Raw genomic sequence first — 72,089 nt, 5'->3', positions numbered from 1 at the left:
CAAATAAAATTCTTGTCGGCCTCTGTGTCGGTATGTTTCCTTTCACTGTCGGTGTCGATGGTCTGTGTGCCGGTGTAGAGTCTGACCTTGCTAGTGTCAGTGGATTGCCTTGCTGGTGTCATAGGATTGTAAGGTTGCCATCAATGACAAAACCTTCAATCACCTACAATGTCTCATTGGAGTGTGCATTTGGCAACAATCTCCCCCTTTGGCATTGATGGCAACACTCATGAGAAAAATCCAAAAACTGTCATCCAAAAAGAATCTGCCGATATTGTCTTACCAAAAATTGTGTACCAAAAGAATGTGTACTCCCCCTGAGTTGATGAGTCATTTTACTTATTATTTTTCTCATTCCAATACTCCCCCTTTGGCATCAATGACACAGGTTGTACAAGTGTCAATTGAGTGTGGTTTCCTACTTCATCCTTGTAAACGGTTGGTTACAATCTGAAAAAGATCTACCAAAACCAGATTCAGGCTTTCAAGAAACTTTATACTGTCTTTTATTGCAGTCTTTGTCCTCTGAACTGTACCAATGAGGTGTTGCATTTTCCCTGCCGGTGTTTTCTATCCTTGAATCAAAGCATCAAATATTTCTTTCCTTAAGGAGGCGAGATAGTCCAATTTTGGACTAAGTCTCCATTTAAGATCTTTGGCCTTACCTTTTATTCTTTCTTTTTCTCTTTCCAACTTTAATAGTTCTTCCTCAAAAACTGATAATGAATCAGATGAATTAATGAAATTGTTAACTAGTTGATTTATTTCTTCCTATTCTTGTTGATCTTCCGGTCTGTATCTACTGTCAAAAAGTTAGCTTTACATGTATCCCTGTACAAAATTTTGAATTCCTTCAATGTACTACATAGTTCTGGTAGAAGTGTGTCAAATTGCCTTGTACACTTCTTTATTTCTTCCTCAAAGAATTTGTGTTTTTCCTTCTCTAATCTCTCCTTGAATGCTTCCTCTTTTATTTGTTCAACTGTCATAGTATTTTCAGTAATGTACTTAGACAAAGTGTCAAGTTGACTCAAAGAATCTTTATTATCTATATTACATTTAGGTGCTATCATTTTCAAAATTGGAATGGTATCATCCATTACCTTGTATGCCTGTGAGCTACAAACTGCGATCTTCTTTATGGAATCCAAAAGAACTTATGTCACATTAGTTGGTTTGAATTCTGCATTTGAAGAGCCAACACTCTGTATCCCGTCGGTGAGAGAAATTTCCTTGCTTGTGGTGACCTCTGGTAGGTCAGTTTGTGTTTCTATTTCTTTAAGCAAAGATTTGGATTGCTCAGATGTTGTCGGTGGCACTATCTCAATGTGAACCTGTTACTGTGATGGAGCCTGTTGCTTTTCTTGTTGCTCTGTGTTATCATCTGCTAGTTTACCTTCTGTACCATCAGTGACCAATTGCTCATTAGCCATATCTATCTTCCCAGTTGTATCCTTATCTACCACAATATTGACCTTTTGAGTATCAATGTCCACTGTGTATAATACCTTAGAGTTGGGATTTGTGTCCTCTTGTGGTATGTCCATACTCTCACTATCTGGTTGATTATCAGTGGTCACTATCGATGGAGTATCCAGAGGCGGTGGAGATATATTATCTATTATTTTTATGCTAGGCGGTCCACCAACCTTTCCTTTTCCCTTATCCTTATCTTTCTGGTAAACTTTGATAGGTTTGGGTTTTTTATATTCTTCCTGCTTTTCCTTCTCTACAAGGAATATGTCCCATGCATTGGCAGTTTCCTCTGCTACTTCATTCACTCTACCAACCATAAATGCTATATGCCGGTGTGCAGTTGAGAATACTGACCGGTTAGCCTCTGTGATCAGATCATCTATTTCTTTTGGTGAGTTGACAAGATAAACAACAAGTAGTTTTTCAATTTTTATTTTCTTGTCAAGCTCTACAACAGCTTGTCTTCTAGCTTCAAGCCTTTTAAACAGTTCTATCAGTAATTCATCTACAACTTGCATTAGAAATTTCTTGTAAATTTCCAAGTGTAGGATTACACTATTTTCAACTTTTTCTTTGTCATCAGCTGATAATGAATCATATAATTTGTTGATGTTCTTCAGCTTTCCATCCTCTGTTATTTCATCTAAAAGTTTGTCAATTGGAGCAATGTTTTGTTGAGTCTTCTTCTTGGGTGTTTACTTCTTTTTCTTTGGAGTTATCTTCTTAGTCGAGAGCCTTACTGGTGCAGGAGCACCTAACCCAAACATACACCAAGAGGTTAAAGATCATGTCATGAATCATTTCACTCATATTTGAGTGTATATGGTCATTTTAATGTATTTTTGAGTCATTTTGTGAAGCATTGTAAGACATTTGTTCAAGATGTGTATTTGAGTCCTAATATGGTCTAGGAGGTCACATTGTGAAAATATGCCCATGGAAGGGTAAATAGGATGTAAAATTTTGTTTTGAGTCCATCTAAATATATTTCAAGTGCACAAGCAAAGATTAGGGGTCATATTTATCAAAATGTCAAAATTGTCAATTGTGTCAAAAATGTTGTCAAGCACAAATTGCTTTATAAATTTGCAAACCAAGAATGTAATTGGTCTTGGGTAGTTGTAACTACCATATGGATGTGTGGAGGTTATAAAAACCATCATTTGGTCAAATCCAATGGGTGTGTGTAATATTGGAGGAAGGAAATGAATAATATTTGAAGTTTTTACACACTCCACATTGTTTTCTGGGTATTGCAGTCTGATCATTCACATTTTTCTTTATTAAAAATCATTGGTATCCATTGGAAATTTATTGGATATGATAATGGCATGAGTTAAATTTGTTTTCCCTTTGGTTTCATTCAATTTCAATCATTTTGAAGCAAGTTATGCAAGATTTGGTGAAAACTGTCAAAAAACCCTCCAAATTGCTTTATAAATTTGCAAACCAAGAATGTAATTGGTCTTGGGTAGTTGTAACTACCATATGGATTTTTGAAGGTTATAAAAACCATCATTTGGTCGAATCCAATGGGTGTGTGTAATATTGGAGGAAGGAAATGAATAATATTTGAAGTTTTTACACACTCCACATTGTTTTCTGGGTATTGCAGTCTGATCATTCACATTTTTCTTTATAAAAAATCATTGGTATCCATTGGAAATGTATTTGATATGATAATGGCATGAGTTAAATTTGTTTTCCCTTTGGTTTCATTCAATTTCAATCATTTTGAAGCAAGTTATACAAGATTTGGTGAAAACTGTCAAAAAACCCTCCAAATTGGGGTTTGTGGAGAGTTTCACTAAAATCTTTTGATTTCACCATTGGAAATTGTTGTAAATTTGGTGTTTGATAGAGTTTTGAACTATCTTTCAAATTAATTCAGTTTCAATGTGATTGGTTAAGTATTTAATGAGATATTTGATGCCCTAGGCGGATTGGGTATGCACATTTCTTGTTTTTTCTGTAATAGTCAAAAATGTCTCGGTACAGAGGGAATAACTTTCAAATGAACCGTTCGATCGTTCTAAATTTTGGATATGGTTTTAGAAACCTAGTTTTCTACAGCCTCACTGAATCGATCTTCCAAATATGCTCATGTTTTAAAGTTATTAATAACTGAGTACGGGTATATCAAACTGTCATTAACCGAGACAACATAATGCATTTTTGGTCTTGATTAATGTTCAAGGGGTTATAAAATGATATGATGGATTTGATATTGGATTGGTTGGTTGATATTAATATTTTTTTGGACTGTATAATGATGATTATGATCAGATTATGCCTCTAATGCAAGTGAAGATGTTGTGTTGAGATTGGAACTCCATGTTGATTTGGGGTTCTTGAAGGGTTTTTCATGATGCTCCGCATCACTTACTGCCTGTTGTTTCTGTCTGGTTCTTCTAGGAGAAGGTGTGGATACCAATGAAGGTTCTCTTTTCCTCACAACTCTTTTAAATGCAGCTAGCATATCACTTTCCGAAGAAGTTGCTACCGGTGAAAGGTGAGTTTCTGGTTGTAGTGCTTCTAACTCATCTTCAGTGATACCAGTTTGTTTAAGTACATCTTCTTTGATAGCCTTTTCTTGCCTAGATCCTCTTCTTACTGTTGCTTCTACCTTCTTCACCCTTTTCTTAGATTGAATTTGATTCTCAATAGTCTCAGCACTGCCAAATACCTCTTCTTCAGGTTCCTTGGGTGCTTCCAAAAGGGCTTTTGCATATGTTTCAATTATGTAGTCATTAGTTTCATAACCCATTTCAGTAACCCAAATTGTTCTTGGGATAACTGCCTCCATCCAAATTTCATCCTTCTTAATAACAAAGCATATTTCATCCTTATACTTATTTACAATTGCTTGTGATAATCTGACTCTAGTGTTCATCCGGGCCTTCAATGACTGAAAGTACTCATTTATATTCTTTTCTCTGTTGTCTCCCATGTTATTCAGTAAATTTGACAGTTGTTTGCCTATCGGTATACCAAAACCAAGATTCTTGTTACCGATACCAGGCACCTATTTTGTTATGTGCAGCAATAAATAGACAAGTAGGTTTCCAAATCTAAATGTCCCATTTTTGTCTTTCTTAATCTTTCCAAGATTGTCAATAAGCTCATTTTTCAACCATTCACACACATCTATTTTTGCATTATCTTTGATCATATCATAGGCACTCTTTATGCATAGGCTAGAGACTGAATTTAACCTGTTTACATGTGTGGTTTTGTAGCCTAAAATCATGCTAATGAATTTGACATTGATGTCGGTTACATCATTTACTCTTAAAGATCTCTTATCAGATGTTGCACCTGTTAGGTTGATCACAAGGTCATTTGAGACCTTCTTTGTCTTATCAGGTCTGTTACTGGTGGAAGGTAACCCTATCATATCCTTGACTGCCTCTTTAGTGATTTTGTGAACTGAGTCTAACCAAAAGAATGAACCATGTACCCTACTTAAAACTATCCTTATAACTTCCTTAGGGAAATCCAGAATACTGAGAATTTCAGTGAATCCTAAGGTTTCAACTATTTTGTGTTCTGGTTTCACATTACCAGAATCGTCACATATTACAGTCTTATACATGCTTTTGATTTCCTCATTAGCTAATTCTTCTATGTGACAATGAATGTACATTCTAGGGTCTTCAGCAAAAACTACTCCCTTGGGAATTTGAGAAAATGCACCAACATTATCATCCTTCTTAGCAATTTCAGGAACTAACTGAAATACGGGTCTAGGGCGCTTAATCACTTCAACTATAGTAGGGTTTTCTATGAATTTAGGAACAGATGAAGAAGCCATGATCATAAATACCTTTATCTACCTTAGGAAAGATTGCTTGCTGAATTGCTTCACTTCTTTTCTCAAAATGTCTTTGCTCAGGAATTTTCGCGCTCTTCGAATATTTGAATGCTCGGTGGAATGAAATTGGAGCCAAAACACTGATTTATAATGTTAATTTTGCCAACCACCACATTTAATGCTTGCCAGTTAAGTAATCACTTAACTCGTCTGCCGGTATAGAAGTAATTTCAACTTCTTATCATCAACTAAGGAAATTATAGCATGTTTCGCATTTGATTGCCAAACCCTCAAAAAAATTTCTTCAGTTAGATGAAGAGTCTCCTATCAGTGGAGTGTTACTCTGTTCTGCCAGTGGAGGAGTATTCTTATCAACATTTAGTTCTGATTTCCTGATCCATTGTTTTGAGAATTCCTGCTTAACTTCTTCAAATTTTTCTTTACCTTTCAAACTTGGACCTTTGTTATTTACCGGTGAGGACTTGCTTCTACAAAATTTAGCAATATTTCCAATCTTGTTACAAGCATAACAAGTCACATTATTTTTCTGAATAGCTTTTCCATATCCTATGCCGGTTTGTGTTCTACATTCATTCTGCAATTTTCAGAATTATGACCAACTTTGTTGCATTTTGAACATTGACTGGTGGGTGTATTAGTATTCTGATAATTTTTAGATCTACATTGATTTTCTCTATGACCATACTTGTTATAGTCAGAGCATTTGCCCTTAAATTTATAAGGAGTAGGTTGTCTTAGCGGTTTGCCATGATCCTATGTGTTTACAATACCGGAGCTTTCACCAGCTTCAAAGCCAAGTCCACAAGTGTCATCATTAGGTTTCTGATTTTTCAACAAGTTACCAAGTTCTTTTGAGCTTTTCTTGAATTTTTCTTTGTGCTGATTTGCAGTATCTAGTTCTCTTTCTAAGATTTCTTTCTATCTTATAAGTTCATTTGAGTCATTTTGTGTATCCATCGGATCTATCTTCAACAAATTATTTTCATAGCTAAGTCTGGTGTTCTCATTTGCAGCATCACTTAGTCTTCTAGTCAAATCTTCTTCATTCTTCTTTCTATCTTCAATTTCCTTACAAAATCTCATAGTCATATGCTGCATCTCATTCTTGGTTCTCATGTTTTCTTGTTTCAGCTTGTTTATCAGATCACTAAGAGTTTCCTTTTCATCATTTTCATTTTGCATCTTTTCACAAAGTTCTCTTCTCTTATTTCTTGCAATGGTAAGATTTTCTTAAAGTGCTTGAATAATATCCTGTGCAGCCTTTAGATCATCTTCAAGTTTGATATTTTTCAACTTCTCTGCATCATAGCCTGAGAGAGTTGCTTCTAATTGCTTCATCAAGTTTTCCATCTCTAGCGGTGTCAAGATCTTCCTCAAGCTATTAGGCTTCTGAAAATAGAGGACCAAGCTCTGATACCAATTGTTAGGATTCCCACAGATACTGAGAGGGGGGGGTGAATCAGTATTTAACTGGTTAAATGATTTTCTTAACTTAAAACATGTAGAACATATTAATATTGTATAGCGGTAAACAAAAAGTAATGCAATAAACAGAGATAACAACAACCACATGAAAAACACACCATAACACAATAGGTTAACGAGCAAATCTGGAGTGGGAAAAACCTCAATGGGATTTGTGACCCACAATATTCACTTACTGGCCAATAAGAGAATATTGCTGCTACAATATAGGCATGCACATGCAGGAAGACCAAGTGCCTACTGCCTAGAGCTCACTGCTCAAATACAAAATGGGAAGTCTCACTGACTTACAAAATGGATTATATAAATCCAATGTCTTTTACTGCTTCAAAATAGCATCTATTATGCCAAATCCAGTACTGATTTATAGCTCTGCTTCATACATAAACCCTTAACCTATAATTCGCATAATAGGTCTGCGTTATTTTGCCTATTTACATCCTTCTTTCTCTCTCAAAATGTTCTACAATGATCTCTTATATATATGAGTCATTTTACAACTTGCCAAGTCGGCTTACAATGATTTTACAATAATTAACAAAATATATTACAAACAAAATTCTTGTCGGCCTCTGTGTCGGTATGCTTCCTTTCACTGCTGGTGTCGGTGGTTTGTGTGCCGGTGTAAAGTCTGACCTTGCTAGTGCTGGTGGATTGCCTTACCGGTGTCATAGGATTGTAAGGTTGCCATCAATGACAAAACCTTCAATCACCTACAATGTCTCATTGGAGTGTACATTTGCCAACAACAAGTATTTACAATGTGTTGAAGTTGTTTCCTGTGATTGAATTTAAGTTGGCTTTTAGTTGTAAGAATGTTGTTAGCAAATCTACTACAATAATTAAACAATGTAACCAAGATCAATAGTTTTGATACACCCAGCTCTTATGAAATAGAAATCTTGAACTAATAGTACCATGTGAGGAGATGAAAAGTGAAGGTGTGGATGAAGACGGATACAAACTTCTTTCACAAACAAGTGAGCCATTGCTTCAATAAATATTGCATCCATGTAGTAAAGTAGTTAAAATATATCAAGTTTGGGCCCCATTTATCCATACAATTTCAGAATATAACTATTTGAAATGAGTACAAAATCTATTCAATAGTTGATACTACACATTTAAAACAAGATTTATTTTCAAACAACATTTATCAACAATGTAATACATAAACATGTCATATCTTCTTATTTTCTTATAGAAGAATTTTAAAACAATAGTATTAATTTGATAGATCGTAATGACTATTTACATTAAATATTAATTAATTGTTAAATGTTAATTAATTGTTCATTAACTATTAAATATTAAAATTAATTGTTGAATATGAATTTGTTATTACGATGTTCGATGTAAACATTAATGGCTGGAAATATAACAATAATTTAAGAGGGGCATCGACCTTTCCAAGCGGTCGCTGCCATCAAAAGTTGTGACTGATGAAACGTGGCTTTCCAACACATGAGGGGAAGATTAAATACCACCCAAATGAACAGAGCAAGAAGGAAGAAATTTTACGGGCTGGAGGAATCAAAATCGAAGTAATAAGTTATGCTCACACCCGTGCAATAGTACGTAGGGGGGAAGATGTCTTTTGGTAAGGATTTTTTGTGCAACACTATTACAGTATTTATATATTTATGTAATAGGTTATATATAAACAACTTCGGTAAATCTTTAAGATAGATAAAAAACAACATTTTGTATATTAGTAATCTAAAATATATGTGTCTATATAAGTCTGGCTCTGACATAATTTCTAATATTATGAGAAGAGATTGAGAAAGAGGGAGAACACTTTAAACACTCTCATAAGTATGAGAAGAGTGAGAAGACTTCAGACACCCTCATAAGCATGAGAAGAGAGAGAGCGGTTCATACACCCTCATAAGCATGGAAAGAGGGAGAATGCTTCAGACACCTTCATAAGTATAATAAGGGGTAGAACGGTTTAGACACCTTCATAAGCATGAAAAGAGTGAAAACAGTTCAAACATCGTCATAAGTATAATAAGGAGAAGAACGGTTTAGACACCTTCATAAGCATGAAAAGAGTGAAAACGGTTCAGATACCCTCACAAGTGGATTTTGATCAATGGAGAATGATTATTAAGGTACCCTATCAAGTCATCCAATCCAGCTTCCTATAATTAGGAACCATTGTTAAGTTCATCATAAATTAATCTCTTTATATAACCTTTTGTTTAGTTATGAACCATAGTTAGATTTCCTTACTTCATGAATCATAATTGGTCTATTCTATCTTATTATTCGTTATTTTATACATCAGTATAATCAGCTTACACTTGCTAGACACCTACATGTTATAATGAAATAGATCATTTTCTAACTTGTGTTGCAAGTCTCCCTATTAAAGCAATAAAAGGTATGTCCATTTTCTGATCTATTTTAGTAGTAGAGAATAGTCTTCTAGGGTATATTGGGTCATTTTTGGAAGGGGGCATTACAAGTAGTATCAGAGCATGATCCTGCTAGCTTGAGGGAAAACACTTAATGCAACCTAGTCATCAAGCAATTAGGGCTCTAGAAATTAAAAAGAGGAAGGCTACCCACCAAAACAACAAAAAAAATCACAAATTAAGTATAAATTGAGAGGTTTTATGGAAAGAAATGAACAAACAACCCAAGCATTACTTCAAACCCTTCAAAACATAAACAATACCCTTAAACCAAAGCAAAGGCATGAGAGGGAAGATACTCCCAGCCAATCAGAAAATAATCATGGAAATAATATAGGGGCAAACTGAAGTACCAATAGACCTCCCTTCTTAGATGAGGATGAGTCATCAAGAGAAAATAGAGAGATCAATAACCCAACCATGAGGGAGCTTGCTATGGAGTATGCAGGATTGGATCCCAAAGTAATGAGAAGTATCCCATTCACAACATTTTGTGAGGCTAGAATGAGGAGCATCCATAGGAGGGTAGATAACTGACCCAACCTAAGCATGCAAAATTAAAAAGGGGAAGATGTCCATCCCAAATTTCAATGAATCGGGAAGGGTTACAGCACATGCATGACTGCAAAAACTAGAGACATATCTAACTATTTATCCTATGACAGAAAAGGATGACATCACATTTGCCATTTAACATCTAGAATGATACTTAGCACACAATTGGTGGCATCATGGCCTGGTTACCCAAGATCACAAGGAAGTCAGAACCTATGATGTCTTCAAATACAAATTTGTTGAGAGATTTGATCAATCCCATCCACAAAAATATTTTAAAGAGCTCTCAAGAATCAGACAAAGGGGGCCTCATTAAGAATACATTTCAGAGTTTCAAAGACTAGTTGTTATGGTTCCCAAGATATCTGAAGAAAGACTCGCTTTCCTATTTATAGAAGGTTTGGTAGATCCTACACGAGGACTAGTGAGTGCTTTTGATCCCTCTACTCTCCAAGAAGAAATCCTTAAGACTACTTGATTAGAGGCTACTCAAAACAAGGAGTGGTATCACACTAAAAAGACAACAAAAGAAAAGAACTTCCATGACAGGGATGGCCACAAGAGGGCCCTTATTTCTTTTGATGAACTAGAGGAACTAAGGAGGAAGGGCCTATGTTTTAATTGGAAGAAGAAATGGGAGAGGGGTCACAAATGTGAGCAAGGTTGGAACGAGAAGCAAAAATTATGCTACAAGTGCAAGGAGGAATGGAATCCAAGACATGAATGTAAAAGGAGGAATCCAAAGAAAAATAAAATAGTTTTCAAATGTGGGGAAAGCTGAGAACCTGGTCATAATTGTGTAAAAAGAAGTCAAGCTCATTAAATCAAAACCATACCTAACGAGGATAATGAGGCCCCATGTAAAGGGGCAAAATACAATGAGGGTGATGAAAAGGGTAGAGCCTTAGCATCCATCTCAAAGGCATCAAAGCATCACCCTTTCAGAATTTGAGGAGTGGTCAAGGGAAAAAAGGTAACCACTCTTATAGATAGAGGAGCTACACATAATTTCATAGATAAAGACTTGGCCACAAGTTTGGGACTGCAAGCACAAGACTTCAAAGGATTCAAGGTAGCACTAGCTGATGGATTTACAGCTTCAAGTGTAAAGAAGGTCCCTCAGCTTAACATCTCTATAGGGAAGTATAAAATCAATGACAAATTCTACATTGTGAAGCTACGGGATACTAATTTAATTTTAGGCATCTCTTGGCTAGACTCATTAAGGGATATCAATCTAAACTTTTCAAAACTAGAATTAAGTTTTCAAAACAATGGGGAAAAGATTACACTGCAAGGACTCTCTGATGGGTCTCCAAGGTTAATTTCAACAAAAAAGATGGGAAAAATTCTTAGTCATAATCAAGTAGAATGGGTGGCCCAATGCTTAATCTTGGACAAGGCTACTCCCAAAGGAAAAGTAATCCATGTAGACATCCAGCCATTGCTAAGAAAGTACAAAAAGGTTTTTGATAATATCCCTCCAGGTTTACATCCCAAGAGGGGCTTTGAGAACTCCATCAAGATAGAAGAAGGTACAAAACCAGTGGTCACCACACCTTACCGCCATCCACACAAATACAAGCAGGAAATTGAGAACACCATAAAGGAAGTATTGGAGATGGGGCACATTCAACCTAGTTGCAACCCATTTGCCTTATTAGTTGTAATATCCAATACGAAAGATGGCACAATAAGAATGTGCATCGATTATAGAGCACCAAATAAGAAAACAATAAAGAACAAATACCCCATTCCCCGAATTGATGAACTCATTGATGAACTTCGTGAAGCAATCTATTTTTCCAAGATAGATTTAAGGTCAAACTATCACCAAATCAAGCTAAGGGAAGAAGACATACCAAAGATAGCTTTTAGATGCCATTATGAAAATTTTGAGTTCCTTACCCTACCATTTTGCTTAACCAATGCCCCTACCACTTTTCAATCTTGTATGAACCACACTTTTAGTGGGTAGCTAAAGCTGTTCTTATTGGTCTTCTTCAATGATATCCTGATTTACAACAAAACCTAGGAAGAACATCTAAAGCATATTGATGAAGTGTTAGGAGTGCTTGGGCAAAACTTTGTATATGCCAAGCTAACCAAATGTGAATTTGGTATGGAAGAAGTCCTATACTTAGGGCACAAAATTAGTGATCAAGGAGTGAAGGTACATGAAGAAAAGATAGAAGCAATCCAAAGTTGGCCAAGACCCAAGACACTTGCACACCTTTGAGGATTTTTGGGACTTTGCAATTACTATAGGAGATTTGTAAAAAAAATCTCAAAACTAACATCACCACTTACTAACCTCACCAAAAAAGGGGCTTTCATATTGAGTGAGGAGGCTCAAGCAGTTTTCGAGAGACTCGAAGAATTTGAGAGTTCATGCCCAGTGCTAGCCATACTAGACTTCTCTTCTCCTTTTGAATTGTATTGTGATGCTTTTGGGGAAGGAATAGGAGCAATTTTAATACAGAATAAACACCCCATAGTTGTTGAGAGTAATAAAATCAAAGGCATAGAAAATGACATTTAGTTTACAATAATGAAATGTTGGCAATTATGCATGCCTTGGCAAAATTCAAGCAATATTTGATTTGTGGAAGATTCATTGTGAAAACTGATCACAATAGTTTGAGGTTTTTCCTAAGCCAAAAGGACCTGAACAATAGACAACAAATATGGGTAAATAAGCTACAAGCATATGACTTTAACATTGAGTATATGAAAGGCAAGAATAACATTGTGGCCAGTGCCTTATCTCGGAGACCCCATCTCAATACAATAATGACAATATCTACTGATTGGAAAGCATCTATACTCACAGAATATACTAAAGATGCATTCTCAAGTGACCTAATTGAGGGGAAAATATAGGATGAAAGATGTGGGGTTATGGAAGACCTCGTCCTCTACAAAGATTGCATATTTATCACACTAGGATCAAAGGTAAAGAAGAAAATTTAAAAAAATTATCATGACAATCCATCAACAAGTCACCAAGGATACTCCAAAACCTATAAGCAAATCAGACAGAGGTTCTCATGGAAGGGCCTTAAAGAAGATGTATTGAAGCATGTAAGAGAATGCGTGGTATACAAGACGAGCAAAGATGGACATTTATGCCCAGCAAGATTACTTCAACCATTGCCCACACCTAATAAAAAATGGGTGAGCATATCCATGGACTTTATAACAGGATTGCCCAAAGTACGAAGGAAAGATTGCATTTATGTGGTGATTGATCAACTAACAAAATATGCCCACTTCATGGCAATATCCACAAAATATAGAGCCACTCAAGTAACCGAGGTTTTGTTCAAAAAAGTTTTCAAACTACATGGGTTGCCTCGAAACAATGTAAGTGATCGAGACGATCATTTCCTCAATCTCTTTTGGCAAGAACTCTTCAAGCTATCCGAAGCAGAATTAACCCCTAGCACAAGCTAGCATCCACAAACAAATGGGCAAACTAAGATCATCAACAAATGGTTGGAAGGGTATCTACGAAATTACATTATAGGGCAACAAAAAACATCGACTAAATGGCTTCATTTAGGAAAATATTGCTATAATACTACTTATCATATGTCTATAGGAATAAGTCCCTTCAAGGCCTTGTATGGATACATTGTAACATCCTTTGGAGACGTGATCCACTCAAAAAGCCGAGTTCTAGGAGCTAGAGACTTCATACAAGAAAGCATGGATATAATGAATGAGCTTAGGGACAATCTTCTCCAAGCACAAAATAAGTAAAAGCTATATGTACATAAAAAAGAGAACTGAATGAACATTCAAAATAGGGGACATGGTCTTTTTAAGGCTACAACCCTACAAGCAGTCATCACTGAAAGCCAGTGAGGTAGAAAAGATTAAGCCATGTTTCTATGGTCCATATAGAATGGTAAGAAGAATTGGGGAAGTGGCTTATGAATTGGCGCTACACTCAAACAATAGAATCCATAATGTATTCCATATGTCTTGCATTAAACAAGTATTAGGACAACATGTCATCTTGTCTGGAATTGCCTCCTCTTGATGATGAAGGTAAATTAATCTTGGAACCTAAGATGATACTCAACATATGAGAAAAAAGGCTATGAAATAAAACTATCGAAGAATATCTGGTCAAGTGAAAAGGCGTACCTACTGAGGATGCATCATGGCAAAGCCCTGAAGTGTTTGATCATCCCAACCTAAAATTGCTTGAGGGCAAGGAAAATTAGGAGGGGAGGACTGTCATATCCCCTTATTTTCCTATAGAACAATTTTAAAACAATAGTATTAATTGGACAAATCTTAATGACTATTTACATTAGATGTTAATTAACTATTAAATATTAATTGGTTGTTAAATATTAATTAACTGTTGAAGATGAATTTGTTATTATGATATTATACGTAACCATTAGGGACTGAAAATATAACAACAATTTGAGAGGGGCAGCGACCTTTCCAAGGGGTTGTTGCAATCAAAAGTTGTGACTGATGAAACGTGGCTTTCCACCATGTGAGGGGAAGATTAAATACCCCCCAAACAAACTAGGCAAAAAGGAAGAAAGTTTATGAGCTAGAGAAATTATAATCGAAGGAATAAGTTTTGCTCACACCCATGTAATAGTACTTGGGGGGAAAGATGTCTTCTCATAAGGATTTTTTGAGCAACACTATTACATATTTATATATTTATGTAACAAGTTGCACATAAACAACTTTGGTAAATCTTTAAGATAGATAAAAAAACATCATTTTGTATATTGGTAATTTGAAATATATGTGTTTATTTAAGTCTGGCTCTGACATAATTTTTGATATCCTAAGAAGAGATTGAGAAAGAGGGGGAACAGTTCAAACACCCTCATAAGCATATGACAAAAAGGAAGAACGGTCCAAACACCCTTATAAGCATGAGAAAATGGAGAACGGTTCAGAAACCCTCATAAGCATGGAAAGAGGGAGCGGTTCAAAACCCTCATAAGTTTAATAAGTGGGAGAACGGTTCAGACACCCTCATAAGCATGAAAAGAGGGGAAACAGTTCAAGCACCCTATAAATATAATAAGGGAGAGAACGGTTCAAACACCGTCACAAGTGGATTTTGAACAAGGGAGAAGGATTATTAAGGCACCCTATCAAGTCATCCAATCTAACTTGCTATAATTAGGAACCATTGCTTAAGTTCATCATAAATTAATGTCTCTATATAACCGTTTGTTTATTTATGAACCATAGTTAGATTTCCTTACTTCATGAATCATATTTGATCTATTCTTTTTTAATATTCTTTATTTTCTGCATCAGCATACTAGACACTTACATGAAACAAATCATTTTCTAACTTTTGTAAAGGTATTTCCATTTTTCGATCTATTTTAGTAGCAGATAATAGTCTTCTAGAGTGCTCTGTTTTTGAAATGGGACATTGCAAAACACAATTTCATATTTTCAAATAGGAAATTAACTTTTAAATTGTAAATTTAATGTCATATCCTTTACGTTGGTTTTCCTATCATTTTTTTTGGTCATTAAACATTTTGTATTATTTTTATTAAATACAAAATCTGCAACAACATACATTCAGATTCAAAGTATGTATATCATCAAAAGAGACAAAACCAAACCTACCTTCCACTCCTACATTCCTCCAAACGGGTATTCAAATTTTCACCCAGAGAGTCTACCCCAAAACATATCATCACTACAAAAAAATTCATTATCACTACAAAAATCACAGTATATTGATTACATTACAAAAAATAAGGGCAAAAAGGAGACCCCCCCCATTCACTATTCATGCACTTTGATACCCCAGCCATCACTTACCTGCACCACCTCATCTCGTCATTGCCTCCTGCTGGAGCTTTATCCACCCGCTGCTCCTCACCTCCATGAAATTCGGTTGCAGTGATTCCCTTGTTGTTGCCCATCTCTCTAGTAGTCCGCCAACTTGAACTTGAGTTTTGTCAAGTCCATCACCTCCTGCGACAATCTCGAGTCTAGCACTAGCTCCCAATCAATAACATAGTCACGTACAACGCACCATCCTTCCATAGCTTCATGCCTTCTTACATTCCTATCCTTAAGGGCTCGCTAGAAGATGAAAGGGTGAACATGTGGAGGGTACCCCGAGAAGGCCACCCAATCGCCCAAGGCCATAACAAACCCTTGTCCAAGCTCTGCAAATGCAAAAAGATAATCCAATCCCTTCCTCCATTCTAGACTCACACATCTCTCCATCATCCTTTTCACCTCTTGATTACTTGCACACTCCAACCCCCAAGCATAGAACATGGACGAGATGTCCATGTTCATGCAATATTTCTGATTTGCAAGTATGAAATCATAGCCGAGAACCTGACAGACCCACAAAAGAAACAAAGGGTCGTACGTAAAGAAAACAATCTTCAACCTCTCAATACTGATTTTGCCGCATAAAATTCGCCTCCATTCCCTTTTTATTTAATTCACCTTACACTTGTCACAATTGTGTGGAAGCCACCCCATCATGTAAATCAAAGGCCATGTTTGCACACATCCCACGACAACCAAAAATGGCAACAAACCTATTGAGGCATAAATGTATATCACCAAAGTTCGCCAACTCACTACACGACGTCCTTCCTTCACAACGATTGCCAAATTGGTTGCACATAAAGGTGATGTTCATCTACTCCAACTCATGACTCCATCACTCTTCATCCTACCACATCAACCGCCAATTTGGACAAGGAGTCTTCCAACGCATTTCCCTCCCGATACACATGCAAAATTTTGAAATTTTTAAAACCTGCTAATTTCTTCCTAATAATTTGGACTAATTTATCCATTTTTCATACATGTGCACCCTCGTTGACAATTGCATTAATCACGATCTCGGAATCACCTTCCAGATGCAATTGATCAATCTTGAGCCTTTTTGCCAAATCCACCGCCAACAAAGCCACCTGAATTTTTACTTCATTGTCAATTCATGTCTCCAATTGCTTTGATTAATTGCAAGTATATTTCCTTCTAAATCACGAGCTATGCATCCAACTCATGAGGGTCCAAGGTTCCCTTTTGAAGCTCCGTCAAAATTTACCTTCACCCAACCTGAGTCCAATCAACCCTAGACTGCCCATTAATAGACAGGTTTTCCTATCATATTACCAAAGAGTAGATGACTTGGAAAAATTATTAAATATTATAAAAATATAAATTATTTTAAATATTTTAAAAAAACATGCATACTGAATTTATATAACATACTGATATTACTAATTTTCTTCATGTGTAGATTAAAATTAGACTTCAATCCACATCATAGACTGAAAAATAAGTTCAAAACATATGAACTTCAGTTTCAACGTAGATAAAAATATATATTCATTGAAGATTGCTTATTATATTACAGAACTAAACTTGTCCCATTAAAACTTCAAAATCAATCATAATATATACAAAAATATATTAAGAATATTAAAAGAAAACTATAAACCAGTACTTACCAAATTATTATACCTGTTTAACACAAAATCATCATCACAAAACTGAAACCGAATTATGATTCTATTGCTGTAGAAGCCATATTACAAAATCCCGTACAGCAGCGAGCACAAACAATAATACATGGTTAGGCACAGACTTAACCATGGGAGAATAATTGTCATGGCCCCAAATAATGCTGCAAGTCACCCAAACCAGATTTTAGCTTGTGATTCATCCAGTCAGATGAGTAAACACGGTATTTTTTTACTCTGCTCCTCCCAAGCATATTGATTACAACAGAAATATGTGCTAGTTCAGAATATATGGAATTATGTCTTCTACCCAGTCAATCAACATTGTAACTCATCTCCATTTCAATCTTACTACTCACAATGTATGGCGAGAAGATAACACTATTATAGCAGTGGGCTGATCAGTTAGCTCTCTTGACAACGTATATCATCTTGCAATGGCACACTGCATCAATTTGATTTTCTTCATCCCTGCTGCTACTCGAGTCATCCAACATTTCAACCAAATTAATGCCCATTAGCCATGAACCCATGACTTCGACTGCAATTCTTATTGCATGAGAAACAATGGCCTGGCTTCTTCGATGTCAATATTGAGCATTGTTCTATTTGGGCCAGGCTGCTTCTTATAAAGTCTGTAAAGAGAATCGGGTTTAAAAGTAACTTTTATGCAAGGAATATCTCTGTTGTGATCACAACCAATAAATGAAACAGCCCGAACTTATAGATGAAGTGCTTCAAATTTTTAATACAACTAATCTTCAATTAAGTATGAAATCGCATTATTCCATTCCAGTAATCATGTTCTTAGTACATATGCATTATTCCATTCCAAGTAATCATGTTCTTAGTACATATGCCTTGCCATATTTATAATAGACAAGGAAACCTTCTCCAAAAATAACTAACATCTGGTTCATTAGAAGCAATAAAAAAAAAACTAATCTTTGCTTGATAACAATGCAATCTAAAAATTCCTATACCAAATCTATATGTAGCCTATGTATGGCTTTTATTTGTTTGAAGTACTTACGATAAATTAGACCTTACCCCTTAAAAGTTAAAAATGTATCTATGTCTCTAACATCTTCTGCTGCTCTTTTCTTTTCTTTCCTTTCATAGTCTTCTCATAAGAGTACAAAATGACTAGTCAATGTTTCCGCTTGAACTTTTCTATATATATGCTGCAAATTTTCTTGCTCATGTACTCTTCAGAGATTACCCAATTAATTAAGAGTGGAAATATCAATAATATGTATTTCTACTGTACTATGTAATGATAATTCATAAACAATTACAAATAATACAGCTTTAATAGAACAGAAAACTGTAGGATTGCCCCATTTAAAAGCTCTTAAAAATGGGTCAACAATTGAAACAAGGAATGTATTTGTAACCAGGGTTTGCAAGGTGAAACTTTTAAGCAGTGACCATTAAACTATATTTATAATTTGACCAGGGGATGATCCACAAAACTTGATTCTTGAAACTTGACATGATGGTTCATTTTGCAATAGTTAATGATACCACCAGTACTATAATAACAAACGAATAGTGAACTAACAGTACTACTACAAATCACTTTGTTATGACATAGCTGAAACAGGATCAAGATTAATATTACTCAAAAATATACAAACTTAAGATGGGCAATACAAATCACTGTGTGAAAAGATATATAGTTCAACACATTGGACACTTAATATCTAAGATATAAAAATGTTAAGGGAAAGAAAACCTAATTCAAAAAGTAGTTTTGAAATCCTTGCCCATCTAGAAAATATTTGCCTGATTCAGTAAACAGCATAAAACTCTTGCACTAATTTTTCTATAGGAGTCACTTATGAAAATGGTCCTGAAACTAAACCTTATTATTTTTTTATTTTTGTTTAAAATGGCTCCTGTCAGTTTGTCTTCTAGTCCCAAAAACTTCAAAAGGAGAACGAACCATTTCACCACGTTAATCATTTACGCAGGCAAGGCTTCTGTATTTTCCAACCAGCAGATGCTGAGTAAGTTCTGGTAAATCCATTGCACATAAACAAATTACAGGCAGCAAAATCACCAGAAAATGTCCCACACTGGAAAACAAGGAGGGAATATTCCATTCAAGGAAATGCAAGTTAGCCCTATCACTTTCAGCATCTCAAATAAAAGGAAATAAAAAACAGGGGACAATCCCTGATGTAATCACAACCGTGCTTCAGTGAAAAATACAAATAACTCTAATGCCAAACAACAGGATATAACCCTAATGTCAGATAACCCTAACAATAACTCAAATAAAAGAAAATAAAAAAGAGGGGATGATTTCTGATGTAATTACAACTGTGCTTCATTGAAAAATACAGATAACCCTAATACCAAACCCTTTCAAGCACTGAAGACAAATGATATAACCATTGTGAAATATTATTACAATTGTATTGGTTAAAATAATAGTAAAATCACAAGACATGAAAATGTTCGTAAGTTTAATTGTCAATGATTGATAATATTAAAAATAGTGCACAAAAAGAAGTCTACATAAGCTAAAATAGAGGCTTGAAAATTTTCACAATGAAAATTAACCACCAATAACATTGAAAAAGGAAGACACCAAACCATAAACTATCTACATCATTGTCAAGTACTCAAAGAAAAGACAAAAATGGAGCTATAATGACAAAGAACAAAGCTTAAAAAGTTTTGAGCACAAAACTTAACAATAGTGTAGTCTCCTTCAAAAGACAGATTACTAGTCTCACTAAATTTAGAACTCTGTTACATGTAGCACATTCTACCAAGTTTTAACATATTTTTGCTGAAACTATTATCAAAGTATTGACAAATTGTCATTGATATCAAAATGCTTCAATACAAAGTTTGAAGATAGAATATTATGAATTTTGAAGATGCAAAGATTGGTGTCTGAGATGTTTGATGGTATATGACTATGCTATTTGATTCTACTGATGTCCATGACAAACAGTGAAGGCCAACATACACGTATTCTAAGAATTCCTCATACACAACAATTTGGTCGACTTTCTCAGTCAATACACAACAATTATCAAGCGAATTCGGATCCTTATAAAGCAAGGATTGAAAAGAATAAATAAAGAAGTCATACAGCAATCTAATTATTAATAGCAGAAAAAGGTGTAAAAGAATTTGCAAAGACATCGTTTACAAAGCATAATTTAGATTAAATCTTTAAGTAATTAAACAAGTTTTAGCAGGTAAAAAGAATATTGTTCTACTGATTCCTCCCCCTCCACCTCCCACATTCAAGAACTAAATGATATTGTTTTTATAACTGGCACTATAACTCCACCTCCTCCCCTCTCCCGGACACTCTCAATATAACTGCATGCTCATCACAAAGTTAGAGGTTACTAGATAAATTTCGAGGAGATTAAGCTTCAAGAAAATTATCAAATTTAATGGCTTATTTGCTTTTTCAATCATCCATAATCAAGATAAAGAAAGAACCAATGATTCTAACATCAAGATGAAGAGAATGCTTTCATCATCCTATTAATAAATCATGAAGTGTGACTTAAAATGTTGATGCAAAAAACATTAACAGTTGATTGCAAGGAACTTGTATCTTATGAATTTTTTTAAAAATGAGAGTCACAAATTAACGAGTACTATAATATCCACAAAATTAACTGGTACTATAATATATTAATATCCATAAAATCAAATAATCATTAAAAAAGTTAAAAATAATTATAAAACAAAATGCTACATTGTGGACACAAATTGTGCTGCAGTATCCAGCGATAATCGTCCATAGAAAAATAACATAACAGTGGCCTGGACAAATAAAAATTTAGGGTACGTCTAGTATGATAACCCAAACAAAAAACATGTGTAGTTCTATTTGCTAGAATTTAATATATAACTTCATAGATGGTCATTACAGAAATCTAACAATTTAGAAGCATACCTTGATTACCAGTGTAAATACAATCCCAAATCATGGGCAACAGTTTGTGCATCGGAGCAACAAGTGAAGTAAATTGCATTCCACAGTTTCTCCGAAATTTCTGGTCTCAGAAAGAACAGGGTCAGGATCGCCACCATTTCACATGGGATGGGCTTTCCTAAGTATTGAGATGGTTTTTCAAACTCAAATCTCATGGGCTTAACAAATCAATAAACATCAAATGCTAACAAAGCTTTTTATCTTTGAGATTTCTGAGACATTAGCGATGGCATTTTTATAAACAGTCCATAGAACAGCGGATTCAGGGTGCCCTTGTATGATCTGGGCAACAAACTTGGCCTCGGTCATCTTCAATACGGTACCAATTCGCGTCGGCTTAACCTCCCCCGCTCCATTCATCGCTGTCATAGTTTGCACAACTAAAAACCTGGGCCTTATTACCTTCTCAAAACTCATTGACAGCATGCATGCATGCTTAACCACAAAGTCTACAGAGAGTTCCATTTGATTCAGAATAAAGTCCATTTTTTTCTTAATGTTTTCCTCCGACTTGTTGAGGACTGAAGGGTCAACCCTAACTAATTCCAAGGCTTGTTCAGGCGAGAGGCCGCAAAGCTGAAGGTTCTCTATCTTAGCCTCTAATACTTCGATGCGGTTGTTGACCACAATGTTCACAACGTATTTGTACATTTTGCTTTCCTTGTGAATGCCAATCTTACGAATAAGATCAAGTTGCTCGGGCATCAGAGAGCTGTGCGTCAAAACCCATGGATTTAACAGCAAAAATTTGGTAAGCTCTGTTCAACGAATACCAAAGTCCTCCCAAAAGGCAACCGAGAGTTTCAAATTCTGCAAGTTCTTTCTAAGAATATAGGGGTTTCTCCTAATTGCTCTGATCAGAATATCCTGTGTAGGGAATACAGTCTTGAGAAGCTCAAGGGTGGAGCGGAGATTCTCCAGCTTAGATTTCAAGATCCCCGGGAACCTGGTTATAATTTTGCTCTCAATGCCAGAATCTTTCAGCGCTTGAATCCTGGGATCCACCAGTCTTTCTGCACTGATCAACATAAGCCTGGGATCAGATCTGATTATGTTTGCAATTTCATCTTCGTTGCAGCCATGTCTGTTGACTATGGACACGAGCTTTTCAATATTACCCAGCGTTTTAAGCCGCTCAAGCGAGGGCGCCCTTTTCAACATTTTTGCGGCGTCAGCTGAAGATATGTTAAATCTGATGGTAACGAAGTGCAGAAAGAGATTTTCTGAAGTGGCATTGCCGTTGCTAACATTACTCTCTGCAAGAATTGAGAAATTCAAGCGAAAAAGAGTTGGGATTTTGAGAAAGAGGTTGCGCCGCACAGGTAAGCAGAAGAATAGTTTGGCGATCATGTTTCCACAAGTGGAGGGAAGGCTAGGGTTTCAACGACATATGTCAACGTCTTAAAGGTAAGAATATAGTTATTAAATAAATTTAAATTATTATAAATAAGATTATTAAAAATTAAAAAAAATTCTAAAAATTGATTTAGGAAAACAAATGTTAAAAAGAAAGATGTTTGAATTTGTGTTAATAGTGTACATTCTAGAGTATAATTAGCACTTGCATCTATAATAGTGACTTGCATCTATAATAGTGAAAGTAAAGATAAAATTTATATGTATTTTAATATCATAGTAAATGAAGTATTATTGCAAATTTAATATACATGTAAAGTAAATGAAGTATAATAATATAATTTCAACTATATAATCAAGTGATATTTCTAAGGTTCAAATTGAACATAATAATGTTTTTTAACAATTGTTATAGATGAAATTAACAATCTGAAGATAATGAGCAGAGTACTTTAAGTTTTCACAATCTCTATTGTAGAGAACCCTTTGATCTTCTTGGATTAATAAAATAACAAAAAGAAACAAATAGTAAATATAAAATCCACTAACATGGTTTGAAAACCATATTTGTGCAACCTTGAGCTCTCAAGGAAGGTAAGCTTCTCCAAAAACCCAAGCTTCATTGTTGCTATTACAAAATGATAGATCAAAAAGCTCAAATAACACATGCTAAGGGAGTATACCATCCCTCACAAAATTTGGCGCCCTATGAAATGAGAAAGAGAAGAATCTAGTCAACCACTAAAAAATAAACAAAATAAAAGCTTATGCTTGACTGATCACATGATGTCATCCATTTGTGAAATAGAGGCAATATGCTAGTGTTGTATTGCACTTAGTTACCATGGACACTTGAACACTTCAAATTAAATGGAGGTATCTCTATTATAAACAAGCAAACGGTGCCAATGTCCAACCACGAATGCCAGATGTATAGATTCACAATTCAACTTTCGTTACAATATTTGAGAGTAACATATATGCCAAAAGATTCTAATACTAAAGCAATCAAATGTAGGGATAGATGTGCTACTTATTAGTAAAATTTTGGTACTAGAGGAAGTATACCAATAGTCGTTATAGCTAACTTGGTACACCCACAGATTCTTAAATGGTACATCAGATTTTGATGTTTTTTTTTGTTGTCTCATCATACAATTTAATTGCTTATATCTATTGTTCTGGCTTCTGGATAGTAACGATGATCCGTTAGGTGTGCAAGGGTAAAAAAGTACACATTTCAAACTGCGGCCTAAAACCTGCTTAAAGATACCCTAATAACTTGTGCACAAAAAATTCCCAATACTTTAATTGTACACTAAGTGTACCAATAATGGTACACAAATGGGCCAATTATGGTCCAAAAATGCTTTAAAAAGGGTGGCTACTAGTACATGTGAAATTTATTGATGAACTTTTAGTTTTTTTCTCTTAGTTTTTTTTAAGTTGGTAATTGAAAGATTGGGTGTGCAAGGAGTGAACAATTATTGGAACATGGATGATAATTGGTGCTCTTCCCCTGAAATGACCTAGTAAGAATAGCTACTCTCCAAACAATATATGTAGTAACTCATCAATTTCAAGTTGAGATTCTAATTATGGACAAAAAAAAACATTGTAAATAGAGCGTAGAAATTATTGATGGACACCTAGCAAAAATTGCTCGTGAAGCACACCTGCCACTGTCTAACTCTGTATCTACTTTTGCATGGGACCATTGGTATATTTGATCTCACAAGGATTTGTAAAACTAGAATAATATAATCATATGATGTAGTCATTAATACAGGATTCCATTGTAAATATGAAATTGTAGATTAAAATACATATTGTTTTTTTCAACATGCACAAACTAAGCTCATGGTTGGTAAGATGTATTTTTATGCTCAATTAATGTTTATCTCGAATGAATGGTTGGATTTCACAACATTCTTGTCTAGGTAACAAAAGTATGTCCATCCCAACAAAAGGTATTTCCAATTTTATGTTGTTGCGAGATTGTGATAGGATTCCATGCCATGATACATTGAATAGCTCCACCTTAACTCCGTCATTTATTTAAGATATATATGATAATCATATAATGTAGTGTTGAATTTATTTTGTTGGTGCATTAATTTAAAATATTGGTAAAAAATTGTCTTTCCATTTGTATGCTTGGTTAATGTTATAACAATGAAATTAAATAAAATATATTAATAACTATATTCATTAAAGTGAAAATAGGGCAAGACCTATATGAAAGTGAAGTGAAATGAGGCACACTAAAGAAAGGGCCCTAAAATGAGTGTGACAATTTACAACACTACACTTGTCATCCATGAACTAAGATTTTGTAGGTTACAATTTAACACAATCTGTATTGCAACCTACAACTTCATATATACAATGAATTCCTATCAAAACTGTGTAACATAATAAAATGAAAAATACACTGTTGTTAGGGTGCACATGCCTTTGTTACCTAAAGAGGAAGGTTGTTCATTTGAGATAACATCAAATGAGGAAAAACACATCTTACCAACCATGAACTAAGTTTGTGTGGGTTGAAAAATACAATGTGTAATAATTTTTTGTGTAAAAATAATGTGTAATACACTTTTGTGTAAAACATAATGTATAATACACTTTTGTGTAAAACATATCTCAAATGATTAGTTTGATATAACAACTTTCCTCTTCAAGTAACCGAGATATGCACACCCCAACAAAAGTGTATTCCTCATTTTATGTTGTTATAGAATTGTGATAGGGTTGGACATTATAAATATAAAGTTGTAGGTTAAAATACACATTGTGTTTTTCAACCTACACAAACTTAGTTGTGATATCCAACATGCCTTTGTTACCTAAAGAGGAAGATTGTAATTGTTAGATAAATGTGTCAATATTGTTAATGTTGTCATTGATGTCAAACTCGGTGATCCGGTTAGGACTAGATGTGGCATATTGAGCAACAATGGATGATAAGTAAGTATATGTTGTTGTATAGCGATGGAAGATAGGTATGTATGTGATGTGTTGCAGTGAACTATATATGATCTACTAAAGTTTCTCTTCTCCAAAATGTTGTGTCTTGTCTATCATGGTTCACATCTAGTTCTGATTGTATTTGTTATGTTGTTGAACGCTCATGGAAATATGTGGTATCAGTATCCTGGTATTGGATGTTATTGTGCTTGGAAGTTGTGCTTATGGATTCGTATCTATTGGTTCAGTTGCTTCTTGTTTTGTCTCGGTAATTGAGGCATATGTTTCGGTAAAAAAAGTATGTTAAGGAAGTGTGTAGAAGTTTGATGAAAGCCAACTTGGTTACCCTGTTTTTGGTTGAGGCATGTTTTGGTAACATGTTGATTTGAGCAATGCATTATTGAATAATTCATTTTGCGCTTGGCATACATATTGTCTTGGTGTATGTGCTTACCAGTTTATATACATATATAGAAGCTATGTGGAAGAGGTATGTGTGTGGATGAGGATAAGTGAAAGAGTGAGTAGTAAAGTAGTGTGTGTATGTGTAAGGTGAGTAGTAGAGAGAAGGCATGTATGTGTGAGTGGAAAAGTTCTAAACACAATGCAGTGGTGCACTAATCCCTTACCAGATCTACTACAAGCAATTGGATTGGCAAACAACGAATAATTTTGTAGTAATCCTTTACCGAATCTGTAACAGGGGATTTTGCAATGGTGCAGAGATCCTTTACCGGATCTACTATGAGTTGATTTTGTTATCTAAACTTACATTGGAACTGACTTCATGCATTTGGAGATGCAATTTTCTTAAGTTCATTCCTTTCTATTGTAATAAGCATTTCGACAGTGAGCCTTATTATTTTTCCGACAATGAGCTGCATTGTAATCTAGAAGTGAGCCATCTGACAATGAACCACCCTTTTGTAAACACCATATAACTATCTATATTATCTTAAGAGATAACCCTCTCTGTGATTTCTCCCGTTTGGATTTTCCACATATAAAATCTAGTGTTCTTTGTGGTTGTGTTGTTTTCTTATTGATGCGATTAATTGCTAAGCTTAATTCTTTGATAAAAGTTTATTTAAGTGTGGGAATACTGATTCACCCACCCACCCCCCCCCCCCCCTCTCTCAATATTTAGATTCATTCAACCACTTCAACAGTAATATCCAAATATCTATTTTAGATAACATCAAATGAGAAGAAAAAGACATCTTATCAACCATACACTAAGCTTCTATAGGTTAAAAAATACAATGGGTATTTCAATCTGCAACTTCATATATATAATGAAATCCTATTGGAACCCTTTAGCAATATAAAATAATGAATATACCTTTTTTGAGGCAACATACCTCTATTACCTAAAGGGAAAGGTTGTGAAATACAACCATTCATTTGAGATAACATCAAATGAGTAGAAAAAACACATCTTACTAGTCATGAACTAAACTTGTACATGTTGAAAAACACAATATGTAATTCAACTTGCAACTTCATACTTACACTAACCTCGTGCATGTTGAGAAACGTTAAAAAATGTCCATACTAATAAGAGTGCAACTTATGTCAACACAAATACCTCTCTTTTCCCCAACCCCTGTTAATAAATAATATCCAAACATAATCAAAACACAAAAATATTAAGCAAGAAGATAACTAGGCTCCATTACCAACACTATCTCCCCATCTCTCATTATCTTTATCTCTCACTCTACCTCTCTCTATCTTTTTCTCCTCTTCTCCCTCTAGCTTTCCACTCTTTATTTCTATCTCTAGATACATCTCCTTCCCTCTATCCATCCATCTCTCTCATTCCTCTTTCTTGACCCTTACATCTATATCTCCATTAATCTCTCTATATATCTCTCCATATTTATCCTTCTATACCTCTCTTAAACTTGTAGAGGAATGTTGTGATATCCAACCAATGTTTGAGATAATGTTAAATGAAAAAAAGATATATTTTACCAAGTGTAAACTAAATTCATGTAGGTTTAAAAACACATTGTGTAATTCAACCTAGAACTTCATATATACAATAAAATCATATTACAACCCCTCAACAACATAAAACATTGAGGAATACACATTTGTCAAGATGCACATACTTCTATTACCTAAAGATGAAGTTTTTGATATATGACCATTCATTTGAGATAACAAAAAATGAGAATAAAAATGCATCTTACAAACAATGAGCTAAGCTTTATGCAAGTTTAAAAACACAATGTGTAATTCAAGCTACAACTTCATATTTATAATGTAATCCTATCATAAACCCTACAACACGAAATGAGGAATACACCTTTTTTGGATGCACATTCATTTGTTACTTAGAAAAGAAGATTGTAGTCTCCAACCATTTATTTCAGATAAAATTAGAACAAAAGATATATGAAGCTTTTTTTGTTATCATCTTATTTGTGTAGAAAAATTCATATTGTTTGAAAAGTTTTAATGAGAAGATTCAATTTTGTCCTTCAACTTTTTGCAACAGATAATAATGTATATAATTAAAATAGCAAAAAAAATATGTGCAATAAATCAATTAATTACATGTATCATTCTAATTTTAGTATGCAACACTCACACCTTAAGAAATTTTAATTAAGTATTTTATATCAAATAACTGATTGGTAATGATTTAAGAATATCATAAAACTAAATGCTTAACACTACAATAAATCATAATATTTAATTCTTAGTACTTATGCAACAATTGACATAAGAGAAGTACAAAAAAATTTCACTCTTCAACAAAAATTAAGAGAAGTAGAAATGGGATATCTTGTATTGAGTGTCCAAATGACAAAGTTTTAACAGAACAGGAGGATATTGCTTCAAAGGCAGTTAAGTTTTTTAAGTCACTATTATCTTCGGAGCATGGAAATCTTCATAATAACATTTCTTCTAATATATGTTCTTTGGTATCTCCAGAAGATAATAAAATGTTGATGTCTCCTTTTTCTTTGGATGAAGTTAAGAATGTTATTTTTGCAATGAACCCTGATAAGGCTTCGGGACCGGATGGTTTTACTCCTTTATTTTTTCAGAAATGTTGGGATTTTGTGGGAAATGATGTTTTATTGGCCCTTAAGGAAGCTAGAAGGAATAGGTCTATTTTGAAAGAGCTTAATACTACAATGATTGCAATTATTCCTAAAAAAGAGGTTACCAAGACATTTGTTGATTTTCACCCTATTGCTTTATGTAACACTTTGTACAAGATTTTTACCAAGGCTATTTCTTTAAGGTTGGCTGAAATTCTGCCTAGGATCATTTCTTTAGAACAAGGTGGTTTTGTTCTAGGAAGGGAGATGACAGAGGGAGCTATAGTGTTGCGTGAGGTTCTGCATTCTATTTCTACTGAGAGAATCCCGACCATGATCCTCAAATTAGACATGATGAAGGCATATGATAGAGTAGAATGGGGGGCTTTGTGTGTTGTTCTACTTAAATTGGGCTTTTCCAAGGCATTGGTCAAATGGATTTGTGCTTGTATTTCTTCTAGAAGGTTCTTGGTTCTAATTAATGGCTCCCCTTGTGGTTTTTTCTCCTCTTCTAGGGGTTTGAGGTAGGGGGATCCCCTGTCTCCTTTCTTATTCATTCTTCTAGCTAAAACGTTCAGTTGGGCTATTAGAGCTGGTAAGCTGGGAGGGCTTTGGAAGGGAATTAGGATTCAAAATGTTCCACAAAGCATTTCCCATTGTTTGTTTGCAGATGATACCTTGTTATTTGGTCAGGCTTCTTTGGGTGAGGCAAGAGTGATAAAGGGGATAATACAAAATTATGCATCCTTTTCTGGTCAGAGAGTAAATGTTGATAAGTCAAAGATTTGCTTCCTTCATGATTCACAATTGGTTCAGGATAGATCGAAGATTTTTTGGGGATTTGCATATGGAAATCTTCCTTGTTCTTATCTTGGTATACCTTTCTTCATTAAGCAAGATAAAGTTGAGTTTTTGGATAAGATTATTTCAGTTATCTCTAGAAGGATTCTATCCTGGAATCATAGATGGTTTACTTTGACTGGTAAGTTTGTTCTTATTAAGTCTGTCCTAAATGTTGTTCCTATTTATCTCATGTCTGTTTTGCAGTCTCCGAAAGAGGCTATTGTTAGTTTGCAAGATACTCTTAGGTCCTTCCTTTGGAGTAATAATAAAGATGGTAAGAAGAAACTCCCTCTGGTAGCATGGGATAAAGTTTGTTTGCTTAAAAACCTTAGGGGCACAAGTATTAGGAGTCTGGAAAGTCAGAATTTAGCCTTAGGTGCTGAGCTAGTTTGGAAATTGTATGAGAGACCGTTCTCCTTTTGGGCACAGATTATGTTTTCTAAATATTTAAATAATGGACCAAGAGAGTATGTTTTTCAAGTTTCTAATTTACAGTCTGGTTCAACTATTTGGAATTTTCTATGTAAATGTAGATCAGTGATTTTGCCTCATCTCTCATGGATTGTTCATAATGGTAGAAAGGTCAGGTTTTGGGAGGAAGTTTGGAATGGACATCCCCCTCTGGTGAATACAAGGATTGGTCTCCTTTAATTTCCACTCTTTCTTCCCTTTGGGGTGTCTTTGTGGTTGATTATTTTGAGATTGAGAATAGTGGGAATCTTAAGGTGGTAAGATGGAAATCAATTGAGTTTTTAGATATTGATCAAAATGTGAAATTGGAATATGAAAAGATGTTGGGGGAGAGAGTAATAATTTTTTCTAATGCCGACGATGAACTTATCTAGACAAGGAATGTCTCTTGTAAGTACATAGCTAAGGATGGCTATAATTCTCTCTTGGTTGCTAAAGATTTATCTACTTGGCCATACAAGATATTTTGGCATATGGCTTGCCTCCCAAAGGCTAGTGCTTTTGCTTGGTTAGTAGTGCAGGATAGGGTCTTTACAGGTATGAGGTTGGACAGGTTGGGTATTACTACAGTATTTCCTTGTGTTTTTTGTAATAAAAATTTAGAATCCTCTGCACACTTGTTTCTTCACTATGATTGCCTATGCTTGTTGGCAATGGTTGTTTGAAAAGCTAAATCTATCCTTTGTTATTGGTAAGGATCTCCTTTCCCACTTCAGAGCCTGGCCTCTCCTGTTTGCTTCATCTTTTTGTGCATGTCTTTGGATTATTTCTCCATCTATTGTGATTTGGAATATTTGGTTAGAGTGTAATAATAGGATTTTTAAACAAACAAGCTCTTCCTTGGCTGAGGTTTTATTGAGGATTGAATCTTCCATCTCTGAAGTTGCTTTGTCTTTTATTTATAAGAATTTGGAAAATCTTACCTCTTTTTCTCATTGGGATAGTAGGGTAACTTGAGTCTGGAGGATGTTATCAGTTTTACCTACTCATGGATCTATTTTGAATAAGACAAATGCTATAAGTAAGAGAAATTTTGCTTGATGAAAACCTCCTCCGCAAGGGAACTTTAAATTGAATTTTGATGGTGCTTCTCATGGGAACCCTGGCCTGGCAGGGGCAGGTATGGTAATTTATGATCATAAGGTAATATTTATTCATGCTCGTTGTCATGTGATTGGTTTCAAGACTAACAATTGTGTAGAATTATATACTTTGTCTTTTGGTTTGGATATGGTTATATCTTTGGGAATTAAGGACTTGATAATTGAAGGTGATTCTATGGTTATTATTCAAAGTGTCATGAAAAAGAAGTCGATTGTTGGCAATTACAATATATACTTTATCATATTTTGCAAAAATTAGATTTTTTTGATTCCTTCTTGATTTCCCACTGTTATAGAGAAGTGAATAAGATTGCAAATTTCTTGGCTAACTTAGCCATTGATAGTGATGCCAATATGTGGGAGGTAAGTGTGGAAGAAATCCCTTCCTCGGTTTCGGAATATTTGAAGTAAAGGAGGTAAGCTTACATGGTAAATGTAATGGTTATCTTCTGACGTAACCAATAAGGATGGATAGTGGTAATGTTTTCTTTCACATATGACATAGAGGAGGGTATTGTATGCCTTATCATAATTCCTTTGTCTTATGGCATATTCGGTAAGTATCTTTGTATAGAGCAAGGGGAGTGTGGAGTTTGCATTCGGGTGCCTTAAATGGTTTGGGCATAGTTGTAGTCTTCATCAACCTCCTTGTTGGGTGTGGCTTTTCTTTCATATGTGACATTGAGGAGGGTGTTGTTCGCCTTATGAGAACTCCCTTGTTAATGACATATTTGGCAAGAATTCCTACATGGAACAAGGAGGGTGTGGAGTCTGCAATTGCCTGCCTGATCGATTTGGCATGTGATGTTTTCTGTTATGTATAAGTCTGGCGTGGCTTTCATTTCATATTTAATTGGCCTGTTATTATAAAGGTGCTTTGAGTACTCGGGGTTGTTTAGCATATCTTGCAGGAAGTACTCATCACATGTTATTGTTTGTTGTTCTGCGTGGGCACATTCCTTTAATCATTTCTTGGTGTTGGGTTTGTGTGTGTTAATCATGTTCGGTTAAGTTCGGAGGGATTTCTTGGGTATCTTCGCTTGTGCATTCTCATTGTTCAATCATTCAATGATGATTACAGTGACGTGTTAGTTTGCTTCATTTCTAGGTTTTTAGTGAGAATTGTGGTTTCATGGCATGCTCGTTCCACATTACATTGGGTAATTTCACGCTGCTAGCCTGTTGCTCTCTTTCTTCATATGATTATAAGGATCGATATTTTGTCATCATATTTTGAGGATGCGCCTTGCACACTTGTGGAGGTTTCTACGGTTTTTTATAATGCTCCTTTGTGTGAATGGTATATATGGAAGTTTTGTGGTTGGTTTTTATGTCTCTCTCTTTCTTGTCATTGCGTATTATATGTCAAGATGTTTTGTTTCCTTTCGAAAGCTTTTGGTTCAGGTTGATGGCTAGTGGTTGTCCTTCAGATCTTGGAATATATAGATCAATTGGTATCTGAGTTGGCTCCTTTTGTTGCTTTTTTCTTGGATCGTTCTGTTGTCTTTTATGTGGATTGGATTTATTTTGGCTCCACGAGGACTTCAACATCCTTTCTTTCTCCTCATTTGGGTTCTGTTATGCTTGATCACAATGTTTATTTTGACAGGGTCTCTGATTATGGTTTTCTTTCTGCTATGTGGTATCATTCTAACCAATGAATTTGAGAATTGTGTTTCATAGACAGGGGTGGTGTAGATTGGTGTTTTTTTGGCAGAAATGGCTATGCATCCTCCTGAGATCATACTTTAATCTTCCTCCTATATGCTTCCGTTGGCAGCTTCCTTTATATCTAATGCGGCTTATGTAATTGGGATGGGTTTTTTGATGTAGTATGCCAATGGGCATTTTGTATTGGGTAGAATAGGCTTGTGTTACTTAAGCAATATTGAAGGGTTTTCTTATTGGTTCTTTCCCTTTAGTGCTTTTTGAACCAGACACTATAAAAAACTTTTGAAAATTAATATATTTCAGTGGTTCTATCCACTTTTATTAAAAAAAAACAAAAAACAATTGACATAAGACATGTAGAAAGCCAAGAGTTAAAATACATGACTTTAACTCTCTAAAAATTATCGAGGGTAAAAAGAAATTAAAACATATATTATAATCTTTTATTTTTGTATGTAACATTTATTGAATAATTTATATTAAATCCTTCTTTTACTTGTATAATAAGTGATAAATATGGAATTCTAATTTTATTTCATTTCAAAATAATTTTTCAATTATTTTCAATGACAAAATTGATGTTTATTATTTATATTTATATGAAAATGAAACTTGATATTTTTAATTATTTTTTATACATGTTTTCTTATTCATAGAACATTTTTTATACTTATATATATTAAATAAGTTTACATATTTGATATAAATTTTCTACAATTCATAAAATAATTTATGATAATTTTTAACCTTAATTATGTATATTTTCTAATCATCTTATTCTACTTAAAATAATCCATCATCATAAATTAAATATCATAATATAAATCTTATTAATAGAATATTCTAATTAAATAGAATATCATTTTTGACTAAAATATAATCTCAATGTAAAATGAAACTTAAATATTTTGTCCTCAAGACTGCACTCGAACCCATCCTCTCCTCATCTGCCCCTTCTTTGCTCTCCCCAATCTCCTCCCTCTGTTGGGGCGATGGCTCTCCCCTCCCTCTAATGAAGGCCAAACTGATCTACTCTGCCCTTGCTGACTCTGAAGATATCCTAACCCATCTCAACAATATCTGGAACCTCACCTAGGATTCTAAAAAGTGGCACTCTAATCTCTTGAGATTCTAGTATGCTCCAACTGGACCAAAAAAGAAGTTCTTTGCCTGGAAACTTTTTCTTCACAAGCTCCCTCTTAAGGACAATAATGGCAACCCCCTATTGTGTAAATTGTGTCATCTCCCTGAGTCTGTGCTACATTTTTTTTTTGAATGTCATTTTGCCAAAGAGGTGTGCAAATTGTTTGGGTTTTCAGTTGATAATAAATGTCTTTCTATTGATGAGGTGGTACTTGGTTATATTAAAGGTGGCAAGAAATGTGTTAATCTCTTTTGGTCTGTTCTCTCTTTGGAAATTCTGTGGATCATTTGGAAATCTAGGAATGATGATGTGTTTATTGGAAAGGGTAGATACCTCACTGAGTCTCTTAGGAGACTCATTCGTTACCTTGTTGCTATGCAGGTCACTATGGTTCTACAACTTGATGAGGACAAATTTGACAGATGGTTAAATGATGGAATAACACATGTCTTCATCTGAGAACTGTCTCATGGGTTCACTTGGGACCGAATGGGAAGCAACAAGTCACACTTTGAGCAGGCGCTAATGAAATTTATGCAGGAGATGGAGGCAAGACAACAAAGAGAGGATTTCATTGAGGTGGAACTAGAAGGACTGCCTTCCCATCCCTATAGAGACTAGTTCGCCGAAGGAAATGTACTGGTGTGGTGCAAGGGAGAGTTAGGATGGACTGCGTGGCTCCCCCCCTTGGGAGATAATATTGATCCTGACTCCTCCTTCCTCTTTAGTTAGTCGACAACATGTTTCCTCTATGATATATTTTGTATATGGGACATCCAACTCTGTAATTTTGTGATTTAGCCGCAACCTGTGTATAATGCTCATATGATATGGCCCGCTGACCTTCCTGCCATGGTTTTTTTGTCACTATGAGATCTATCTACTAGCTGGCTATGTGTTTTCCATCCTAGTCTACTGAATTTTGTAATGATATTTTATGATACTTAATACAAAAAAAAAACTTAAATATTTTAAATATATAACCTAATTTAAACTAAACAAAATTTGCTTTTCATTTGATTGGAATAATAGAATTCTTACGTAAACAAATAATAATCTTTTTTATATATGAACTTAAATTCTTTTTATTGCATGCAAAACTTAAACTTCCAGATAATTCAGATTTCAATTTTGATCTAAAAATAAAATTGAAGATCAAAGAAACGTGAAAGAAAGAATTTTGAAATTTTTTAGATTTATCTCATAAACATTTTTGAATCAAACTCTCTAATTAATCACTAGGATGAATTGAAAAAACTAAAAAATTCCTATATTTGTAAAAAAGATTAAACAGCCTGCACATTCAATTTTCGACTGTCACCCTAACAAAACTATCTCCAAATTCCAAGACCAAAAAAATTGTTCCTATGTTGCTTTTGCTTGGTTTGATTATCACTGTAAATTCTGCTTTTTCCAATTTCAATTTTTCTTTCTACCATCCGCATTCCCATTAAAACTGTGCATGCAACAACTGATAGAACAGTAAAAATGCACATCAATACAGAAAATCTAAGGATGTCAATATGCTTCAATACAAAGTTTGAAGATAGAATATTATGAATTTTGGCAACGCAAAGATTGGTGTCTGAGATGTTTGATTGTGTATGACTATGCTATTTGATTCTACTGATGTCCAAGACAAACAGTGAAGGCCAACATATATATATTCTAAGAATTCCTGATACACAACTATTTGTTCAACTTTCTCAATCATTACACAACAATTATCAAGCAAATTCAGATCCTTATAAAGCAAGGATTGAAAAGAATAAATAAACAAGTCATACAACAATCTAATTATTAATAATAGAAAAAGGTGTAAAAAGAATTTGCAAAGACGTCGTTTACTTGAAGCATAATTTAGATTAAATCTTGAAGTAATTTAATAACTTTTAAAGGGTGAAAAAAATATTGCTCTACTGATTCCTCCCCCTCCACCTCCCTCATTCAAGAACTAAATGATTTTGTTTTTGTAACTGGCACTATAACTCCACCTCCTCCCCTCTCCCTGACACTCTCAGTATAATTGCATGTTCATCACAAAGTTAGAGGTTACTAGATAGATGTAGAGGAGATTAAGCTTCAAGAACATTATCAAATTTAGTGGCTTATTATCTTTTTCAATCATCCATCATCGAGATAAAGAAAGAATCAATGATTCTAACATCAAGATGAAGAGAATGCTTTCATCATCCTATTATTAAATCACGAAGTGTGACTTAAAATGTTGATGCAAAACACATTAGCAGTTTGTTGCAAGGAACTTGTATCTTTATGGATTGTAAAAAAAATGACAGTCACACATTAACTAGTACTATAATATCCGCAAAATTAACTAGTACTATAATATCCACAAAATCAAATAATCATTAAAAAGGTATAAAATAATTATTAAAAAAAATGCCACATTGTGCCACTCGAATTGTGTTGCAGTATCCAACAATAATCGCCCATAGAAAAATGCCATGACAGTGGACTGAACAAATAAAACATTTAGGATACGTATAGTATGATAACCCAAACAAAAAAACATGTGTAGTTCTACACAATCAAAACAACTACAACATCAAAATCTACATGGTCAAATCCACAAGAATTAGAGAATTAGAAACAAACCGTTATGAACTGTAGAAATTTCATGAATTAAATGTGTAATTATATTTGCTAGAATTTAATAAATAACTTCACACTGAATAAAAGTAATTAGATGGTCATTATAAAAATCCAACAATTTAGAAGCATATCCCTTAGTATTAGTATTAGAACACATGTGTGACCCCTTAGGACCACACATGGCCCCTTAGGACACTATTGGGTCCTATGGGGTCAAATTGGGTCCTAACGGGTACATTATACACACTAGGATGCTATAAGGGGTCACGTATGAGTTAGAACACATGTGTGACCCCTTAGGACCACACATGACCCCTTAGGACACTATTGGGTCCTATGCCCGGTCACATTGGGTCCTAAGGGGTACATTATACACACTAGGATGCTATAAGGGGTCACACACATGTGTGACCCTTTAGGACCACACATGACCCCTTAGGACACTATTGGGTCCTATGGGGTCAAATTGGGTCCTTAGGGGTACATTATACACACTGGGATGCTATAAGGGGTCACATATGGTCCTAAGGGGTCATGCATGTGTTAGAACACATGTGTGACCCCTTAGGACCACACCTGACCCCTTAGGACACTATTGGGTCCTATGGGGTCAAATTGGGTCCTAAGGGGTACATTATACACACTAGGATGCTATAAGGGGTCGCATGTGGTCCTAAGGGGCCACACATATGTTGTGTGACCCCTTAGGACCACACATGACCCCTTAGGATACTATTGAGTCCTATGGGGTCAAATTGGGTCCTAAGGGGTACATTATAAACACTAGGATGCTATAAGGGGTCATATGTGGTCCTAAGGGGTTACGCATGTGTTAGAACACATGTGTGACTCCTTAGGACCACACGTGGGGTTACATATGTGTTAGAACATACGTGGGACCCCTTAGGACCACACATGACTCCTTAGGACACTATTGGGTCCTATGGGGTCCAATTGGGTCTTAAGGGGTACATTATACACACTAGGATGCTATAAGGGGTCATTTGTGCTCCTAAGGGGTCAAACATGTGTATGTGCTCCTAAGGGGTCACACATGTGTGACTCCTTAGCACCACATATGACCCCTTATAGCATCCTAGTGTGTACGTTGTGCATGTTATTGGGTCATAAGGGGTATGTTATATAAACCAGGATGTTACAAGGGGTCATATGTGCTCTTAAGGGGTCATGCATGTGTGACGCCTTAGGACCACATATGACCCCTTATAGCATCCTAGTGTGTACGTTGTGCATACTATTGGGTCATAAGGGGTATGTTATATAAACTAGGATGTTAAAAGAGGTCATATGTGGTCCTAAGGGGTCACACATGTTAGATCACATGCGTGACCCCTTAGGACCACATATGACCCCTTAGGACACTACTAGGTCCTACAGGGTCAAAAGGGGTCCTAAGGGGTACATTATACACACTAGGATGCTATAAGGGGTCATATGTGGTTCTAAGGGGTCACACATGTGTTAGAGCACATGTGTGACCACTTAGGACCACATATGACCCCTTATAGCATCCCAATGTGTATGTTGTGCATGCTATTGGGTCATATGGGGTATGTTATATAAACTAGGATGTTACAAGGGGTGATATGTGCTTCTAAGGAGTCACGCATGTGTTAGAACACATGCCTGACACCTTAGGACCACACATGACCCCTTAGGACACTATTGGGTCCTATGGGGTCAAAGTGGGTCCTAAGGGGTCATTATGAGTCATAAGGTATTAACTATTAAGGTATTATTATGCTTCATTACAATCATAAGAGGTCATTATAATCAGAATAGATCTTAAGGGGTCCTATTGTGTCGTATGGGGTCTTATATGTTATACATGTGAGGATGCTTAATTGGGTTAAAATATGTTTTAAGATGTATTAAAGGATCATTCATGGTTTAATAGTCTTCAGTTGTTCTAGTATGTGCTCAGGTGTCCTAAGGTGTATGTATGTATCTATGTATGTGTATGTCACATTTATTTAAGTAATTAACCATTTAAGTACTTAAGTAATCTTGTCCTAAGGTGTTGTGTGTTTGTGTATGTGTACATCAAATTTATTTAACTAATTAACCACTAAAAAAATCAACCATTTAAATGTTCAAAACTAATATATTATTAAACATAAAAAAAATTAAAGCTAAAATATTATTAAGAATTAAAAAACTAAACAACTAAAAAACAAATAAACTATACAATTTTTTTATAAAAAAAACAAAAAAATTAATATTTTACTATTAATACATTTAAATAACAAAACAAAATTTAAAAGTACTTACCCCCGAAACACTTCCGGTCGGATCCTTGTTCCTATGTTCTCCTCACCCGTTGCTCAGTAAGCCCCTCGGTGCCAAATGAGGGGTTAGAGCTGTTTCCCAACTTATATAAGGCAAGGGTGTCCGACCAGAACGTTTCTGGTCAAAGCCTTGTTGCCACGCTAGCGCTCCGTGGCTACCACATTAGTCTGATCGGACGTGTTCTGATTGGAACCCTTCTGGTCGGATCTCTCGTGTTAGCCCTAAGTGCGACACAAATCCATACTTTTACCCATTTGGATTTTCCACGTATAAAAATTGGGTGTTCTTTGTGGTTGTGTTGTTTTCTTATTGGCGTGGTTAATGACTAAGATTAATTCTTTGATAGTTTTTTTATGTGTGGGAATATTGATTCACCCCCCCTCTCAGTATTCCAATTCATTCAACCATTTCAATAGTAATATCTAAATATCTATTAGAGATAACATCAAATGAGAAGAAAAAAGACATCGTATCAACCATACACTAAGCTTCTACAGATTGCAAAATACAATGGGTATTTCAATTTGCAACTTCATATATACAATGAAGTCCTATTGGAACCATATAGTAATATAAAATAAGGAATATACCTTTTTGAGGGAACATACCTCTATTACCTAAAGAGAAAGGTTGTGAAATACAACCATTCATTTGAGATAACATCCAATGAGTAGAAAAACACATCTTACCAGCCATGAACTAAGCTTGTACATGTTGGAAAACACAATATGTAATTCAACTTGCAACTTCATACTTACACTAACCTCGTGCATGTTGAGAAACATTAGAAAATGTCCATACTGATAGGAGTGCAACTAATGTCAACACAAATACCTCTCTCTGCCCCACCCCTTATCAATAAATAATATCCAAACTTAATCAAAACACAAAAATATTAAGCAAGAAGATAACTAGGCTCCATTACCAACACTATCTCCACATCTCTCATTATCTTTATCTCTCCCTCTACCTCTCTCTATCTTTTTCTCCTCTTCTCCCTCTATCTTTCCACTCTTTATCTCTATCTCTAGATACGACTCCCTCCCTTTGTCCATCCCTCTTCTCCTTCCTCTTTCTTGACCTTTACATCTATATCTCTATTAACCTCTCTCTATCTCTCCATATTTCTCCTTCTATACCTCTCTTAAACTTGTAGAGGAAGGTTGTGATATCCAACCAATGTTTGAGATAATGTTAAATGAAAAAAAGAAACATTTTACCAAGTGTAAACTAAATTCATGGAGGTTTAAATATATATCAAATATCAAATAGAAATATATAAATAAAAAATATTTTACTTTATTTAAAAAATCACTTTTAACAATAAAAACAACTTCAAATAAAAAGGAATTTAGTTGAGCTCATAAAGATGTATATAGAAAGTTTATTGTAGTTGGTGAAATTTTTATTGTTTTTTCATCCAAATGTTATAGTTGTTTCAATCATCTTGTAGGCCCTCTAAAATGATATCGACCATGAATCTCTAGTTGAGCTTGGTAAAGCTCACATAGGGAACACCTTCTAAAAAATCCAAATAATTTAATACAACATATATATCTTAGTAACTAGATTAGTTTATATAAAGAAGGCTATGAATACTATATAAATTAGCTTTGGTAATTTAAATCCATCTCCTTTATGTACACAAAGAATATATCTTTAAGTTCATCACTGAAAACAACAATAGTAGCTTTGCCTTTTTTTAATTAAAATATCTATTTTAAGATATATATATAGGATGAGGAATATGCACACTCACACATATATAGGGACAGAGAGAGCAAGAGAAATGGAGGATAGAGAACAAGTAGAGAGATATAGAAAAAGAGAGTGATAGGTAGGGATGGAGAGATAAAGATAAAAAGTATATATATATATATATATATATATATATATATATATATATATATATATATATATATATATATATATATATATATATATATATATATATATATATATATATATATATTATTTTCTTTAAATAATTATAAAATATCTAATTTCAAATATATAAAATAAATGTTGGTTAAATAATTTTTTAAAAACTATTATTAATATTTTAAGGTTGAATGATTAGATTTTTTTCCCTAAATTATATTAATTTTTTGTATTTTAAAATAGTTTAATTATTTTATTTAGATATTAAGTGATTTAACACTCAAACAATTAGCAATAAAGACGAAATAGTGTAGTAATTAGGTTAGATTCATTTGGACCTTTATGCAATTGAATGTAGTAAATGCATATAGGCACATTACTAGAACACTTAAAAAATGCATATGATGCTCTAATTTTGATTGCAGAGTCTTCTACCAACGTCTAGCCACTCTAACCTAAGATTGTAGGAGAGTAAAAAAAAAATGTCCAAATGGTGCTTTACATTTTCTAGCCACATGAAGTTGATTGTTTTTCCTTGAGATGGTCAATGTATGTTTTTCATCATAAAGTTTGAAGAGGGGAAAAAGACCTGTGAGGTGGATTAGTTAATATGCATGCAAGTCAAACATATAATCATATGAAATCAAAGACATAACTCCAAAATACATGAAATCATGAATAAGATGCATATACCTCACAAAACCTTATACCTCTCCCTCGGATTGAGCTTGATGAAGTGAAGGTGCCCCTTGGTGATGCTCCACTTGATGTGCTCCTCTTGCTTGCTTGTTTGATGTGGATGGCTCTCCAATGTTGTGCACAAATGAAATGGATTTGGAAGATGATAAGGATGAGATGATCAAGTGTGGATGAGATATGATTTGAACATGATAAGGTTGCCAAGATGATTTCCTGGGCTCAAAAGGACAACATAAGATTAATAAACTTGGAGATGAAAAATGAAGGGATGGACTCCTCAATTTATAAGAGGAGAGGAAGAATGGACGGTTGAGATGGATTCAAGATGAAGGGCTAGGATTGCTTGTGAGCTCACACAAGGTCCAAGAGAGGGTGTGGAGACCAAGAGATATGCCTTAAAGACATTTCTTGTCTCTACACTCCTCAAGGTACATTGGGAAGACTTCCCAAGGTACCTTGAGAAGAGAAAAGTGCACTGGGAAGACTTCCCAATGTGCCTTGAGAGGAGCAAGGGATGTGACATTCTTTGAAGAATGGGGATGAGGAATTTAAAATTCTCCAAAAAGGGATTATCATGGGGATTGGAGGAATAAGAAGGAATTAAAAATTCTTTGGGAAAGGAGATGCCTAGAGGATTGTGAAATTTTGAAGATCTCACATTCACCTAGGAAAAGAGCATTAAAAGCTAGTGGTTGGATGGAAGGGACAAGGAGTTGACTTTGTGAATAATCATGATGATTAGCCATTAGAAACTCATTAGGAGGGGGATTAGAGGAAATGTTAGGTGGGATTAGGATTTGTAAGAGGATTTGACTAGGAGAGAGAATGAGTGGAGAGAATTTAAAAATTAGAAGGATAAGGTTAAGTGAGTTTAAGGAGTTTCTAGAAGACTTTATTAGGTTAATGATGAATTAAGAAGATGGTTTGTAGGAATCATGTGGGTTGACTAATTAATTGAAATTAATTAGCCAAGAGGAAGATTTGTGAGGATTTAATCTTTTAGAAGAATAAAGAAAGGGATTGATTTATTAAATAAATCAATCACATACTATAGTGACAATATCAATTATATTTAATTAATATTGAGGAGAATTTGAATTAACATAATTAATTAATTAATTATGTGAGGAATTAAAAAATTATTTTAAAAAATTATTTTTAAGTGTCTACAAAGTTTAATGACAAAGTTGATGGTGCTGAGTTAAAATATTCTTCAATGAAAAAATAAATCTAATGTCATTTATTCATTGGTAAAGGAGCTATATTTGATAGGTGGAGGGAATTTGATGCATTTGTAATGGGGCCCACTTGAAGAGGTAAGGTGATCGTGCCCTTTGAAATTCTTTCTGCATCATCATATGCCTTTATCGTGATTCTTCCTGATGTGTCTATCAGATCCTCAGAATGTCCCAATTGTTTTATTAATTTGTATGTACACAGATTAAGCCCGGATCCACTGTCTATCAGGATATGTTTGACCTTGTGCTTGTGGATAAGAGCTTCAACGTGCAAAGTTTTGTTATGGTCTTCATCTGCGGGCGCATCTTTGGAGGTGAATATAAGGTGTTGTTGGGCAGCAAGGTTTCCAATGAGGGCTTGGAATTGGGTGTCGTTGATGTTATCAGGAATGTGTGATTCGAGAAAGGCTTGTTCCAAAATTTCTTTATGGATTGGGGAAGTTTTAAGAAGTTCCAAAATGGAGATCTGAGCAGGGGTCTGCCCAAGTTGGTCTAGGAGGTCATATCGACGGGAGGAAGACATGGGCGGGGGGTTTGGTGGGGAGGGACTCCTTGGATGGTGATTTTACCTCAGTGCGTAGTTACATTGTAGTCATTCTGGAAATGGGAGGTGGAAGGCGTGGCGCCTTGAATGACTATCCTAGCAGGATTTGGTCTGCTTTGGGAAGAAGGAGGATTAACTCCTTGGATGGTTATGACATTGACATGAGTGTCTGTAGGTTCAATGCGACCTACTAAAAAATCAAAGCCGGTTATGTGATTAGCATAGTCATAACCCATTGCATTAGATGATGATCCTTTTCATTTATCATGCTTCGGGAAGGGTTCCTGGTACATTTTGAGTTTGTCATTGTTATTACCAGGTTTTGCATTTGCTACTTCAATCTCACCTCTATCAATGAGATCTTGTATGTAGATCTTCAGTTTCATACACTTTCGTGTATCATGTCCTTTGATACGATGGTATTCACAATACTCATTTTCATTATACCATCTTGGTTTAGGTTGATTGGGGTCAAACGGGTGAGTGATTGGAAAAACCACTACACCTGCTTGGACAAGTTTTTGAAACACCATTTCAATAGGCTCAGCAAGAGGAGTGAAGTCTCTTGGGGTCCTGTTATTCGATCGGGGTGGTCATCCTTGGATTGAGACATTGTTGTGAGGTTTTTGGGATTGATTTTGATTGTTTTGATTATTGAATTGATGATTATTGGTGGTGGATTTTGGGGGAGCGACCACGGTTTGGACCTGCTTTGCATCAGTTACACCATCATTGACCACGTTTTTGTTCTTAGACCAGAATTTTGGCTTGTCGTTATGATAAGAGGAAGAAATTTGTGTTGATTTCTGGTAATGTTTCAAGGTTCCTTCCTCCAACAAGACATGTTCGAGGGCGAGGCCCTTATCGGTCAATTTTTTGAAGGATTTGATACATTGGGATATAAAGGGTCTCGAAAGTTCAGGCACCAAGTTCTTTTGAAATAGCTCAATTTGATGTTATTCTGGCATGTCCCACTGGAATTTTTTGATAAGATGTTGCCATCTTTGTAGGAAATTGGCAAAGGTTTCTCCGGGTCTTTGTTTTGTATTGCATAGGTCCATCATAGAAACATCATTAACCATGTTGTAAGCATAGTGGGACACAAATTTTTCTGCCAAGTCTGGAAAGGAGACAATGGAACCTCGTGGTAGAGATGAGAACCATGCCAGGGCGTCTCCCATGAGACTCTTGGGAAAGAGCCTGTGAAGATAAAGATCACTATATGAGACTTCTTGGCATAAGATGTGGAATTCTCGGACATGGTCGCGGGGGTCTCCTTTGCCTTCATACTTGGTCAATTTGGGGATCTCAAATCTCGAGGGATAGGGTGCAACTGATATAGACGGGTCATAAGGACAAGGGCAAAACTCTTCGAATGAGTAAGTTTACCTTTTATTAGTCCTTTGTTTCATGTCCTTGATGATATTTTTTCATGTCTTGAATTTCCTTGATGAGGTCTTATTGTGGACTTTGATAATGATGAATTGTATTTGCCCCAAGAATTGGGTGAGCCAAAGAAGGTGCATCGACACCAATGTATTGATATGATGAGGAGGCGGGAACGTGGGATGTGAGGACCAATGTCGCAGGGATTTGTGTCATAGTTGGTTGCGGTCCACAAACTGTTGTGACGAGATTGAGTACGGCCTAGATGAAATTTGCGACATTGTTGGCAGGAAGGGAAGTTTGTGGAATATAAATATGTGGTTGAATGGAAGGAGGTGGTACAGAAGTGTGTTGGAGAATAGATGAGATCGGATTTGATAGTGGTATAGATGGCAAGGAGGAAGAAGGTGGGATGGATACCACGGTGGGATGTGTCGCGGGTGGTATTGATTGAGCTTGGATGATTGATAGGGCTGCAATTGATTGAATCTGAATAATAGGTGCAACACTTTGTGTGGGAGTGAGGTCTTCTTGTGGTTGTTGGGCGAGAGCGGATCTATTAAATTCAGGTGGAAGTTGAGCTCCATTTTCAAGGAGAGTTTTTAGAAGTGCACTAGGATTGTGTTGAATAAACTTTTCCATCATCTCTTGGTTATAAGAATCCGCTAGGAAAGTTTGCACTTCCGAAGAAAGTTCATCTTGGCTAACCATGTTAGGATTTTGGCTTTGATCTTGATTGCTAGGTTGCCCACTTTGTGTAGGATCTTGCGTGGGATCTTCATATAGGGCACTAATGTCTGGTATGCCATATTGTTGTTCAGCCATCTTTCTCTTTTGGGATCGAGTTGTAACCATACACGAATAACCTTGGAAAAGTTTGGAGGGGGAAATTTTTGATGAAAGGACTTAGCAAGATATTTGTGGAATTTTGGATTTTGTCTTTTATGACAAGGGATTTTGTTGATTGGTATGGTTCTTGGATTAGAGCCCGGATTTGATTAGGATTTGACACCTTAGTCCTTGGATGAGGATTTTAGGTGGTGGATGCAACCACAAGTAAGGTGATGGCCAAGTTGTGTAGAATTTAGACCTTGGATTGATGATTAAAAAGCCTCTCTTATACCAAGGGTTGACTAATGACCCTAAGCAAAGTAAAGACGTGAGTTAAGAGTTTTGATCGACTCAAAAGGATTGGGCAAAAGGTACTTGGAGAGGATTCCCCTTCAAGCACAAGAGCCAATTGATTAATGATGAGGTCTAAATGGAATTTCACAAGGCATGTAACCTTAACGCGAGGTTAAATTGGATTAGGGGATGATTGGATTTGAATTTTGATAATTGATTTGATAACAGTGGGAGATTGATTTAATGTGCTAAGTCCTTGGGAAATTTGAGGATGATTGATGGAGGAGGTATGATAGTGATGGCTTAGAAGAAACTTGATGACTAGGTTGTTCTTGGCATGAACATGACTCAATGGAAGATAGATTCGAATGGCAAGTTATATGAAGGGACGTGACCACCTTGATTTGGACGATAGTTGGTGTTTCAAAGGACAAACTTGAATGTTTATGGAGAGGATGAACTCTTAGCTTCTCTCTTGGGCTTATGAAACATGGGACAGACAGAGTTTTGACGCAATTTTGGACTTTGTGTGGGTAATGACTTGGACAATTGTTTGTGTCTTGACAAGTGTTTTTGCAAAGTGTTTAGGGATAGTGATGTGTTTTTAATCTTCTCTTGGCAAGTATGTATCAAACAAAGAAAACACAATGATCAAATGCATATTATCTCAAAGACACTCATGCTCATATACAACATTCTTAAGGCTGGCAAGGACAATAGTCATTGGATCCCAATCAGTTTCCCAACTATGCTTACCTAGAGCGGACACTTAGATGCTTGACCCCACTGGCTCCCCTCCACAACACTCACTTCTCGGGGCAGCCAAGCATCAATTCCCATGAAAACTCCTCATGGCGAACTTTGTGTCTCTACTAAAGGCCATAAAAATATGGGTGGCTTTGGAGGTCCGACCTCCTGCACCAATGACTAGAAGGTTTTTGGCCACTATGAACAAGGTGTTTGGTAAATCTTCCCGTTAGGAGCTACCCTTCGAAGTTGCGCAAGCGCAATTGAGGCCTATAGCCCAACGAAACACCAAGAACTTAGTAGCCATGTAAGTGTGATTGAGATCTCTAGGATCCTACTAAGCACCCAATGTGAGAGTGAACTCTCATATAGCCCCAACCATTGACCCTTTCGTAGTCAATGACCTATTTATTATAGTGAGTTGGGAACCCCAGGTCCGGGTGTACTCACTTGGGTTGTTCCTCTCTTACCTTCTCAAAGAGAAAGTTGGGAGGGCAAGCCCGCTAGAGGTAAACATGCAATCAAACAAGAAAAGGTTAGAGGGTCTGGATTTCTGATCGTCTAGCTAGACGAGAGCATACTCTTCTACCTTTACGCTTTTCTTAAAGACACATAAGACAATGGTTCATTCCATTTTAATTAATATCTAGGTGCCTAATTTAAATAAATGCACAATGTTTGGTCGGATTTCTTAGGCAACCTGCAAAACAACTTGATTAGTAGTTTGAAAAATGGAGTCTTCAACAAGCGTCCTACAAAAGACAACAAAATGACAAAAATATTAATTTTTTTGAATTTTTTGGGAATAAGTAGAAAAACATGAATAAAAACTTTTTTACTAATGACAAATGTGGATTTGGAGGAAAATTTGGTGGGTAAATGGTGTTTGACTAGGTTTTTGCTACTTTCCAAGGGATAAGCAAGCAAAAAATGGGGATTTTGGAGGAGAGATGAAGGAATGGAAAAATTTGTCCAAGAGGGACAAAGAAGCAAAAGTTGGAGATGGACAATATGAGAAAATTTGGAGGTGATTGGATAAATGGGGAAGGAGTTATGGCAAACCCTAAAAATAGAGGAATGTGGGATTTTGGGCTTCAAAAAGTGGATTTTGGGATAAGGCCCCCAAGGAAGGAAATGTGCAAAATGGCAATGCGAGGGATCTAGTGAAGTTTGGAGGAAAATGGAGTGAAGATAAAACAGATATGGCGAAAAAATAGAATAGAAAAGTGTCAGGTCTGGATTTCTGATTATCTAGATAGACGAGCATACTCTCCTACTTTCACACTTTCCTGCGGTTAGACAGATTATAATTAAACAGAGCATATTTCAAATTTGAATTTTTACAAAAAAAAATGAGGATCACGCAAGAACAGAAAAGATATAGAATTTTTAATTAATTTCCGCGATCAAACAGATTATTAAAATTAAACAGAAACAGATAAGAAACAGAAATGAAACATAATTTTTTAATTGATTCCTATGATCAGACAGATTATTAAAATTAAACAGAAATAGAAAAGAAACAGAAAAGAAATAGAAGATAGATAGAAGAAGAAGAATGAGGAGGAGATGGGAGAATGCGCAGAGTGCTTGCCCTGAAATATAGAGCCACCAAAGATTTTTTTGTTTTTATGCAGTCGCGCTATTCCGAAACCTGCGTCTCACAACTCACAAAAACTAAAAAAAAAAAGCCATTAGTTCTTAGGGATGTGGGTCCCACCGGGCGTGCCAGAATGAAGAGGGGAAAAAGACCTGTGAGGTGGATTAGTTAATAAACATGCAATTCAAACATATAATCATATGAAATCAAAGACATATCTCCAAAATACATGAAAGCATGAATAAGATGCATATACCTCACAAAACCTTATACCTCTCCCTCGGATTAAGCTTGATGAAGTGAAGGTGCCCCTTGGTGATGCTCCACTTGACGTGATCCTCTTGCTTACTTGCTTGATGTGGATGGCTCTCCAATATTGTGCACAAATGGAATGGATTTGGAAGATGATAAGGATGAGATGATCAAGTGTGGATAAGATATGATTTGAACATGATAAGGTTGCCAAGATGATTTCCTGGGCTCAAAAGGACAGCATAAGATTACTAAACTTGGAGATGAAAAATGAAGGGATGGAGTCCTCAATTTATAAGAGGAGAGGAAGAATGGACGGTTGAGATGGATTCAAGATGAAGGGCTAGGATTGCTTGTGAGCTCACACAAGGTCCAAGAGAGGGTGTGGAGACCAAGAGATATGCCTTAAAGACATTTCTTGTCTCCACACTCCTCAAGGTACATTGGGAAGACTTCCCAAGGTACCTTGAGAAGAGCAAAGTGCATTGGGAAGACTTCCCAATGTGCCTTGAGAGGAGCAAGGGATGTGACATTCCTTGAAGAATGGGGAGGAGGAATTTAAAATTCTCCAAAAAGGGATAATCATGGGGATTGGAGGAATAAGAAGGAATTAAAAATTCCTTGGGAGATGAGATGCCTAGAGGATTGTGAGATTTTGAAGATCTCACATTCACCTAGGAAAAGAGCATTAAAAGCTAATGGTTGGATGGAAGGAACAAGGAGTTGACTTCGTGGATAATCATGATGATTAGCCATTAGCAACTCATTAGGAGGGGGATTAGAGGAAATGTTAGGTGGGATTAGGATTTGTAGAAGGATTTGACTAGGAGAGAGAATGAGTGGAGAGAATTTAAAAATTAGAAGAATAAGGTTAAGTGAGTTTAGGGAGTTTCTAGAAGACTTTATTAGGTTAATGATGAATTAACAAGATGGTTTGTAGGAATCATGTGGGTTAACTAATTAATTGAAATTAATTAGCTAAGAGGAAGATTTGTGAGGATTTAATCTTTTAGAAGAATAAAGAAAGGGATTGATTTATTAAATAAATTAGTCACATACTATAGTGACAATATCAGTTATATTTAATTAATATTGAGGAGAATTTGAATTAACATAATTAATTAATTAATTATGTGAGGAATTAAAAAATAATTATTTTTAAGTGTCTACAAAGTTTAATGACAAAGTTGATGGTGCTGAGTTAAAATATTCTTCAATGAAAAAATAAATCTAATGTCATTTATTCATTGGTAAAGGAGCTATATTTGATTCTAAGCCCACCTAGTTCATGAAAAATTGAAGAGTCGAGTGAAAAGAAGTTTAGTAAAAGGCACCACTTTTGATTCCTAGCAAGTCTAAAACCATTTTATCATTTCTACAAAGTAAAATCTATACTTTGAATGTCAAGAAGCTTTGTGGTTTGTGTGACTATGTCCAATTCCTAGCTAACTTGGTCCATGGAAAATTTACAAGAAAAAATGCCAATATAATTTTTGTATAGGTATTCTACAACATTTATGGAGTAAATCTAAATTAGTTTGCATTCTAGGTTGTCAATCTGAGACATAAATGCATGATGCATATCCATTTCTAAATGCTTGTAACAAATTTACATTACCTTCACAGAAATATACAACTTTATAAGTATTAAGATGTGTCATTAATTATTAATTTGGGATTGTTCCTACTACTAAAGACTCTTCTCTTCTCTATCCAGGTTTATGAGTTTTCTACATTGCTAAGACACTACAAATCAGTAATCTATATTTGGCCTTCTTGCTACTATAATTAAAATGCATAAAACAAAAAGTTAAATAAATCTACATTCATGCATGCTATCCTTTGTTTTGTACTTGGTGTCTTCATAACCCAAGTGAAGAGAAGAAGCTGAAAAAATAAAGTAATAAGTAAATTGTTACATGGTTTGTCTTGAAGGCAATAGGTGTTGGTTGTTTTATTGTTTAGATTAATTATATGGGTTTCACAAGCTAAGAAAACTCGAGAGTTCAATTTATGTTTCAAACTCCGTCAAACCTTGTTCAGACTCTAAATTTTCTCTTTTCAATGCAACCACAAGACCAGAGGTTCGGAAAATATCTTCTTGCATAGAAAGAACCTCAATTGCACTAATGAAAGCAAATGATCTAGACGAGAGAGTAAATACCTCCCATGTTTTCCAATCCTACTCATGTGATTTGCAGATCATGGTTTATACATATTCCACCTGTTCTTTGTACACTACCACATTCCCAAGGCATTTAAGGCATGCCACCCCCATAGGAGAGGAAAGAATTGCCAAATCCGAAAAAAGACCTTCTCAATTTCCTTCCCAAGGATTGATCTTTTGAGCCAATACCATTATTATGATTTGTCGGGTTCCCATGCCAAGTCATACCACATCATCATTCACCCTTATTGCTTCTGACTCCACCCCCCATCTAATGGTAATGCCTACAAATGTCATACTCCAACTCATCCCAGTCTATCCCACACATGAGTGTATACTCTAAACATCATATCTAAATTCTCATTGTATCCCCTAAGTACTCTTTGAATTAATGATGCTCCAGAATTGTACATTTAATGATTGAAGCCAAATACAGAAAGGTATCTAATGATTCAACCCTTTGTCCTAATTTCTATCTACAACACACTTGGCCAACTCATCTGCCACATCATTCCCTTCCCTGTATATGTGGTTGAATTTAAATCCCTGGAGCCTATCAATCAATTTTGTAATCAATGCCAACCATTTGTTCATTTTCCAATTTTGCACACAATTCTTCTAATTGCATTGATCACAATGAGAGAATCACCTTCTAGGTGTATTTTGTTTGTACCTATTTCCGACCCCAATTTAATACTTCCAAGAGAAGTTCTGATTTTTATATAATTGTTGGTAGTATGTCCAATTAGTTCTGAAATTATTGTTATTACTCTTCCCTTCTCATTCCTAATAACACATTCGATGCCACTCGATCTTGGATTTCCTTTGGATGCTCCATCCACATTGACTTTGATCCAACTTAGCTCAAGAAGATACCATTTGACATCTCGACGACTTGTATTGCCCTTGTCATTGTATGATATGGACATGATTAATAATCCTTTAAAAATATTTTTTGTCTCTCCATCCCAATTAGTGAAAGAGTTATCCTTAATCGATTTGCTTCTAGCAGTCGTGTTTTCTATCTCAATCACCACTGATTCAATTTTATTTATTAGGCTATCTCTTGGCATAGTCTGATCCTTAAAAATTCTCCTATTGTGCTCTTTCAAACTTCCCATACCACTGCTAAAGGGATGATTTGCCATAAACATCCAAATACACATTTTTTCTTCCATTTGGACCACATGTTGAAGCACTCCTTTAGGTTGGTTGGAAATGGCATCTGCAAGTTGAGGTTCATGGTGAAATGTTTCCAACATGACTCTACATGCGGGCATGTAAGAAGAAGATTATTCACGGTTTCATTATTGCTTTTTCACAGAGGGCATCTGCCAAGGCCCAAGATCCCAATATTGGGTAAGGATTCTCCCCCAAATGGCCATCCATGCAAACACACTAGCTTTTGGTAGATAGTACTTGCCCCACAAGAGGCATTTTGGCCAACTTCAATCATCCAAGATCGCCTCCTTTATCTTGTAACCCAGTCTAACTTTGTATTCTCCATCAAGTGAAGCACGCCACTTGATTACATCCGCTTGATTAGTGATACCAAAATGCCCACTTTTTAGTATTTCAAACAAAGCAACTTTTTGATCTTGAGGGGCATCGAACTCATCAAACAACTTCCATCTCCACTTCAGGATATTGTTTCTTAAATAGGCTTGTCCATAATCACACACTTTCCTCCCCTAAACTTTGATAGTCTCCCTCCTAATTGCTGCAAGCTGAGGATTGGGTCGGAGAGCCAAATAGCCCTCCCAAGAGTCATCCCATAAGGATGTATGCTACGTAATTTTAATTTCACATGTAGAATGCCTGACAATTATATCTCTACTATATAATATGAAATTCCAAATTGTTGATCCCCGTGGCGAGTCTCTAACAGTTAGAAATATAATTGGATCATTTGAATCCAAGTTCTTACTCCTCAAACCCATTTGTGGTTATTTCTGATCATGATCCATCCCAGTTTAGCTCCCATTGCTTGGTTCATTATAAACATCTATTTGATGCCTACCCCACCAACCCCTCATGGTCTACACACCTTATCCCAAGAGATCAATGGGATTTTGTGACTTTCATTCATGCCATTCCAAAAAAAGCTCCTTATGATTTGAGCTATCACATTTTCAACCGAGCCTAGAATCTTCATGCATCACATGGAGTAAATCGACATGGCTACCAATAGAGATTTAATCAAAATTATCTTTCCAACCGAGGTCAACCACTTCCCTTTCCAAGCTTCCATCTTTGTTTTACAACAACTAACTATATTATCCCAATACACCCTCTTGTTAGCCACTGCAAATAGTGGCATTCCCAAGAATCTTTCGGGGAAATCGACTACTCTGAGATCCAAAGTTTTTTCTCTCATTTTGCAGACTGGGTTGAACATTCAAAAAGAAAACTTTTGAATTTCTCTAGTTTATGCTTCATCCTAAAGCCTTGCTATACCCTTCCAATAATCTCTTGATTGATCTGGCTTCACATCTAGAGGCACTCGTGAATAGAATCATGTCATCTACAAATTGTTGGCGCATTACCACTTCAACATCCGGGGTGACACTCATCCCTAACCAACTACCTTCCAATCTTTTTTGTGTAATGCTCCTACCTAGGGCCTTTGCCATGATAATTAAGAGGAAATGTGATAAGGGATCCCCTTGTTTGATTCCTCTTTTTGCCTCAAAAAGTTCCAAGGATATCCCATTAACCAATACTGAGAATTTCAAGTTCTTGATGTAGCTTCCAATCCAATCCACCCATTTTACTCCAAATCCAAATTTAGCTAGTACACTCAAGAGGAATTGCCTATCAACCAAATCGTAAGCCTTCAAGATGTCAAACTATATGACCATGTTGGGAGTCCTTAGTTTTCTAGTTGAGTGTATTGCTTCATCGGCCACAATTATGCCTTCTACAATAGACCTACTAGGTGCAAACCCACTTTGTTATTTTGAGATAATTTTTTTGAGCACCAATTTTAATCTGTTGGCAATCCCTTTGGTGACAGTCTTGTACATCATATTACGCAAAGCAGTTGGATGAAAGTCCTCCATACTACTTGCTTCCTTCTTTTTAGGTATGAGGGCTAGAAAAGTATGGTTGACTACATCACTTATGATCTCCCAAAAAACTTGATAAAACTTTGTATTAAATCCATCCGGCCCTAGCGCGGGTTTAGTTGAAAGGTAGCCTTTCTTGCTTCTTCCATGGATATTGGTTTGTAAAGCTCTATGCTATCTGCATCACAGGAAATGCTCAACATATGGCTTAGAAAAAGTTCCCTTTCTTCTCTGGACTCATGAATGACTCTATTCAAAATTGATTGGAAATTTCAGACAACCTCCTTGTTAGCCTCTTCTATTGTTTGTGTCATACTCCCATCTTCCTTTTCTATCTCTATGATTCTCTTTTTGCATCGGTTGACATTTATAGATATGTGGAAAAACTTAGTGCTTTTATCCCCTTTTCTCAACCAGATCTCCCTCGATTTTTATCTCGAATAACACTCTTCCCTTGCCATCAGCTCAACCAGTTCCTCATGTAGCTTCTTTTCTTTCTCAAATTCTGGCAATTGCATGCCTCTCTTAATCTAGTTCCACCCTAAAGAAGTTCTCTCGATTCTACTCCTTCAGCCTACTCTTTAAGTGGGATAATTTTTGATTGAAAGTGAACAGGTTGGAGTGATTTTCCAATTTTGTCTCTTCGCACCATGATTTTACTAGATCAGCCAACTTTGGATCCCTTAACCACATATTTTCAAATCGAAAGGGGGAGCCACCTTTCTGAACATCTGAGTTGATTATCAACTAAATCAGTAAGTGATCTGATCCTATAAAGGGTAGAATTGAGGCATCATAATAATCTGTGGTTTTTGCCAATCTCCAAACAAAAGAAATCGGTCCAATCTTTCAACTATGTTCATGAAACCTTTCCTCTTGTTGGTTCAAATGTAAATCCCATTCCTTGTCTTCGTGTTCCACAAGTTGTTATCATCTACAAATTTTTGGAAGTCCATTTGAACCCTCATTAGCTTTTGAAGACAACCCATTTTTTCAGAATTGTCAATTGTGGCATTGAAATCCCCCGTAATACAACTTTTTCCTCCCTTTGTGCTTGCAACCAATTCATCAATTCAAGCCATAACTCTCTTTTGCTCATTGATGGTGTGGGACCATATACATTAATTAGAACAAAGATTTGGATTGATGAAGAGATTTGCACCTCACTGCTATCCAATTTTGGTTTTTTTTGCTATGAATGTGCAATTGACTGTCAGTGGGTTCCAAATGACACCCATGCCCCCAGAGGCCCCATTTGCCTCTCTGAAAACTCCATTCCAAACTCTCCATGAATTCATCCTAACCCGAGATTCTTCCTTGCTCCACATTTTTTCCTGTAAGAGCACTATATCAACTTTGCATCTATCCACTTGACGTTTGAGTAGATGCCACTTGCCCCTTGCATTCCACGATACGAGTTTCATTGCTCCTCAGGAAGGACTTTCTCCTTCATTTCAATCAATTTTATTTTCCCTTTGACATTCCCTACAATGGCCAACTTGGACTTATTTGACTTCCTCTCCCTTTTTTTCATTCTCTCAATAAAAGGCTTTCTCAATTTTGACTTCGTTTGCCTTATGCTTCTTTCCAAGACCATGTCAGCGATTTTATCTCCATGGTCTTCTTCAATTTCAGATTTTGAGTCTTGAAATTCCCATTTTGAGAAATCCGACCCGTCCTCATTCCTAGAGAGCTCATTCATAAACTCCTCAACATCTGGCCTCAGGAGATTCTTGCTATTGCCATCTACTTTTATGCATTTCGCATGTGTTTCCTTACTGTTCTCATCCCTCTTATTTGTTCCAATCGTCAAGTTGCCATTTAAATTTGATCCTTTGTCCCGGGCCTTCCTCTCCCAGTTCACTCATTCCCTTTGGGATGGCTTCCATGCCATTATCTGACACAAAGTTGCCTGACTCCAGTCTTCCAATTTTCATTGTCGCATTTTTGTTTGGTTCCTTGTGCCATTCAATTGCCAGGGTTTCACCCTTGTTGGGCCAATTACTGATCTGATTCTCAGTTTCATCCTACAGATTTAATAGTTTTTTGAGTTCATCTTGCCCTCCATCTACATTGACTTGGTTACTGTGAGATCCAGGCAGGGGGTAGTTACATTTACACTCTTTGTCCCCTTAGATGGATGGACTTTCCTTTTATTTCAAATTCTGCCTACAAGTGGGAGGGATGATGTTGCTCGCTTGTTCATTTTTCTTCTTAGGGCTTGTGAGTGGAGTCCTGCCAAAATTTTCCATTGATCCAGGCATGCATCCTACCTCCGATCTGTGACCGTTGGATGTGGATGCCATATACCCTTTCCCCAATATGCAATCGCCTCCCATTGTGTTGTTGTCCAATTCTACTCTTTGTCTCCATATTCCATAGCCAATTATTATCTCAAAATCTTGTATCCTTTTTGTATCATAGTCTACTTCTATTAGAATTCTAGGGATTGTGCGTGGTTTCCCGAAGAAAAAATCTTCGTCTATTCCAATAAAAACCCCTATCTCTTCTCCTATTTTTCTCATGAAATCCATGGACCAATATTCTGCTGGCAAAATTTATAGTTTAAACTATTTGGGGGATCTAAAGATTCTATGGTTTGTGGGATCGAAATTTTCTTTCTAGTCCAAAAAATAAAATGAATACCCTTCAAAAGAATATGGAGCCCCTCCCATGATTGCTTCCTTTAAACTCTTGTCTATACATTCCACAATGAAAAAACCTGGAGAGAGTGTTTTGATGCATACCCGCCCTTCAAAGCTGTTTTGCGACCATTCGTTGATGTGATTCATTGGGCATGCCATTTGGCGAAGAAAGCACAACTTTTCAAATGCTCCCATATTAGAATCATTGTTTTGCTTGGGATGACGAAGGCTTTGGATTTGGGATCCAATTTTTCTTTCCCCTTTTCCTGTGCATTGAGATTTTTATTCAAGCTTGGCTTCCCTGGATCTTGCCGAATTGGAATTTTAGGGATCCATTTCCATAACCTGTTGGTCCTTCTGAATACATTCCATCGGTCGCGACCACTCCTCCAACTACTCACTCGATCTATAGCCATGGTTGTACTTTCCCTGAACATCCCACTCAATCCTTTGCCCCTCATGTTCAAATGATTCAATCCATGATGTCTCCAGTTGGGTTTTTGATTGCCCTGATTTTCGGTGTCAATGTTTCTTTGACGCAGCAGATGGTCACCCTTCTGTACCCGCATGCCTTGCCAATATCTGCTGCCTTCCAGTTGCCTCCATGCCCTATCCACCATCTTTCGCCAGAGTAGATTGTGCGCCCGGTTTCAACTGTTTCATATGCTTCGAACTCAACTTCACTACATCCCAATCCCTTCATATTGCCTACCTTTTTTCACTTCTACTGGAGATCGACCTCCATTTTTCTCAATCCAGTCTCTATTAGTTTTAACAACCAAATCATTAAATTTTTTGAAGAGGATGTAAAATGTTCATTTTTTAGATTTCTTTTGTAGATTTTAAATATATTTTCAAAGTAATATCTAATGTTAAAAGAATTTGTTAATAACCTATCTATATTTATTGAATATAAATAAAACACAAATATCTGATATTAGATACAAATTTTCTTTACTATTAATTTGCTATTCAAATTATGTTACAATTTAGATACAGATATTATATCTCGACATTTCTTGTATATATCCAAATTATTATTATTTTATTGAAAAAAGGATATCAATAGCTTTTCCTTTTTTTCCCCTATTTTTATGTCAAAGAAACCCTTATGATAATTTAACAAAAAAAGCTACAAATTATAGTTTTTAGAAGATTACCTTGAGATCTTCAATCATGCACACTCTTGTGATCATTTAAAACTTACTTTGAATCAATTTTTTTTTTTTTTTTTTTTGTTCCCTCTTCAAATAAGGGTGACAAAAAGAGAAAAAGTCAAATATGGGATGAAAGCATTTCTAATGAAAGACACTTTCCATTGAAGGTTCTTTATGCATTTTTTTGCTTACCAAATTATAAATACTTTCATGTGAACTCCCTCAACTTCATTGAACAAAATAACACATGGTAGGCCTTGTAAATGATTTTTGCCTCTCAAGACTAGTTTTTGTACAATGTGTTGGATGAATCAACTACTAGGTGCATATAATGACCCATATTAGTGGCCTCGAGGCATCTCCTTCCAAAAAAAAATAGAGAAAAATATATAGCGTTTATCCTCATGTGTAGCATCCAAACAAAAGTATCACGTGCATCAAAGTTATTTGGATGACAGAGAAATGGATGGTATAGCATTTGTTGCCCACATGAACAAATGCTAAAAAAATGGAGCTATGATGACTAAGAACGAAGCTTGAAAAGTTTGAGTGCAAAAATTAAACTATCAATAGTGTAAGCTTGAATCTAAAAGAACTCAGACTCATCTTCATGAATTGTTATGAAAAACAGAACTAATACCATAATATTCATAAGATCAAACAATGTCATATTTTTTTTAAATCAACTAAATCATGAGGAAAAATACCCAACTTGAAATAAGCATCCACATGAAAGATGATGCTGCAACATACAGGGAGATAACCATCCATATATAAAATGCCATCAAAGTGAAGTAGCTAAATAAAAAATATGGTAAAAAAACAATCTGTATACATCTGTATCTTCAATATGTTGAAAGCTCACAAATAACTTCACACACAATTAAAGTATATTGAAAGCTCACAAATAACTTCTCACACAATGAAAGTAAATGGATGAGGGATAGTCATTGTAGAAAGCCATTATAGAAAGCTTACAATGTATAAGCATAGCATAGATTGATTGAAAAGCAATTACAATCCCAAATCAGGGGCTGTACCTAGTCTTTGGATCAGAGCAACCCAGTGAAGCAGGTTGCATTCCACCTGTACTATGAAATTGGTACTCTCAGGGAGAACAGGGTCAGTGAAGATGGGCTTTCCTGAGTATTGAGGTTGTTTTTCAACTCAAATCTAGTAAGCTTAACAAGTTAAAAAACATTTCGAATGTTAAGATACTGAAGACTTTGAGCTTTTTGAGACATTGTCAATGGCATTTTCATAAAGAGTCAGCAGGGCAGCGGATTCAGGATGCCCTTTAATGATCTGGGCAACAAACTTGGCCTCGGTAATTTTCAACAGGGTACAAAGTTGAGTCGGATTAACCTCCTCCGCTCCATTCATTGCTGCCATATTTTGCAAAACTAAAAACCTGGGCCTCATTACTTTGGCCAAACTCATTGTAAACATACGTGGATGCTTTGCCACAAAGTCTACAGAGAGTTCCATGTGATTGAGCATAAAGTCCATCTTTATCTTAATGTTATCCTTGGACATGTTGATGATTGTAGGGTCAAACCTAACTACTTCCAAGGCTTGTTCAGGCGAGAGGCCGCAAAGCTGAAGATTGTCTATCTTAGCCTTCAACACTTCGATGCGGCCCTTGGCTACTATATTCACAAGGTATTTGTACATTTTGCTTTCCTTGTGAATGCCAATCTTACGAATGAGATCGAGTTGCTCAGGCGTCAGAAAGCAGCGCGTCAAAACCCAAGGACCTAACATCAAAAACTCGGTAAGCTCTGTTCCACGGAAACCAAAATCCTCCCAAAAGGCAACCGAGGGTTTCAAGACATCCTGCAAGTTAATTCTAAGAATATGGGGGTTTCTCCTAATTGCTCTGATCAGAATATCCCGTGTAGGGAATACGGTCTTCAGAAGCTCAAGGTTGGAGCTGAGATTCTCCAGCTTACATGCCAAGATCCTCGGGAACCTGGTTATAATTTCGCTCTCCACGCCGGAATCTTTTAGCACTTGAATCCTGGGTTCCACCAGTCTTTCTGCACTGATCAACATAAGCCTGGGATTAGATCTGATTATGCTTGCAATTTCATCTTCGTTGCAGCCATGTCTGTTGAGTATGGACACGAGCTGTTCAACATTACCCAGCGTTTTAAGCCGCTCCAGCGAGGGCGCCATTTTCAACATTTTTGCGGCGTCAGCTGAAGATATGTTAAATCTGGTGGTAATGAAGTGCAGAAAGAGATTTTGTGAAGGGGCATTGCTGTTGCTAACATTACTCTCTGCAAGAATTGAGAAATTCAAGCGAAAACGGGTTGGGGTATTGAGAAAGAGGTTGCGCCGCACAGGTAAGCAGAAGAATAGTTTGGCGATCATGTTTCCACAAGTGAACGGCAGACTAGGGTTTCAACGACATACATAAATCTCTTAAAGGAAAGAATATAGTTATTAAATAAGTTTAGATTAATAAATACAGTCGGATTAAAAGAATATATAATTTCTTAAAAAAATGAATTTCAAAAATAAATGTAAAAAGGAAAGATGTTTGAATTTGTGTACAGTGAAGATTCTAGGGTAAGACTAGCATTTCTATTTATAGGAGATAACCCTACTAGCATTTCTATTTATAGGAGATACAAGGAATACATTTATAGGAAAGTAAAGATAAAATTTTTATGTATTTTAATATTACAGTAAATGAAGTATAATTGCAAATTTAATATAGATGTAAATTAAATGAAGTATTATGTTATAATTTCAATTATACATTCAACGGATTTTTAAAATTCAAATTGAAAATAATAATAATGACAATTGTTATAGATGAAATCAACAATCTATAAATAATGAGCAGTGTAATTTAATCGCTCTCAATCAATGTTGTAGAGAATCTTTTGATCTTCTTCAACAAATAAAATAACAAAAATAAATGAATAGTAAATTTTTAATTCATTAACATGATTTGAAAACCATATTTGTACAACCTTGAGCTCTCAAGCAAGGTAATCTTCTAAAAAAACCCAAGCTTCATTGTTGCTATTGCAAATAGATATAACAAAAAGCCCAAATAACACATTGTTAGGGGATTATACCATCCCTCACAAAATTTGGTGCCCTATGAAAGAAGAAAGAGAAAAATCTAGCCAACCACTAAAAAAACAAAATCAAAGCTCATGAAAAGTCAAGATTATGCTTGATTGATCACATGATGCCATTCATTTGTGCAATAGAGGCAATATGCTAGCTCTATATCACACTTAGTTATCATGGACACTTCAAAGGAAATTGAGGTATCTCTATAATAAACAAGCAAATGGTGCCAAAATCCAACCACGAATGCCAGATGTATAGATTCACAATTCAACTTTTGTTATAATATTTGAAAGTAACATATATGCCAAAAGTTCCTAATACTAAAGCCATTAGAAGTAGGGATAGATGTGCTACTTATTCGTAAAATTTCGGTACAAGGAGAAGTGTGCCAATAGTCATTATAGCTAACTTCATTCAACTATAGATTCTAAATGACACATCAGATTTTGATGAATTTTTTTGGTTGCCTTTGCATGCGACTTAATTGCTTATAGCTATTGTGTTGGTTTTTGGATGGTAATGTTGATCTATTATGCGCACAAGAGTAAAAAAGTACACATTTCAAAGTGTCGCTTGATACCTACTTAAAGATGCCCTAATAATTGTGCACTTAAAATTGTCAATACTTTAGTTTTGCATTGTGTACCAATAATGGTGCACAATTGGGCCAATTAGGGTCCAAAAATGCTAAAAAATGGACAGGTACTAGTATGAAATTTATTAATGAGCTTTTAGTTTTTTTAATTTTTTAATTTCTTTAAATTTAATAATTGAGGGGTTGGGTGTGCAAGGAGTGAACAGTTATTGGAACATGGGTGATAATTGGTTCTTTCCCTAAAATGACCTCGTAAGAGTAGAGCTTCTCTCCAAACAACATGTGCAATAACTCATCAATTTCAAGTTGAAATTCTAGTTATCGACAAAAAAAAAAAGACTGTAAAATAGAGCGTATCTAAATTATTGATGGATACCTCGTAGAAATTGCTTGTGATGCAAACCTGCCTTTGTCTAACTCTATATCTACTTTTGCATAGGGCCATTGGCATACTTTTGAATGAGCATCCCAGGCTGACAAAGAGTGAGAAGAAAAAGATATGCAGTTGGATGGATTGTAAGAGGTTATCAATGGATGTTTGCATGCATGTTGCACATAATGAACATTTAATTCTACGGATAGTTGTGCAAATTCTTTCTTTTAGCAAGTTAGAAATGCCATGACAGGTGGTTTCTTTTTTAGTGACTTACCTGGTAAATGATGTTAAATCATTAGATCTCCAAATGGTGGATCTCAAGGAAACTTTCAATTAGCAACTGTTGGTATTATGGATGACTTTGTCATGTGTTGCATTGGTTTTGTCATTGATGTCAACACTTGTCTTCTTGGAGGTTTACATTATGTTCACTGGTATGGTTAGTGGCTTATGCATAGTCACCGGTATGTGTTCACCAGCAGGTTATATTGTTCACTGACAACGACATGATAACTTGGATATCATTTGGTTATGACGAAGACATGGATTGAAAGTTTGGATTTGGTGTTTTTCTTATTGGTCTAATCGGGTTGACAGATTTGCCTTTACCAACAGATAAGTCTAGGTTATGGACCGGTACATGTTATCTATTCCAAATCAGCATGACACGTCATGGAGATTGTTTATGGATTGGATATTATGGTAAATGTATTAAGCCGACATGTTGTATCGCATCAAGACTCATTTGTAATATATTTAAATGTAATATCTTTAGTGAGCCAACCTATTCATTTGGTCTTAGGTTTTGTATAAATGATTGTAAGATCTTATCGAAGATCATGGTAATTATGAGTGAGTGTGGATATTGAAGAGAAAAAATAAGTAGATCCTTGTGTGAATCACGCAAACATTATTTGGAGGTTGAAGGAAGGTTACGAAGGTGTTTTTGAGACTCATGTTCAGAGCTTAATCGGTACTGAATCCAGCATTGGAGATGCTATTTTGAGCAATACATTATCATTGGATTTAACTATCCAATTGTGTAGTCAGTGTGACTCCTATTTTTTGATTGAGCAGTGAGTTCTAGGCAGTTGGTCTTTCTGCATGTGTAGACCGCATTTGTATACACATACTATCACATACTATCTGCAGTAGTATCATCTGATTGTGGGTAAGGTTTCCCACCTTGGTTTTTCCCTTATCGGGTTTCCACGTCAAAATCTATGTGTTATGTGTTGTGGATGGTGTTTCTCTTTATGTTTCATGCATTTAGTTAAACTGGTACTGCTATATTTGTTAATCTGTTTTACCAACACTTAAGTTTGGTTTACCAACATTAAGTTTAAATGGGAATAACTTACATTTAGATTACAATTTATTGACAATTGGTTCACAACTGATTCACCCCCCCCCCCCCCCTCTCAGTTGTCCTTCCCGAGACCTAACAACAATAAGTGTTAGTTCATTATTGATGCAGATTATTTCTCAAAACCTACAAATAAACCTTTGCTCTGTATAATAGAGGAAGTCAACACAAAAGAACATATGGAAACAAAAACTTGAAATATGTGGTGTATTCATCTATTCAAAACTGATAAATTATATTTGTAAAAGCTTGAAAATCACTATGATTTCAATTCCCTTCGTAATTAGAAATATACCTTGAAATCAATGCTTTAACAGATATTCAACTCCTAAGTTATCTCCAATGGAGACTAAAAAGAACAACACTCTTAAAAAAAAATATTCAGTCCTTAAATTACTTCCTATGGAGACTACAAAGCAACAACGGTTAAACTCAAGTTTCATCTCCTATTGTAAATCTAATGTACCTACAATGCAACAACAGTTCAATCGAGTAATTAGCACCTAATTTATCTCCTATGGAGACTACTCATTTCTTTGTCAGAGCTTCCTTTGTTTTCAAACTCAGGTATTTGAGCACCCTAATTTCGTTCACCTATAGATTCTAAACAACACATCAGATTTTGATGATTTTTTTTGGTTGTCTTTGCATGTGACTTAATTGCTTATAGCTATTGCGTTGGCTTTTGGATAGTAATGTTGATCCATTATGCGCACAAGGGTAAAGAAGTACACATTTCAAAGTGTCGCTTGTTAAAGATGCCCTAATAATCATGCACTTAAAAATGTCAATACTTTAGTTGTGTGTTGTGTACCAATAATGGTGCATAAATGGGCCAATTATGGTCCAAAAATGCTTTAAAAAATGGGCAGCTACTATGAAATTTATTAACGATCTCTTATTTTATTTTAATATCTTTAAATTTAATAATTGAGGGATACGTAGCATAAATTGCTAAATAATTTAATAATTGAGGGATACCTAGCATAAATTTAATAATTGAGGGATACCTAGCATAAACTGTTAAATAGAGCGTATCTAAATTATTGATGGATACCTAGCATAAATTGCTTGTGATGCAAACCTGCCTTTATCTAACTCTATATCTACTTTTGCATAGGGCCATTGGCATACTTTTGAATGACCATCCCAGGCTGACAAAGAGTGAGAAGAAAAAGATATGTAGTTGGATGGATTGTAAGAGGTTATCAATGGATGTTTGCATGCATGTTGGACATAATGAATATTTACTTCTATGCATAGTTGTGCAAATTCTTTCTTTTAGCAAGTTAGAAATGCAATGACAGGTGGTTTCTTTCTTAGTGACTTACTTGGTAAATGGTGTTAAATCATTAGCATCTCCAAAAAGTGGATCTCAAGGAAACTTTCAGTCAGCAACAAGTGTTAGTTCATTATTGATGCAAATTATTTCTCAAAGCCTGCAAACAAACCTTTGCTCTGTATAATAGAGGAAGTCAACACATAAGAATAGATGGAAACAAAAACTTGAAATATGTGTTGTATTCATTTATTCAAAATTGATAAATTATATTTGTAAAAGCTTGAAAATCACTATGATTTCAATTCCCTTCTTAATTAGAAATATACCTTGAAATCAGTGCTTTAACAGATATTCAACTCCTTAGTTATCTCCAATGGAGACTACAAAGAACAACAATCTTATAAGAAAATATTCAGTCCCTAAATTACTTCCTATGGAGACTACAAAGCAACAACGGTTAAACTCAGGATTCATCTCCTACTGTAACTCTAATGTACCTACAATGCAACAATAGTTCAACTAAGTAATTAGAACCTAATTTATCTCCTATGGAGACTACTCATTTCTTTGTCAGAGCTTCCTTTGTTTTCAAACTCAAGTATTTGAGCACCCTAATTTCGTTCACCTATAGATTCTAAACAACACATTAGATTTTGATGAATTTTTTTTGGTTGCCTTTGCATGTGACTTAATTGCTGATAGCTATTGTGTTGGCTTTTGAATAGTAATGTTGATCCATTATGCACACAAGGGTAAAAAAGTACACATTTTAAAGTGTTGCTTGTTAAAGATGCCCTAATAATCATGCACTTAGTAATGTCAATACTTTAGTTGTGCATTGTGTAACAATAATGGTGCATAAATGGGCCAGTTATGGTCCAAAAATGCTTTAAAAAATGGGCAACTACTATGAAAATTATTAATGATCTATTTTTTTTTTTCTTTAAATTTAATAATTGAGGGATTGGATGTGCAAGGAGTGAACGATTATTAGAACATGGGTGTTAATTGGTGATCTTTCCCCAAAATGACTTCGTAAGGATAGCTACACTCCAAACATGTGCAATAACTCATCAATTTCAAGTTGAAATTCTAGTTATCGAAAAAAAAACTGTAAAATAGAGCGTATCTAAATTATTGATGGATACCTAGCAGAAATTGCTTGTGATATAAACCTGCCTTTGTCTAACTCTATATATACTTTTGCATAGGGCCATTGGCATACTTTTGAATGACCATCCCAGGCTGACAAAGAGTGAGAAGAAAAAGATATGTAGTTGGATGGATTGTAAGAGGTTATCAATGGATATTTGCATGCATGTTGCACATAATGAACATTTATCTATGCATAGTTGTGCAAATTATTTCTTTTAGCAAGTTAGAAATGTCATGACAGGTGGTTTCTTTCTTAGTGACTTACTTGGTAAATGGTGTTAAATCATTAGCATCTCCAAAAAGTGGATCTCAAGGAAACTTTCAGTCAGCAACAAGTGTTAGTTCATTATTGATGCAAATTATTTCTCAAAGCCTGCAAACAAACCTTTGCTCTGTATAATAGAGGAAGTCAACACATAAGAATAGATGGAAACAAAAACTTGAAATATGTGTTGTATTCATTTATTCAAAACTGATAAATTATATTTGTAAAAGCTTGAAAATCACTATGATTTCAATTCCCTTCTTAATTAGAAATATACCTTGAAATCAGTGCTTTAACAGATATTCAACTCCTTAGTTATCTCCAATGGAGACTACAAAGAACAACAATCTTATAAGAAAATATTCAGTCCCTAAATTACTTCCTATGGAGACTACAAAGCAACAACGGTTAAACTCAGGATTCATCTCCTACTGTAACTCTAATGTACCTACAATGCAACAACAGTTCAACTAAGTAATTAGAACCTAATTTATCTCCTATGGAGACTACTCATTTCTTTGTCAGAGCTTCCTTTGTTTTCAAACTCAAGTATTTGAGCACCCTAATTTCGTTCACCTATAGATTCTAAACAACACATTAGATTTTGATGAATTTTTTTTGGTTGCCTTTGCATGTGACTTAATTGCTGATAGCTATTGTGTTGGCTTTTGAATAGTAATGTTGATCCATTATGCACACAAGGGTAAAAAAGTACACATTTTAAAGTGTTGCTTGTTAAAGATGCCCTAATAATCATGCACTTAGTAATGTCAATACTTTAGTTGTGCATTGTGTAACAATAATGGTGCATAAATGGGCCAGTTATGGTCCAAAAATGCTTTAAAAAATGGGCAACTACTATGAAAATTATTAATGATCTATTTTTTTTTTCTTTAAATTTAATAATTGAGGGATTGGATGTGCAAGGAGTGAACGATTATTAGAACATGGATGGTAATTGGCGATCTTTCCCCAAAATGACTTCGTAAGGATAGCTACACTCCAAACATGTGCAATAACTCATCAATTTCAAGTTGAAATTCTAGTTATCGAAAAAAAAACTGTAAAATAGAGCGTATCTAAATTATTGATGGATACCTAGCAGAAATTGCTTGTGATATAAACCTGCCTTTGTCTAACTCTATATATACTTTTGCATAGGGCCATTGGCATACTTTTGAATGACCATCCCAGGCTGACAAAGAGTGAGAAGAAAAAGATATGTAGTTGGATGGATTGTAAGAGGTTATCAATGGATATTTGCATGCATGTTGCACATAATGAACATTTACTTCTACGCATATTTGTGCAAATTATTTCTTTTAGCAAGTTAGAAATGTCATGACAGGTGGTTTCTTTCTTAGTGACTTACTTGGTAAATGGTGTTAAATCATTAGCATCTCCAAAAAGTGGATCTCAAGGAAACTTTCAGTTAGCAACAAGTGTTAGTTCATTATTGATGCAAATTATTTCTCAAAACCTTCAAATAAACCTTTGCTCTGTATAATAGAGGAAGTCAACACATAAGAACAGATGAAAACAAAAACTTGAAATATGTGTTGTTTATTTATTCAAAACTGATAAATTATATTTGTAAAAGCTTGAAAATCAATATGATTTCAATTCCCTTCTTAATTAGAAATATACCTTGAAATTAGCGCTTTAATAGATATTCAACTCCTAAGTTATCTCCAATGGAGACTACAAAGAACAATAATCTTATAAGAAAATATTCAGTCCCTAAATTACTTCCTACGAAGACTACAAAGCAGCAACGGTTAAACTTAGGAAGCATCTCCTACTGTAACTCTAATGTACCTACAATGCAACAATAGTTCAACTGAGTAATTAGTACCTAATTTATCTCCTATGGAGACTACTCGTTTATTTGTTAGAGCTTCCTTTGTTTTCAAACTTGGGTATTTGAGCACCCTAATTTCGTTCATCTATAGATTCTAAACAACACATCAGATTTTGATGAATTTTTTTCGGTTGCCTTTGCATGTGACTTAATTTCTTAGAGCTATTGTGTTGGCTTTTGGATAATAATGTTGATCCATTATGTACACAAGGGTAAATAAGTACACATTTCAAAGTGTTGCTTGTTAAAGATGCCCTAATAATCGTGCACTTAAAAATGTCAATACTTTAGTTGTGTGTTTTGTACCAATAATGGTGCACAAATGAGCCAGTTATGGTCCAAAAATGCTAAAAAATGGGCAACTACTGTGAAATTTATTAATGATCTTTTAGTTTTTAATTTTTTTAAAAATTTCTTTAAATATAATAATTGAGGGATTGGATGTGCAAGGAGTGAATGACTATTTAAATAGGGTGGTAATTGGTGATCTTTCCCCAAAATGACCTCGTAAGGATAGCTACACTCCAAACATTTGCAATAAATCATCAATTTCAAGTTGAAATTCTAGTTATCAACCAAAACAAAACTGTAAAATAGAGCATAGAAATTATTGATGGATACCCAACAAGAATTTCTTGTGATGCACACCTGCCTTTGCCTAAATCTATATCTACTTTTGCATAGGGCCATTGGCATATTTTTGAATGAGCATCCCAAGCTGACACAGAGTGAGAAGAAAAAGATATGCAGTTGGATGGATTGTAAGAAGTTATCAATGGATGTTTGCATGCATGATGCACATAATGAATATTTACTTCTATGCATAGTTGTACAAATTCTTTCTTTAAGAAAGTTAGAAATGCCATGTTAGGTGGTTTCTTTCTTAGTGACTTACCTGGTAAATGGTGTTAAATCATTAACATCTCCAAAAAGTGGATCTCAAGGAAACTTTCAGTCAACAACAAGTGTTAGTTCATTATTGATGCAGTTTATTTCTCAAAACCTGCAAATAAACAACCTTTGGTCTTTATGATAGAGGAATTCAACACAGAAGAACAAATGGAAACAAAAACTTTAAATATGTGTTGTATTCATTTTTTCAAAATAGATAAATTATATTTGTAAAAGCTAGAAAATCACTATGATTTCAATTCCCTTTTTAATTAGAAATATACCTTGAAATCAGTGCTTTAACATATACTCAACTCCTAAGTTATCTCCAATGGAGACTACAAAGAACAATAGTCTTAAAAAAATCAATCCCTAAATTACTTCCTACGAAGACTACAAAGCAACAACAGTTAAACTCAGAAATCATCTCCTACTATAACTCTAATGTACCTATAATGCAACAACAATTCAACTGAGTAATTAGCACCTAATTTATCTCCTATGGAGACTACACGTGCCAATATTTTTAACAAAAATTCAACCGACAGTTAGTCTCCTAATTCTTACCTCATGTCCCCATGCAGTTGCTTAACTCCACTTTCTGCTTAAAAATAAGTAGTGAAATTGTGCCCATGTAATCTTTCAATTATGAGAAAAGGAAAATTTGGAATCTTTTCCTCCTTTTGTGGAGCAAAAACTACTTAATAATTGAAAATAGGTTGTAGGAAAAAAGGAGGGGCTTAAAATAAATAACCACTACTTATTAGAAAAAGGGACACATGGCTTCACCATTTTTTAATTCTCCTTTTTATTTGCATTTAATTTTGATTAAATTTTTTATATTTTTAAGAATTTCATATAAAACTATCATTTAAGAGGTTTGCTAAAAAATAAGCAGCAAATTTTATTAGCCATGGGGCCACCAGCTCCACAAATTGCTACTAAAAAAGTTGAGCAACAACTCCTAGCCAAAATAAGCTAAGCAGTTGCATGGGTACGTGCTCTTAGGAGCTCATTTGCGTCATTCTCCATTTCTTTTAAAATTGTGAACCTCTTGGTTCAAAGCCCATTCACATGAATACACCTCAATAAGTTAAACACTAAAAATTTCAACAATCCAACTATTACAATTTTTTTTTGTGATGTAAGATTTCCTTTTATCCTTAGATTCTACTACATCAAACATCCAAGAAAGAGTTTGGAAAAGATGATGGAACCATCTTTCTAACTTGAAGAATTTAGGCCACGATACCCTTCCACCAAATTAGGTATCTCTTCAAATCATCAATTTTTTATTTATTTCGCTTCCCACCACTTTTTGGGATAGAGATCCTCCTCCTTTGCCAATTTTTCTTTCTCTTTTTGTATCTCCTCGAAGGCTTAGGATTTCTCCTCCACCAAAACTTATCATTTCTCTTTTCACCATTATTATCACTTGCACATAAATCATTTAAAACAGAAATAAAGTTAAAGGGATAAAAGTATTCCATAGGTGCTTTGTCCTCTCATTTGTTATGTTATTTAGGCAATGCTTTCTGTAGACGTCTAAAAATGGTCAATGCTTGTGGAGTCATACTTTAACATTTGTGCATTGCCTTATTTTAGGGTTCTTGCATCGCATTAACATTTCTTCTATGTTGCGCACTTGGTCTTTATCATTTGCGAGCATTGAGTCCTTCTTCTGCATTGCTCATTTTTCTCGCTTTCAAATTAGGTCTTGTCGATAGCAATCTTCAGTCATGATTTTGGTCGATCTTATCCTGTCGCATCATGGTGCGTGCTCATTTATCATCATTTTTGGACATCGTCAATCCTAATCGATGATAGAATTAGGGTTTTGTCCTCTTGTCAATCTTTCAATCATCTTTAGCTTGTTAGTAAGCATTTGCGATTATCAACTTGTCAATCTCGTCATTTTGCAATCGATTCGTCATCGATCCTTGTCCTTGTCAGCCTTGTCATTTTGTGATCGATTCGTCATCGATCCTTGTCCTTTTCAATCATGTCAATTTGGATCGATTAGTCATTGTTCCTCATTAATTGGCGCCTATCAATTTGATCTCCTTGTCAATCTTGGTCAATTTGTCATTGATTTTTGTCAGCCAATCTCAATCATTTATCAACAATGGTCCTTTATCAATCAGAATCATGATCGAACCTACATTAATTTCTTGTTGTCTTGACCTAATTCCTTGTCCTCTTATTTCTAGGGTTTTATGATTTGTTCATTTAATCCTTTTCTTCTTCTTTGTGGGTTAAATAAATCTATTTATTTAGTCCTAGGTCTCTTTCATGAATTAATTAATGGATGAAAACCTATTAATTAATTCACCTAATTTCTATTTCATCTTTTTCCTCAATTTTTTAATTTGCTAATTTCTCCTAATTCCTAATTCCTATTTCAATCTTGTCGTAATTTGTCATACATCTTGCATAGCAACTTGTCATAATTTGTCAAACACCTTGCATAGAAATTGTCATACATTTGTCATAATTTTGCTATTCTTGATTTGAATTTCCTTTCAAATCTCTTCATGCTAATCTTGTCCTCTCTCCAATTTGTCTATAAATTGGATGATTTTCTTCAATGAAAAAGGAATCAATCAATCACATTTTCAAGTAACCTTATGCTACGAATTTCATCTCTCAACAACTTGCTTTCCACTTGCATTTTGCACTTGTAGGTGAGATCCACATCAAATTTGAAGGTGAAAGAAGAACAATGGAGCCACATGAAGGAGATATCTGCGTCGGTTTGCTTCGATTTCATTTGATTTGAATATCTTGTCTTTATGTCTTCATTGATTGGATTGGGATTGCTTTCATAATAGCTTTAGGTTTTGTGGTTGTCCTAATTGCTATTGTTTTGATGATTGCCAATTTCCCGATCTACATTTTTGGTGAACCCGACGTGAACTAACCCCTTAACCATGTTTTGAGTGCTTTTGAGCTATTTGCAGGTGAAAAACTCAAGAAACAGGGTGACTCGGAGCTCTCTAGGCACTTCTGTGCCTATGTAGAGATGTTCTATGCCTGTGTAAGGTACACAGGCGCATCTTGATTGTTTCATTTTGATGGGTTTTGCACCTGTGTTGAGGCATTCTGTGCCTGTGTAAGGCCAGAAACAGAGGTGAAATCAGTTGTTTTTACTTGCAAATTTGTTTGTTTTCATTCTATTTCTTGTATTCTGGTTTTTCTTTGGTGCTAATTCTCTGTGTAGCATCTTGGCGTTATGTGTGACGAAGACTAAAAATGCAACTACTAACGAATCTTATGCAGGACGCAATCAAAGACTCTCATTAAAACATCTTGCTTGCGATTTTTTAAAGTAGTTGCACATTTCATTTCTTAAAGGTTAATGAACACCATGCATGCTTTGTCTATTTTTAATTTGATTGCATGTTTTAACCCTTAGAACTGGGTCTGCCTGCTGATTTGCCTGGCACTTCGCATAGGCATTGGTGAGAGGGAACGACCCAAAGTGGTGACGAGCTAAAGCCAAGCTCTTCCGAACCACTCTAAATAACTGTGGATGCAACAAAAGTTGTAGACAACGGGTGCTGGAATGGTATTGCGATGATTTATTCATCGGATCAATACCCACCCGAACGGACGCCCTTACTAGAATCTCTTGTTTTTAGATGCCAAAATCCTTCTATCTGTTGGCTTAGGCATTGTGATACGCGCATGCCGAAGATACCTCTCATGTACTCCTCAGTTAGAGATAGCAAGTTCTTGGGAAGTGATGCCCCTTGAACTTGAAGCTTGGTATGCCCGAGAAGTGAGTGCACTATAAGGGGGAACCAGTGCTACCAAGCGTCTAGCTATCCGACTGAGTGTTGTATTTTATGGTTAGAGGATTCAACAGATATTTCCCTTGCCAGCCATAGGATTTGTT

At 35.3% G+C, this 72,089-nt stretch overlaps 3 protein-coding genes and 1 pseudogene across 3 annotated transcripts; all 4 read right to left on the bottom strand.

Annotated features, from left to right (window-relative positions):
- Window positions 1-21,144: 21,144 nt before the first annotated feature.
- On the bottom strand, window positions 21,145-22,635 carry LOC131035690 (uncharacterized). The gene has a single exon (XM_057967429.2). The coding sequence runs from the start codon at window positions 22,606-22,608 to the stop codon at window positions 22,021-22,023; it is 588 nt and encodes a 195-aa protein (XP_057823412.1). The 5' UTR covers window positions 22,609-22,635; the 3' UTR covers window positions 21,145-22,020.
- LOC131035691 (uncharacterized) lies at window positions 21,436-21,963 on the bottom strand. The gene has a single exon (XM_057967430.2). It carries the CDS (start codon window positions 21,961-21,963, stop codon window positions 21,436-21,438), a length of 528 nt encoding a protein of 175 aa, XP_057823413.1.
- A 479-nt stretch (window positions 22,636-23,114) lies between the features above and the next one.
- LOC131035712 (probable ascorbate-specific transmembrane electron transporter 1) lies at window positions 23,115-56,770 on the bottom strand (annotated as a pseudogene).
- Window positions 56,771-58,270: 1,500 nt separating this feature from the next.
- LOC131035698 (transcription termination factor MTERF4, chloroplastic) lies at window positions 58,271-59,727 on the bottom strand. The gene has a single exon (XM_057967438.2). The coding sequence runs from the start codon at window positions 59,681-59,683 to the stop codon at window positions 58,517-58,519; it is 1,167 nt and encodes a 388-aa protein (XP_057823421.1). The 5' UTR covers window positions 59,684-59,727; the 3' UTR covers window positions 58,271-58,516.
- Between the last annotated feature and the right edge of the window lie 12,362 nt (window positions 59,728-72,089).

The sequence above is a fragment of the Cryptomeria japonica genome, chromosome 6, assembly GCF_030272615.1.
Source record: "Cryptomeria japonica chromosome 6, Sugi_1.0, whole genome shotgun sequence".
Classification (NCBI taxonomy): Eukaryota; Viridiplantae; Streptophyta; class Pinopsida; order Cupressales; family Cupressaceae; genus Cryptomeria; species Cryptomeria japonica.
The sequence above is the reverse complement of the archived record's forward strand: the minus strand, read 5'-3'. Positions and strand labels throughout refer to the sequence as shown.

What these genes read in the sequence shown, in the direction of transcription:
- LOC131035698 (XM_057967438.2), bottom strand. Translation starts at nt 59,683, where the DNA reads ATGATCGCCAAACTATTCTTCTGCTTACCTGTGCGGCGCAACCTCTTT.
- LOC131035690 (XM_057967429.2), bottom strand. Translation starts at nt 22,608, where the DNA reads ATGATCGCCAAACTATTCTTCTGCTTACCTGTGCGGCGCAACCTCTTT.
- LOC131035691 (XM_057967430.2), bottom strand. Translation starts at nt 21,963, where the DNA reads ATGCCCGAGCAACTTGATCTTATTCGTAAGATTGGCATTCACAAGGAA.